Genomic DNA, 72,089 nt, shown 5'->3' on the forward strand with positions numbered 1-72,089 from the left:
ACCATTGAGCAGATCATCATGGGATGTAATTTTGAATCCTGACTTAATAATATAAATCATAGCTCTTAGATTTAATACTTTCTTTGCACAATAACACAGAACTTTCCCCAGCCACTTGACATTAAGAATGCAGTCATGCAAGAGGCCGTTCTGAATACCAGAAGAGAATGAACTGCTTTGCTTAATGCACAACCTGGAATCAGGTTATGCTCGGAGCAGGAGGCTGACTACACGAGAAGCAGACAAGGGTGCCTGTTCTCTGGATGCTCCAGGCTGCTTCAGTCTTATTTTAGAGCACGCTTCTTCCATATTGCTGGGAAACAAGCATTTATGTTTCCTGATGTCACTGTGTCGTACTGCTGTTGGGCTACTGATTTTATAACTCAAACCGGCATTTAGCGTTTATTTGGAAGAAGCAGGTTTTGAAATGTATTACAGCAGAGGCTAATATTATCCCTAATCTAGAGAATAATTATGATTTTACAGACTTTGGCTTTTTTTTTGAGTCACAGCATCCATTAGCTGAATGAATGGCTTCGCAACCTGGGTTAAAAACTGCAATTATCATAGCGGCTCTCATTTTCCAGATTTAAAATGAAAAAAGTTTGCCCAGTTTAAAAGAAATAAATTTTAAAAAAGTGATATTTTATTTAAAATATTTTCAAAGCAGTTGTGCATTTTTTTTAATAGGGGGCATAAGCATTGATAAAATCCAGAGTTGATATTTTTCTAGAAGAAAGCAATTCCTAAAACGGCATACATCTTTGAAAAAGTTGGTTGTCACAAATTTCATTTTTGGAAAAAGTAAGAGGTAGCCTGCCTACAAAAATATGGAACAAAAGAAGTAAATTATCTGTACTAACTTATCTCTGTCTACCAGCCTGGGAAATTAATCCCAGACACCCACTTCTTGTGCCCTGGAAGTATTAATCTCAGCGTAACATAGCACCAGTTGGCACTTCTGCTACAGAACAACACGCCTGACAATTAATATAGAGTTGACAGTGCCTTGAGAACATCGAGGCAGGAACAAATAATTGTTTTCCATGTTCAGAAGAAGGGGAATAGCCTCACAATTGTCATGATTTGGATGTCAAAGTGAAGAGTGACTATCTGAAAATGGAATTAATTCTGTTCACCTGTAGTAGATAAAGGCTGAGTGTAAACTAGCAGCTCACTCTGACACCAGCTGCTGTTTTTTGAAATGTGCTGGAAACCAAACTGCAGTTCACTGTTTGTTTAGATAATGAAGATAAAAAGGGATTATTAAGATCAATGGTTTCAACGCTGCACAAAACAGGTATCAAAACACACTGTGGTTCCAGCATCAGTTTGTGGTTGACCTCGCTTGCAGAAGCTCCTGATCTTAATGGGCTAATTTTGAATAACAGGGAAGCTGCATAACTTTATGGTGGCTGGAAACCAGAGCGAAGTGAAAGAAAAGTAAAGACCTGTCCCACACACATTCAAGTACTGTAGCACGTAATTTCTCAATACGGTAACAACCACGGTGGATTACAGCAATCCGCAGGAAGGACAGTGTCAGCCCTCTGGAAATCACAGTTAATACTCTGCTGGGACAGACACTCGGTCTGCGTGTTGCATTGAGTGTGATGAGCACTGACTAGATTTGGTACGAGGTCACTGTGCCCTTCTGACGGAGAATGCAAGAATATCAATAGCATTACACATGTTCACAGAATCCCAGAATCATTCAGGCTGGAGAAGACCCTTGGGATCATCGAGTCCAACCCTCAGCCCGACTCTACCCCACATCCCCCCCCAGCTCATCCCAACGGCCCTTGAACACCCCCAGGGATGGTCACTCCACCCCCTCCCTGGGCAGCCTGTTCCACTCTCGGACCACTCTTTCGGTGAAAATTTTCTCCTCCTGCCCAGTCTGACCCTCCCCTGTGGCAGTTTCCAGCCGTTCCCTCTTGTTCTGTCCCTGATCCCCTGGGAGCAGAGCCCAGCCCCAGCCTCTCTGCAATGTCCTGTCAGGGAGCTGCAGAGAGGGATGAGGGCTCCCCTCAGCCTCCTCCTTAAACTAAACAGTCCCATGTTACAGGTACATTTGTGATTGTAACCTGACCATCAGGAGTTAACTGAAGCATGATTAGTCATATAGTCTGCAAAAAGAGAGGAGGCTAAGCAGCTGAAGGAAGTTCAAATAGCCCCTTCAGAGAAGCGGGTCATGCCTGACAAATCTGCGCTTTCTTTTGACCATGTGAAGGTGGAAAGAAAAGAGCAGGGATCTGCTGTCTGGGCACACTATATCCTGAAGAGATACTTCAGCAAACTCAGGTGACCTGGGGCATGAATTCTCAATAACCAATAAATACACAATGAGAAATAAACACCAATGACAAATGAGGTGATGCATTCAGAATTAAGATAGCTATCCCAAAGTGAACGCTCTTATCTAAGTTTAAGAGGATTACCATCAGCCACAACCCTTCCCACGCTGCTCTGCCCCCTCGCAAGTAATATTTCCTTCTCCGCCACCTATGCTGCATAAACAAGTTACATGTTTATATTCTCAATCACTCAGAAATACCTTCTGCAAATAGTCCCTTGAGGTTGCTAAAATTGATTACAGAGTCAGGGTGTCAAAATGAAGTAAGAAGACAAGAATGTAAGAATATGAACTGTTTATATTAATCATAAAGACGACAGAGCTCTGGAAAGGTGCTGTTTATCATTCTGTATATAAATAAATACATCACTAAACTGGCAAAGGGAAGAAAATCTAAGCCAAAGTTTGTTTTAGCGAGGTAGTTCATGTAGTTCAGTTTCACAAACTTTTGCAAGCAACACCCCCTTTTAGACATTTGTGACACACTGCATGCTCTCAAAATAGGTGCTCTTTGCAGACCCAGTAGATGTTCAGTATGATACAACTGTGTTTTGTGGGAGGTGAGCCAATCAATAATATTAAAATGACCAACAGCAGTCTCCATGTTAGCATTCTATTCCATGGACAAATTGTTCAGGCCCTCTGCAAACTCAGGCAGCTCTCACTCTAGAAATTCTCACCAATTGTGTTTCGAAGGCTTTCTTCAAAAGCACAAAATCCAGAGACTCCCCTTAAAAAAAAAAAAAAACAAAACAGACAAAATGACCAGTGGCAGATGAGCATGGGAAGCAAACTACACTGGTTTCCCAGAGAACTCCTTTTCTCTGCCTTTGTAGGGCATTTCCCTTCACCTTGTAGCCTTGTATCAAGCCCACTAGATGATGTTGTGGGTTCTTTAAATTCCACATGGGCCTTTGCAGCTCATCATGTCAACAGAGATATTTGGGGGTTGTTGTTTGGTTGGGGTTTATTTTGAAAATATAATTTGTGTGGGTGATAGCAAAACGGAGTGGGAAGAGCCAGGCACTGGAGGACCAGTTCTGTTTGGTGCTCTGCCCAGCACACGGGAGGGGTTACTGTGTGGGCAGCACTACCCGCGAGGAAAAAGGGAGCGGAGCTCCGCTGTGCTGTGAACGCGGAGGAGGAGGAGGTGGGAGGGAGGTGGTGTGTGTGGATGCGAACAGGGGGAATGCAGAGTGTGTCCTCGGCTGTGTAGGCAGATGGCCTAGTAAGTACTGTATCCATATCCTCGAGTTAAGGGCAGTCAGGGCCTATAGGGTACTTTACTTAGCGGGGAGTCTTTGTTAGGCAAAACTGTGTGTCTCAGTAGCATTCAGGTTACAATTAGCACAGTCAGGCCAAGGCTGCATTTGACCGTGTGCTGCACAGAACCGTAATGAGAGATGTCTTGGGAGATGCAGAGTTTAGCTGCGTTGAAAAACAGACCAAGCCTGGCCATTTATATGGATGAGAACACAATCATAATGCCCGAGCTCAGCTAATGGAATTGCGCACGACATTGCTTTTGCAGGCCCCATGTGCTGCACACAGCCCTGTGCGTCCTACGTCTTCTCACCCTTTATTTCAGAAACACTTTTTGAAGGGATATTTCTCAGCCCAGCCACACGTTTTACAAAGGCTGTCCCTGGTTCTCCGTTTTTCATTCTTCCTTTAAACCATTTTCTTCCTTTCTGCTTTCGATTTCATATGACAAAGGTACTGTCAGTATGTGCTGATACCGAGCAAAATAAGATCTGGAGCTCAGGGTGGTTGATGAGAAGAGCAGGAAAGAGAGAAACTCCCTTTCTCTACTTGGTAGCTGCAATGATAATTCTGTCACTCTGTCCCTGTGACCTGTGTAGCTCTAGCCATGAAAGAACAGCGAAGGACATTGAGGAAGAGGCTATGGGCTGGTATCCCACTTTGGACACTGAGGAAAGAGGATGCTCTGTTCAGGTGGGAGCAGCAGAAGGGTCTGGGAGCATTAGCAAGCCCAGGGTCTTCCATCACATTCAAAACTCCAGCTGCCTCTAGTCCCACCGTTGTAAACGCAATCTGTTATGGCTTGTCTGTCCTGCAACTAAGACCCGCTGTGGCAGCTCCCCTCTTGCACTGGCAGCCGGTGGGCAAAGTAACTGGCAGAGGACTGGAGAGGAGAGAGAAGGCGGCGAGGGGCTGCACCCTCCGTTTATCACTGGGTGTGTGGGCTGGGGGGCACAGCAACCCGGTTCTCCCAACTCAGCAAGTTGTGCTCAAGGACATGCACATCTCCCATGCGGAAACTCCTCCAAAAGCTCCATCTGGGGCCTTTATAAAATGACAGCAAGCCATTTTTGTACAGCGCAAGAGCCGAATGAGCATATACGGCCTTGAACCAGCGGCAACGATGCTGTCGCTCCTTCTCCTCCCTCCCAGAACCAGAAACTTCGTTTCGGGAGGAATGCGGCGTTAACCCGCCGCTTTGTCCTCGCCACTGAAGACTGAGGAGCGAACACGCCTGCAGACAATGGCCTGGCGAGGAGCAGGGAGAGGAGGGCCGGCAGCAGCTGTGGAGGACGCGGTGCCAAGGCCCAGCCCCACGCAGGGACGGGGCTTTTCAATAGCCAGGCCCGGGCGCCCGCATGGCAGCCAGCTGCCGCGGGGGCCGCAGGGCCTCGCCCCCCGGCCTGGGGGGAGCCGAGGGCCCGCCTTGGCGGTCTGGCGAGGCGGGAGGCCAGTGGCCACCGGGGCGCCGATGTGGCGAGGGACACACAAACAGCCCCCCCACCCCCTTCCCCCGCCGCCATTTCCCGGGGGAGCGCGCGGCGGCGCCCGCTGAGGGGAGCGCGAGGCCGCCGCGCCAACGGCCGCCGCGAGGGGCGGGGCTACGCGGAGAGAGAGGGGCGGGGGGGGGCACGCGCGCGGGGCGGGGGAGGGATGTGACGCGCCGGGCGCGCGGGGCATTGTGGGAGTTCGCCGCCAGCCCGTCGAGCCGATCCCGTTGGCCCCGCGGGCGGAGCGGAGGCAGCGGCAGCGGGAGCGGGGCCGCCGCCGGCCGAGCGACCGGAGACATTTTGCCGCCGTAGGGCCGCGCTGTAAGTCACTGCTGAGGGGGTTCGCCGCGAGAAAGGGGCCGCCCGCCCGTGTGGGGAAAGGGTGGGGGGGGTAGCTGAGGGGCTCTGCCGCGGCGGGGGGGGGGGACGACGACGACGATACACGCCAGCCGGGCCGGGGTGCCAGCGGCCCCGAGCCAAGCGGGGTGGGCTGAGGGGGAGGTGGGGTCCTGACCGCCTTCCCCGCTCTTCCCTGAGGAAAAGCGGGGTCCGGGCCGCGCCGGGCGGTCCGTGGGTTCTGTCTCTGCCGGCTGTGCCTGGGGTGAAGGCAGGAGATCCTCCCCGCTCCCAGCGACATGGCAGCGGGGCTTCGTTTCGAGTGAGTCTGCATCTGGGCTGTGCTGTGGAGGCTGGAGGGAGTCCAGGGGCCACCCCGCCGACGCTCGCCCGGCACGGTGGTTCCAAGGCACGGCTGGGGGTGTCGAGCCGCGGTTCCTCACGTCTCTCTGCCTTTATATGCCCGCACGAACTCCTTTTTCGTCTTTCTCACCTCGGGTCATCGGGCAAAAGAAGATAATCTAGAGAGACGGCAAAAAGCGCAAGTGATAAGCAGCAGAATGTGTTTTCAGTGTGTTTCACTTTGGGATGAAGAAACGGTGGCATTAAAGTTACCTGCCACGTGTGAATGACTTAATTAAAACAAAGCCAAATGACATTTTTAAAACTGTGAGCAAAGGCTTCCAAGAGTGGTAAAAATAAATGTTCGGCTAGAAATGGGGCCTCTTATTCTTTTAGAACTGTCACTTCTCGTATCGCCTGCAATATGTCTGCCTGCAGGATTTGAGCAACCTATACGGACTGTCTCTGGGTGTGGGTGTTTCTCATAGGGGACTGCGAGTACTGCAAGACGCAGGTGAATGCAGGTTCTTCAGACGTGGCAGAAGGTATATCACAGGAGCGCCTGGATTTAGACCGATGACTGACATGTTTGTGCGTGTAGGAGACAGGGAAACAAACTGTTTTTGTAACTTACATCTTCTTGTAATCCTTTTGTTTCCTCTGTAATCTTTAAAAGTAAGTTGCAGAAGGCCCGTGAATTTGCATCTGAAGCTGGCAGTAGGAACCAGCTCGTATGCAAGTAGGGTGGTGTGAAACGGAGGTTGCTTCATTTATGTTGATGGCAGGAGACTGGTTGTTGAAATGGATTTGGATGAGGCTTGTTATTTATCTCTTGACCATACAAACAAACGACCATTTTTTCCCCAGGACTGTGTGAGGCTGTCACTTAGCAACAGGTCTGTAGGGAACTTTGCAGATCCACTGCCTCCCCCATTCCTAAGAGCAGAAGAAATAAATGAGCTAAAGAGCAAGTGAGCAATTAATAAAAACAGAACCTGGGTTCCAAGGTAGAGCCCTGAGTTAAAAGATTTAAGTGGGAACAAGATAATTACAGTACCTTTGAAAAACATATTTTAATGCAATTGAGTATGAGAGATTTTGTATCAAGTGGTCCCTAGAAAGCTATCCAATGTGTTTGGGTTTTTGTTTGGTTTTGAAGTGTTCTGGAAGACAGGAATTACATTGTTACTCACTTAGTAACGGTTGCAGGTTATTTTGCTGTGCTGTGTATCATAACCTTTCACACTGAAATCTTCTAGGCCTTCTGGGTTCCTAAAGTAACTTTGTTGTGTTGTGTGTAAGGCATTCCCTTCTGATTGCCCGTAAAGCCAAGTGTTGACAGTGTAGACTAAGCCGTAACTGATCTAAAAACTATTAGTAAGACTAGAATTTGGCCTAATGACAGTAATATAGGAAGAGTGCTTAAACACTGCTTATTTTATAGATCAGCATTAGCAAAAAGAGAAGTCCACCACTGCAAACTTAGTCTTAAAAGAAATCAGCATGTTTAAATTTGTCCTTAGGAGTTGCCTGGTTCCGCAGGTAAAATTCCAATACACAGCAAATGAGCTTTGGTGGAAGATATTCTCTTGATAGGTGATATAATCACACTCTGGAAGAATGGTCAAAATCTTGCGCTCTCAAAGAAATTTCAAAGTATTTTTGTACAGTGCTGCCAACCAGGATCAAGGCCTGTTGTCTGTTCTGCATAAAAGGTAGTCCTGCCCCAGCAAGGTTATAAAGCAGAGATAAAGGAGCAGGAATCTGGAACACATGCCACAAGAGGAAAAAAGAGCCTCCACAGAGAGCTTTGCCGGAGAGAGGGAGTATTGACCCAGTGGGCAGCGCAGTGAGCATTAGGTTTTGTCAGCTTAGTGCTTCCTAGAGGTAAAAAGAAAGAAAAGAAACATGCAGTGCTTGTGGAAAGGGTGCAGCGCTTGCTCGCCTGTTGGGGAAGGACACTATAAACACATGTAGAAGCTATAGTTCCTTACCCAGACCCTTTCCAAAGGGAGGGTGGGCAGGATTCAGCTCATGGAGTCCTTGCTCCAGAAGGACTGGTGCTAGAATCACACCACTCCTGGTCTCCTCAGCAGGTCGAGTCCTTGTACTCCCTTCCCTCAGCAGTATAGCGTCTATCTTAAATTTCATTCTACATCTGGATTTTGCCTTGGAAGTATCCACAAGAATTCTTTATTAAGTTTTTGCATTTTTCCAAAAATGTCAAAGGGCAAAGAAGTTTTAAAAATGTTCTCTAAAACGGTTTTTCTGAACATTGAATTCATAAATGGTCCAGTGATTTAAGGTCCTGTATCAAATTTTATGCTTCCTACTTAGTATACAAAAAGCTGTAATGTACGAATGGGCTTGATTTCATGCTAGTACTCCCAGCAGTGGTCAGTGAAGACAATTGTATTTACGTTTTCCTGACTATTGGTGGCAGGATGCCCAGCTAAAACTCTTGTCACACTCCCAGTACTGTTCATACTGGAGGTTTGTGCATTAAGGGGGTATTTGTTTCGGGGTTTCAGACCCATTGTGGGAGGGAGGGACTTTTGCCAGTTGAATACGATTGTGCAACAGTATTTTGTTTTGCACACAGATTTTTGCGAAAATGTTATTCCTCTTTTTCCATCCTTTACGTTATCGCTATGGTAATTTTAGTCTTGTTAATCTCCAGCAGAAAGTACACCTATTGGGCATTCCTGGATGAGGGATATTCTTTAGTTTTCCAAGTGAAAATAGATGTGTGTATGGTGCTGCCTTTTCAGATGAGAGATTAATGTAGTGGTGGAACAGCTGTCTTACAACCAGTTTCATTACTCTGTTTCAAGACCACAAAGGGTTTCTGCTTTGATAAAGCACTTAAGCTAAAATTTGAAATCCCATCAGATCAAACGATAACTGAGTGATTAGCTCTGCTTTTATTACTGTCGTACCTAGAAACCACAGTCACAGACTGAGACACTGTTGTGCTAGGCAAGCATTATTAGAGACCATTTTATACCGATTCTATAAGCAGTACATTTTATAAATATGCCAGACTAGGCTCTGATTAGCCAAGAACAGAGCAAGTTAGTTGTCAAAGCAAATTCAAATGCACCTTTTCAAAAAGAGTTCAGTGAGCGGCTATTATTATAGTACATAAATAGATTTGAGAGAGAATGGCAGCACTTACGTTGTTAATCTTTTGAAACAATGGAGCAAAAATAGCATTGCAGTTAATCTCTTCTGATACAAAAATGAACTTTCCAGCTTAGTCTTTGTACTGGGAAGAAGAGAAAAATAATTACTAAATCTTAGTATTTTTCCTATTGTAGTAATGGTCTCTGGGATTCTATTACACTTGCTAATGTGATCATGTAGATCTAAATTTAATCATCTGTTTGCTGAGTGCAGTTAATACACCAGTGTAAACCCATGATCACAACAGTCCCTGCCTGACCACAGTAGCATTCGTAGTAATTTAAGTAATTAAGAACCAGTACCTGGAAACTATTAATAGCAGGGAGTGTTTATTACTACTGTTTGATGAAAGTGTCAAATTGACTGAGCTAATGAAGTACTGGTATTTGGAAATTAGGAGTCACCTTACCAGGATGTACAGGCTGTACTTTGAGAATTATGTGATGTTAAACCTTTCAGAAAAAGAAATGCCTATGCGCATTTTAGGAAGATGGTATTTGAAAGTCTGGTTTAGTGGAGTAGCTATCTTTGCATAGACAAATATGGCCAACCAGCATTACTACAGCCAATTTCAAACTGAAAAATTTTAATTATGTTGATTTTGTTGCTACACCTTAATATTATTTTGTTTCTTAGAAGATTTATTTCTGGCCTGCAAAGATGTGACAGCAGAGGAGCCTTGTAGCTTGAATCTGTAAGCCAAATTAATATACCATAAAATTCTCATTTGTGTGAATTTTGAGATCTTAGAAAGCAGTATAAACCTTGCTACTGTTTTTCAAAAAGCTATGAATCAGGTGCTAAATTCTGCAACTAGGACAATCAGTGGCTCTGCTGTGCTTGGACACAGAAGAATATAACATTCAATCTGATTTGAAGTCAAATGTGGACTTAGATAAATTGACTTCTCGGTGATATCCCTTGGTTATCACAGTGATCATTTTGTGAACTGTCACACTGAAATGAAATTACTTTATTGTCAGATCTTTGAAGACACTGTGTATTTGGCAAAGTTGCTCAGTAATTGCATTGCAAAGGCAAGAGAGAGGAAAGAAGGGAAAGGACTGGTCCACTGGCTGTCATTGACTGTGATTTTGATTCCCCCCCCCCCCCCCCTTATTGTAAATGATCCTGCTCAAATCTTGTCTGAACTATGGCCCATGTGATAAGGTTGCCTTTGGTTGCCTCCTTCATCTGCTGGCTAGCAGTGACTCAGCAAACCGCTCTGGTTCATTAACATTGGCAGCCTTCCAGAGTTTCTGGTGTTACAAAGATAAAGCATTTGAGAACATGTAAGGCACAGAGTTTTCTTTGGTTTTTGATCTGTTGCCATGCTCTTTACATTTAACTTCAATAATTTTTTTTGTGTGTTTGTTCCAAGTGAAATCTCTCTTCCCTTTTCTTTTGCTGTGGCGAACTACAACTAGAGAAGAGACTTTGAGAGCTCCTTGGGCCATCCCTCAGCTCAAGGGCAGGACAAACAGGTTCTGCAAAGTGTAATGATCCTGAATCCATAATTATGCCCGGAAACATCTTCCATGCCAGGCGCTCTCTTTCTCCTTCCAAATTACATGATTGGCAAAATTAAAAGTGGTACTTGAAACTTAATTGGAATTTCCCTCCCTCCACACCAACATCTAAAGATACAGTGATTCATTATGTGCTGTAGGAGTGGGATCCTTGAGACAGGATGCTCTGAAAATTCTCTTTATGGTGTATCACATTTAATACTAAAAGTTCCAGAAGTTCTTGCTTTTTTTAGTGTGCAAGTCCCCCACCTTTCTGGTTCAGGCAAAGTTTTTTCCTCACAAAAAATCTTGCAGCTACAAAACTCTTTAATGTACGATATGAGAGGATCAGGTTAATGGTCAAGAGAGGTCTAGGGTTATCCTAAATATTAACAGGAGAAATGTCACCATAAGTATAAAATAAAGGGGGAAAATAACTTCTAGAGTTTGCAGAAGTGATAAAATAAGCTTATTGTGAAAGAAAAGCACACAGTTTTATATATGGGTAGGGATTAGCTGCAGATGACAGGAGGCTTGGAGGTATTAAAGAAAAAATAGTATGTTAAAGGGAAGAACATCTTCAGAACACCAGATGAAAGAGGTTGGAAACTACCAGTAAAGTGTTTTGCTCAAGGTTGATATAGGGGAGGTTGGTTTAGGGTGACAGATGACAGTTGACAGTGTGTAACAACAAACTTAGCATCACTTTGGATAGATGATATGTATCCAGAGACAGTGATAGACAGTACCTATTTGTTTCAACATCTGAAGGCACCACTTCCCTTCTCTCTGTATAGTCATTTTTTTGGAACTGAAAATGAAGAAGGCAATGCTCTTTCATCTCTTTCTGTTACCAGCTACAGCATGGCCATCCATGTGTGTCTTCTGTTTGGATTTTTAGATGAGGTGAGCTGTATTTACTCCAGCTCCTTCAAAGCCTCTTTGGCGGTAATTCTGTATTGCTACATACTTTACTCATACTTTGATCCAAATGCAGCTGATGGCTAGATGACACTCTCCCAAAGAAAAATAACCAGGATCAGGAAGTAAGGTTTTCCATGTTCTCTTCCAGCTATTCTGTCTATCTCAAACTCATAAGCCAAATGGTTAATAGAAGTTTACTGCTTAAGGCTTGCAGGTTTTCCCTAGAAAAATTGTGGTTTTCATCGTTGACCTATCAGTTACAAATGAAAGGAATTATGGGGGAAGCTAGAAGCACAGCTCTTTCTCATGCCTGCTTTCCCTGGTGTTTGATTCAATGAATTTCTTAACATTTGTGAGATTAAACATCTGTAGTATTGATGAAAACGCATTATGAACTATGAAAATAATTTCTGGCAGAAAGTCCACAGCCAACTCAAAGCCACACCCAGCCTTCTCGCGAACAAAGAGAGCTAACTAGATGAGAAAATGCAATCAAACGGAAGGTTTTTGAAATCAGTTGTAAGCTCTGGTTAGGCAGTTTCTCAAGGCAAGAAAATTGGCTTTTGTCCTCTTCCTCACAGAATAATAGTTGTTACAGAGCTGAGTTCACAGCAGAGGAAAGGAGAAGGAGCCCTTTTGATGGCTTCCCCCTTCCAAAGTTTCCTGTCTGCTTTTTTACATCAGTTTCCTGAATGTAGTGATGTAGTATAGTATCATCTGAGCTAATAAAAGGGGATTATTTCATTTACCTTTAACAAGAAGTAAACTCGTTGCATTTATTTTACTCAATGTGCTGTGTGAGTATAGACTGATGAATGGAGTGTGGAAGTGGAAAGAAAGAGAAAGGTTTGATACTTGTGTTTCTTTAGATATCCTGAATGATCTTTATTTGATAGTCACGTAGTCTGAATCTCAGTGACTCGCTGAGATTTAAAAGACTGCAGGACGTGTCAGCACAGAACAGAAGTTGCAAAACTTAAAGTGGGGTTGGTGAACCTGTTTTGCCTAATTCTGAGCTCGCTCAATCGCTGTGGATTCCGACAATACAGTTAGGTTCATAAGGACAAGGACAGAACTCAGAGTAAACGAGAGGAAGACAAAAAGACAAGCAGAGAACTGGTGCGATGGGAAGGCAGGCTTAAAGGGGTTTTATTGTGGAGTATATAAACACACCAGTGAATTTGCATTTGTATTAAGTAGGATTTGCGCAGCAAGGAGAGAACTGGGATGTACAGAGAAATGAGTATCACTGATGCATACCGCTGGTTTCCCTAGAGTTCAGACACAGGAGGGAGGGTGGGGACAGCCTCCTTTCCTCTGGGTTAAATTCAAAACCCAGTGCGTTGCCTAAACCTTCAAAGATACCCTGAGAGGCTGCAAACCCTTCACCTCTTTGGATTTGTCAGATTCTATTTACAGCCTGAGCAGAAATCAAAGAGAAAACAAGTATGTTTGACAGCTGTATCAGCAGTAGATTTCTTCACCAACATAAACCCAGATAGAGTTGTCAGATATCTTCTGGGTGTTTAGACCACTGTTAAATTAAGGAAAGGTGCCAGATTAAAGTTCATCAGATTCCCAGAGGGCACGTTGAAGCGCTGCAGTCTTCAATGTGGAGATAGCTGGTTTCTGTTAGGTTCAAATCTCAAGGGGCTCCTTTCAGATCTTTCTAAAAATAGGACATTTAGCATATGGGAGATTGTATTTTGCCATGCATAGGTCTTTGTTCTGTAAACTCACACATGCTTGAAAATCTAGTGCTTTAAGGAAGGTGAATACACTTCGTAAAACCTTTAGAGGATGCAGTTTTTCCTCGTTAGCAACAGTTAGTCGTGAGTGTAACGGTTCTACCACAGTTGTTGAAATGCACAATCGAGTTTTTCCCAGAGACCAGAGGGTTGTGTCAGTCTCCTTGCAGAAACCATCCTCTGTTTTAATGCAGAAGCTCTATTTTACATTGGGTAGTTACCACACTTTGCTCCAGTGATGGTACCAGGTTTAATCTGTTAGGAATTTCAGGAAAGTAATTTCAAAGCAGATTTAAATGAAATAATTTCTCTAGCTTATATATTTACTGTATAAAATTATGCCAAGATTGCAATGGTAAGTAATTCTGTGTAAAATTATTTTAGGTTCTTGTTGTATATGCTATAAAAAGGCGATGTGTCTGTGTGTTTTAGGCACCCTAATGCACTGTCTACATGAAAACACTGGTCTGTCTTGAAACTCAGTGTGTGATATTACAGCATCCTTACTGATAACCTTTTATTTTTATTTTTTTCTCCTTCCTAATATAGAGAGTGCTGTTCCAGACCCAATACAGACAAAATGTCCAGCAGGGGTGGAAAGAAGAAGTCAACCAAGACTTCCCGCTCCGCAAAGGCTGGGGTCATATTCCCTGTTGGAAGAATGCTACGTTACATTAAGAAAGGCCACCCGAAGTACAGAATTGGTGTTGGTGCTCCAGTGTACATGGCTGCTGTACTGGAATATCTGACTGGTAGGTTTTGCTGAACAATGGAAAATAGCAGCAGTGAAAGTAATAATATAGAGTTGCACAAATGCACAAAATGAAAAAGATCCTCTGATTTATAGATGACTAAAAAAGTTATAGCTGAAGTATGATCAGCACAGTATTTACATCTAAGCCAAAATCAAGGTACCTGCTTCAGAGCTTTGATGCCTTTTGTGCATTCCAGCACTGGATTTGCTTTGACCTGTTGTAAACACTCTTCTTCCACATAGGCAGTCAGAAGGATTCCTGCTAACATCAATGCGTATGGACTGGGCCTGCAGTGTTGCAGTCCCTCCTGCTCTGATTTTGTGCCTGATGGCTCTGTTTGGGTTATAATTGTCTGCTAAGCCTGTATGTTCCTTTTCCACAGAGAGCCTCTCAGTGTTTACACAAGGCCAGGATTGCTTACAGCATTGTTTAAACATTTTTGTTCGATTTACAGATTATTTTTGAGACTACATATGCTGTTTGCAATTTGTTTGATTGATTCTGTGTATAAATGCAGACTCTGATCTGGGGCAGATGAACAATGTAGCTTATTTGCTTTCGCTTGTGGTCCTTTCTCTGTTCCTCTCATCACATCAGAATGAGAACACCTGAAATAATTATCTCATCCTTACAGTACCTACTTGGAGGACAAAAGTATTATTTTTCCTCCATTTAGAAAGAAACTTCAAAGGAAGAAAATGCTTTGCACAAAGACATACACAACTAGACATGCAAGTAAGGGTCTTTACACTGCAGTTCTCTCAGATGAAACTTAAAACGTTGCAGATTTACCCCACAAACAACATTGCGAAAGTTGTCTTCTAACAGAAAATTAACCCCAGCTGTAAGAGCATCAACATACAGGCTTTTCGGAATATTGGTTTGTTTAAAATAAAATACATTTTTAAGAATGGATAAGAATAAACCATCAGTTCAGTCACATTCATGTGGCCAGATTGACTTACAAGCCAATACCTGTAGGCTTGGGATCTAGCAAAAAGCACAAGTGCTAGATGGATTAGTGTTTGGAGACAGATTCCATTAGTTTGACTAAGGAAAAGCTTGGATTGGATCTTATCTCTTACAGTAGTGTTTCTTTTTACAGTGCATCTCCTTATGTCAATATTCTGGTTGCAGCAGGTTCAAGCATTTTAAGGGACAGCAGTCTCTAAACTCTAATGGTGTGCTGAGCCTCTGAGGAAGAGGTACAGGTCACGGTTTCTTTCACTTAAGTACAAAGTAGCACTTTGCTGGGAGTATTTAAAACTGAGGTGACCTGACTCTTAAGACAATTTTAGATACACCTTATAATGGATATTGACACTGAAGAACAGAAATAGGCTGATTTTTTTTTTTGGTGTAGAGTTTCTTCTTTCACTAAAGATGAAGATTGGTAACGTTAGAGCATAATTAATAGAGTGCTTGTTTTCTGTAAGGTATTAATATTAAATGATTTAATTTTCTCAGCTGTCAAATATCCTTCTTTTCATTTGTTCATGTTCATCGTTTTCTTTATTTGGGCCTTTTCTTTAAATGAATGCTTTTAAACTTCATAGATGGCCTTAAAAAAATAAACATTTCCTTCAGCTAGGTTCCTGCTTACAGCAATAACAACTCAAATAAAATGCTTTTTAGCATGAAGCGTGCTTTGAATGCTGCCCTGTTAAAGAAACAGAACAATACAGGTGAGCTTAAGGCACTGCTAATGAGCAGCACATGTTATTGGTTAGCTGTTTGATTTAAAGTGTTTACTGAGGCAGGGATGGTTTAGGCAGCTAAGAATAGGCTGGGGAAATAAAGGTGTTTCTTTAACTGCTCTGCATCCTGGGAAACTGTCTGAGGAGATTAACCAAAAAAAAAAAAAAAGCCAAAAAAAAGTTGCACACATTGCTTCTTTAGGAAAAAGAAAAAAGGGAGGGGGGGGATGGAGGTCTAAGGGGAAAAGTACCTTCTTTTTTTCTCCCTTTAAATATTTTTAGGCTGGGTTTCAGGGTTTTTTTTTCTCCTCTGAAGACTAGGTAGATAGTCCTAGTATCCTGCATCTCAGGATTTTCTTTCATTCTTATACATAGATGCAGCTCAAAAGCACAGATACTCTTTCCTTACTGAGTTAGGAATGGTTTTATGTTTTATGACTGCTTCAGTCTGGTGGGTTTTTTTCCCCCTCCTCTTTCTGTAAGTTTTTCATATTCTGTATAGTGTAATTTTTCTAGCCTTTAATGCTCAGTATGTTTTCTGAACTTCAGGTCATTCATCCTTTTCAATATAGTTCAGAAACACTCCCTTGAAATGGGATGCTTGGAGATTTTTGGTTTGTGTTCTTTTTACCTCTTGGCAGTTATTACTTCACAAAATCCTGACTTTTCTCCAGGAGAGTTTTTAAAGATGCTCATGTCAGCACATGATCTGAGACAAAATCAAAGCATTTCACCCATTTAAAAATAAAAGCAGGAACGTGACCTAATAGGAAGGAGACCATGTGAAGTGGCATGCTAATAAATTGGCTTAATCAAAAAAGTAATCCTATGCATCCAGGAAAGAGAAGAGAAATGTAAAATATCAAAAGCAGTTGTAGGAAAGAACTTCAGAGAAGACTAGGAAGGGAAATGAGAGACGTGACCTAGTAGAAAGGAACCTACTAAGGTTTGAAAACTAGTTCATGTGTGTGCAGAATATGGCACTGACTTTAATCCTTTAGAAGATGAGGTGCTAAATTTTACTGGCCCTTGCTTAAGTTTAACTCTGATGTAAATCTGAAATTAGCCCGTAACGTGCTCAGATCTGGGATTTTTGGTTTGGTTCAATTTGAGATTTGAACTTCCGTAATGCTTCCAGCTGTTGAGACTTGGAATTCAGACTCTGGATCCATCTGTAGTTACGACTTTATCCACTTGGTACTTTGAAGGCACTTTACTATGTATGCACAGCTACTCATCAGAAAGTTCAAATACACATTCTATAATTTCTTGTTGTGTGGGGGCCTATTTGTCATTTAAGGCCTTCTTCAGTCTGTGCCCAACAAAGTGCTTTTTCAGACTACATTTATGTTGTTCTTGTGCATTTGTATCAGCACGTTTATGCACAGCTCTGCTAGTAGGAGCAGGCACTGGTTTAGCACACAGGAATTAGGCTGGCTGCTTCAGTTGCTGTGAACTAAAAACTCTGTGTCTTTGCTGTACTGCGTTTCAGCCTCTTGGCTTCTGACAACTTCTGCAGGTGCTGGCTGAAGTACATCCTCCCTGTGTTGTCTGGTGGAGTAAAAATAAGAATAATAAATACTACTATATTATTAGAGGTACAATTTGTCTTCTGGTCTTCAGCTGATAATGTGGTTTTCCTTACCTTACATTTCAATACGCTTGACATACAAGCAGGTTGCACACTGAGTGTTCTCTTCCTTATTCACTAAAGGTTGTTGTTACCTACAAGTAATGTTAGAAAACGATTCACTCCTCAGCACACCCAGTGTATTCAGTTTGGTTTCTTAAGCATACCACGTGCTTATTCTTTCCTGCTTTTCATCTAAGGAAAGAATGTGTAATGTCCACTGTAAATAGGATGCAAGTGTGTGTTTGTGGGTGGATGTCCAGCAAGTACCTTTGAGTTTTACCGATGCTGAAGCAAGTGGATATCCTTCCTTTCTTTACCCTGGAGAAATAGTGTGGATGCTGACGAATTATAATGCATGGTTCTTATTTCTTTTCCTTCTTTGTAGTAGCAGATCACACAAGGCTGCCTATCTTGTCGGGAGTAGTCAGAATATTTGATTAATTTCTGCTCATGCTGCAGAACTAATTTTAAGCATTATCAACTGCTTTAAGCTGGCAAGAAGTTCAGGGTTAGTAATTCCTTTTGTCTTCTTTCCTTATTGTAGCACTTGTTTTACAATCGTTCATTGCCTATTTATCTTCCCTAACATGTACTTCAGAAAACTGCAATCCACTCCTTATTTTCTCTGCAAAGTAGTGCATCAGTGTCAGTTTATGTCAAAAAAAATTACTAGGTCAGTCAAGAGGATGGCCACAGACTTAATTTGGGGCACTGCAACCACTCAGGTGAAGTTGTATGGTTTTTATTTGTCAGAACTGGTCCAGCCATACATGTAATCAGATATGGTCCTTTCAGATGTATAGCTTGCACAAGTTACAATATAGTCCAAACTTCCTTACCAACTGGAAAATATACTTCTTTGCCCTTAAAAACCAGAAATCTCTTGAGCATATTTAAAGGCAGCAAGAACCAGGCCTGCAAGTGATTTCTGCTCCCCCTTGCCCCCCCATCGTCCTCTCTACACTGTAAATAATTTTCAATTGCCAAAATGTCATAGCAAATGAGGAGAAGGAGAAGTTTATAAAACAGCAGGAGAACAGGAATACAGAAGAAATGAAACTTTGATTTATATTTGTTCTGTACATACTGAAGTAAGGTAGGAGAAAATGTTAAATGTCTGTTTTCTCCATTAGACTTTTTTCTCAACTGGCTTTTTATTGCCCATTGCATACTGTTGATCATGTATTTTGTTAAAATGTAAAATAAGCACCTTTTGAATCCCACGGTTAGAATTGTATCTGAGGCATTCTGGTGCTTACCTGAGTTTTTGTTTTCAGGCTTTCTGATGTCACCAGAATCCCTTAATGGAGGTTCATGTGCTGGAGCTCAGTTCGTTGCATTTTCATCTTGATTAATTTTCGATGTGGAAAACTTTCTTAAGCCAGCTGCTGATTGGCTGCAAAATGAAAGTCCTTCCTGAATGCAGTAAGTTTAACTGCTCGCTTCAGATGCTCACTTTCCGATGTGCAAGCTGATCAACTTGAACTGCTGTTCACCTCTTGTGTTCTACTTGCTGCTGAAAATTTTTACAGGGTCACAGAGGAATACAATGATTTGCCCTGTTTGTCAAAGCAGATGTACTGCTGAACTTCTGCTTGGAAGCAGAGGGGAGCTCAGAGGTCCACAGTAAAAAAGCATAAGGTTAAAAGCAGATTCAAGTTCCAGGTATTCTGAGGATACCATAAATAATGGTCCTTAGGGAGTAATGAAATTTAAGAAGAGAATTAATTGACAGTATCTTTTTGATACTGTTGAAACATGCCTTCACTACCAAGATACCTTTCTTCTATTTAAATAGGCAGCTTCAGAAACACTAATCCCTGTTACGCTGTTATGCCACAAACCGTGTCCCAAAAGAGGTTTAAAATTAATTAGGGGCTTGTAGGACCTGTGCCTCACTTGAGCAAGCATATAACTACCTCTTCAGATCCAGTGTGGTTTTAATATGGATTAATACTGGACCTAAAATACAGCAGGGTTGTTTATGGCAGTAGCCTCACAAGCAGAGACCTTTCGAAAATATCAGCATAGCAAAGCAGCTTTGTAACATTCCTCTTTTACATAAGGCTTGTGTCATGCTCTTAAGAGAAGTGAGTCTGTCACAATTTAAAATTGCTGTACTTGTAAGAAGTGCCTCTTTAGATATAAAACTTTGCATTGTTACCAGTTGAATGACCAACTTTCTGAACTTAGAAATGCATGAATCAGTCTGTTTCAAATGGGTATAAATGAAGAGTTTTCTGTCACTGATACGCCCTTCCTTGGCTCCAACCCCGTAAACACTTACGTATGTGGCTCTCTTATCTTGTAGCCCCATAAACTTCAGTGGATCTCGAGTTACAAAACCTAAGTCAATACAAAATTACTTACCCGATTAGGGTCCTAATGTATTCTCCAAGCTACACAGATGAGGTTTGATGAAAAACAGTAACAGTCAAAGCATTTTCTCGTAATAAAAGCCTTAACAGTGCATACTGTTGTTAATAGAGACACTTATTTCAGGTAAATATGCATCAGGATTTGCATTGTGACTTGTGTCATGTTGTGATAATGTACTAATTGTTGGACTGTTAAAATTTAGTTATATTTTAATATCCTTAGATCTAGAATGAAATACTTTTTATTCTAGTAACAGTCATTACATCTATTTATTTGACTAAGTTGCAACAAAGTAATGGCTTCTACTAGAAATTGCTGTTCAATTTAATATCAGTATCACCCTTTGTTTTGAAGTTTAAGTGGTATAAAAAAATATGGCTGACTTTTGCTACATATTCTTTGGCTACCCTTATCTTTGTCTTCATTTATATCTCTTGTTGAAGGGCAAAAGAATCTATGAAGCTTAAGTCTTCACCCTTGGGACTGACACTTGCAGCACAAATAGCTAGAAAGGAAGACAGACATCCTGACTTTCTAGAGTAGCATGCAGTATTTAGCAAGGAGTTTCTTTCCTCAGATTTTCTCAAAATTTAGAAATTCTTACATCACGTATTGTAAGCATGGGCTTTTTTTCCCCTTTTCTTTTGACAATAAGGATTATTTGAGAATGCCTGAGTTCAGATCATGCTATGCATTTGGTCTTCTAGGGGTTTTTTTCCACAGTACATTTATCCCTGAATTTCTTATAGTGATGAAACTCCATGTGGATTCTTAGATGCAGTCAGATGAAATGCTCCATCCTCAATATAAATTCATTGGGGAAAAATAAATTTAAGGGGTGTGCAGTAAAATACAATATTTTTAAAACAAACAGGAAGTACTTATCCTCCAGATTACAAAAATGTCTGTAAAGATGTAGTGAGCCTGGTTATCACAAGATGTTATGGATACCAAAAATGGGTACCAAACCATGCTGAATGTTTCAGAAATCAATCAGACACACCCACAGAAATAAAAACATTGGGGGACTGAACACAAAGATGGCATTTTGAAGTTGGGAAACCACTCAGCTGCACATGGCTAAAATCAGAGGGAATGTTCTGGAAAAATAGCGTTTTTAGTTTGCCTGTTCCTTTAATCCTCCTGAGCATCTGCTCTTGGGCGCTGGCTGGGGACAGGATGTCAGGCTAGATGTTATTTTTTGCTCAGATGAAGTTATAGCTAGTGGTTATGTTCGCCTACCACAGAACACCCGAAGTAATAGATTTGTTTTTAAGTGATTTGTTCTCAAGACTTTTTTTTTTTTAAAAAAAAAGTTTTTGAATGTGCTCATATAGTCACTTCTATACTGCATCTGTAAAGTAATGCGGAAAAATATTTGTAAACATTTTTCTAAATATTTACTAAATAATAACTGTTGTATTTTTCTACAGATACTTGTATTTATTATGGCTTCCATTGCTATCTTGATACAAAAAGACTTGATGCGGGGGAAAGACTTTGAGACAACAGCAATTTAATGAGTCATAATATTTTCAGTAATAAACATTGAATCCCACTTCCCTCACTGTCAGAGGCAGTTATCTAATAAAGCCATTATCACCATCTGCCAGATCACGTTGAAATGACTACACCACAAAATGAGAGCACAGCATATAAAGATTGCATCAGCTTTGGTCATTGTTCAGCAGAGTCTTTGACACTGACTTGCATGTCTTGCTCCTCTTTGTAGGGGCATGGGTACGCACACCCTTGATACACATAATCCATTTCCTCTTTTGAGCCTTGGGCTTGAAGTCACTTCAGTAAAATGCAGAACTACAGTATGAACTTCCCTTTTTTTCTTTTGTTAATAACATTATTAATGTTTACTGTGTTTCAGTAGATGATTGGTATCTGCCACTTGACTAATGTTTGGAAATGCATGTTCCTAACGTGTGGCTGTAAAGGTCAAAGGCTAAGCTAGGACCAAGTCTTAAGACTTGAGTAGTCTCCTGTACTCTGTAACAGCCAGGCCAAAGCGTAGATGCTGCACTTGATCAAATAACGTCTGGCAGCAGTTATATTAATCATGTTTGAGTGCATTTCTAAAACATATGTAAACTGTTAGGAGTAACAGCAAAGTGTAAACTGCTAGGTAGAGGAAGCTCCAGTGAAAAAGCAAAAAGGGTTAATTTGAGTTAGATCAGGATTCTTGAAGTCAGTGGAGAAGAAATAGGCTCTCTCTTTAAATTAGTACTCATGGGGTGACTGTTGAGATTAACTTTTGAGATTAAACTCACTTTCAGGTTTCCCTGAAAAGTGAACTCTCATACCTTTTACAGAGCAAATTAGAAGTTAAATAACATTGGATATCTTACCAAAAAATAATGGACGGTATTGAAGTGTAGAAAAGAGCTGAAAAGTGTGAGTCAGATCAGAAGGCTCTAAGTGGAAGTGGCTTTTGTGGCCTGAACTTGAGTTTTGTGTAAACAGCAGTCTGTCACCTGCCTCACAAAAATGCAAAACTTACAATAACTTGGTAAATTTAACAGTTTCTCCTTTAAGGGGCTTAGTTTTGATACAGCTCAGACACTAAAGACTGAAGGGTTTGGGTTTTTTATCGTGTCCTAAGAGAATGATTGCCCTGTTGAGAGTTGAGGTTTCATCAAGGCTTGTTCAAAGCAGTAAAATTTCTTGAATTGATTTCCACTGCATCAAATTTCCATGACTTTGAACCAAGGCTGAGAACTGTTTTATTGGAATGCATGAGAGGGAAAGTGTTGTGAGAGTGAAGGTAGAATCGTTTAAAAACTGCAGATTCCAGGGGGATTGGGTGGAATACACAGAGAGAAGAATGCAGGAAACTTTTAACAGTCTTGGTTGATTGGGGTTGATTGGGTTAAAACCTTCCAGAATCATGTAAAATGATTCTGAAGTCAGTAAAATGCTGATGGGAGGATGATTAATTTAAACTACAATAAACAGACTCTGTGTCATGTAGTTGGCTTTGTAGCAAATACATATTTTCTCAGTGGAATTGTATCAACATTCATTTTTCTTTGATTTCTGGATATTGTTCTCAATTTTCTTTTGAGGAGAGGCTTCAGAATTTTGTTAGAACCCCTGACTTGTTCCTGTTGGAACTTGCGTGTTCAGAAACTGGCCTTGTGTCAGCACATCACCTGTTAGTTGTTAGGGGTTTAATTTTCAAAGCTATGATTTCATCTCCCTGAAGAGAAGGTGGACAGAGGGATTCAATGCAACAGCGGTGTTTTAGCTTGAGATGTAAACCAAAAAAAAAAAAAAAGGAAAAACGTTTTGGGGATGAACTCAGACCAGATTGAATTGAGTATTCACATTAAGAAAGTATTACAGCCCAGAATGCATGATAAGCTAAAGACCTTGTTGTTTAGGCTTTAAAGGAGTTTTATTCAGTAATGACCAGTAATATCTTGTTTGACAATGAGGATAAATTAACTAGAGCATTCTCCAGGAGTGGGAGAAGAATGCATTTGTTTTTGTTTCCATGCAGGTCTGCGTTTGCTACTGTGCCTGCTTTGTTTAGGTCTGATAGCAATTTGTTTCATTTTAACTTCATTTAACTTGTGTGGAGGTTTGATTTGGAAAGTTGTGTTGTGAAATACCAAAGCAACGGTATTCAAGGCAGAGAGCGGTATCACTGTGAAACGGGGAAATGCAAATAATAAAATTGGGAACTTAGTAGGATGGCCAAGAGATGACCAGAGATCAGTCTCTGCAAGTAAAGGATGAGAACTCGCTCTGAAAAATTCAGGGTGAGGTTTCTGTGGAGACTTCTAAAACTTTTTGGTTGTTTGAGTAGGAAATGCCTCGAGAACAGCTTTTCCTGTGGTCTTATCTCAGGCTTAAGTACAAAGATATACAACCTGTTTTCTTTTCTCCTTTAAAAATATTTAACTGTACTTTTAAAAATCTCAGGAGGAAAAAAAAAAAAGGGTTTTGGTTCAAGAGTTGAGAACAGGCTCAGGCCAGTTTTCACTGTCCATATCCGTCTGCGTAGTTTTAAACATTGCAGAGGATTTTTTTTTTTATTTGCTATAAATGAGAGCTACATTTAGGCTAATTTTTAAAAGAAAATTTCTGAAGCTTCTCTTCCCACTTTAACCATTTAAAGATGACTGAAAAGAAAAAAAAATACATTGATCACAACTGTGTCTTTGAAATCAAACTGATGTTCGTATTATAGTCAGACTCCTAAGGCATCCATCCCCTTTTGTGCTACCTAACAGCTGTCCATACATGAATATATCGCCTGCTGACATGGCATTCCTACTTAATTTTTTCTCTCCTAATTATATACTTCTCACAGCTTTTTTCACTGTTTTATATCTGCAGTTAAAGCAATACATGCTGGTTTGCTTTCTTTGTTTGAAATTATTTAAAAGCACAGAAAAAAGCCGTTTGTGCAAATACAAAGGGTATCTCTTCATATTAACCTAAGATTTCAATGTGTGGTAATTGAAAGATTATACCTTCAGGAGTTTATGATACTGAATAAGTTGTATATTTTCCTCATTTGGAAAAAAAAACCAACAAACCCAACAGAGATTTTGGCATTCAGTACCTCTGTAAAGTGTGTCTCATAGTTGCCTTTTGCCTGAGTAGTGGTGGTGGTGTAATTATTCTCCAGGGGGGAAATGCCTTGAATAAATATATGAAAGGAATGGAATAGACATTATGCAACTTACATCCTTTCTGTGAGGCCTCATTTTTGTAAAATGTTTCTTGTTTTGGTCTTCTGTCTGGATAAATGCAAGCTGACTGAATCCTGATGTCATGGAAGCTCTTAACACTTTCTTTTGCCTCAACACTTACAACAAAGCTTTGTCTCTTGACCCCGTTTGGTTGTAGGAGTTGTTGATTTTTGAATGTCTATTTTTTTTCCTCCTGTTGGAAGATTAATGAAAGAGAACTCTTTAGTGACTCAAATCTTTGAGCCTGATAGAATGGCACTTCCAAAGATGGGTCTGACCTAAGAATTCGAATCCAATCTCAATTTTCAATACTTTTTCTCACCCACTACTCTTTCCAGCTCCACATCTAAATCCAGAGTGATAATTCTGGAAATTTGAGTCAGCTCCCTTACAGAGATCACTAGATTTTCATCTACTTCAAAATTGGTTTAAAATATGGCTGAAACACCATTTAAATCTTTAGAATTAAAGTAGCATAAAACAGATGTGAGCAGGCTGCAAGCAAAATCCAGGCAAGTAGTCCAGATCCCATCCGGGTCCAGAAAGTCTTCCTTTCTAGCATTTGTAAGTGCTCTGATCTGTTGGGTTTGGATTAGGTTTGTCTCCATCAGTGCTAAGTCAAAAAGTTGTTGCCTATATTGTCTTCAGCTTGAATACCTCCTAATTTTCTGTTTTTAAATAGGGGACAGTCCCCCTTTGACCGGACTTGTGCGCAGGGCTGTGTTTTGCTGTTCTCTGTGCTGTGGGTCTCTCTGCTTGCACTTGAGCAACACTTGATTGTTATTGAAGAGCTGAGGAGAAGGCCAGAAGAAAAAAATCCACCCTTCGTGCCCTCCTCCTCCTCTCTCCCTCTCCCCAAGCTTCTCTTTTGTGGTCCTCAACGCCAGTGCAAAGCGTTCTGTTCCTGAAAAGGAAGTGGGGTACCTCAACTTCCCTAAAGGACCATTAGAAAACTGTAATTTCAAAATGAGTTTCCTGTCCAAGGAAGAGGGCTTAGCACTTACAAGAACAGTTCTCCACTGTACAAGGCAGACATTTCAGTTTTATGAGGAACAAATAAAACATTCCTCTGTGCTTTACAGGCATAACACTTTCTTAGACTCTTTAGTTACAAAATGACCTGTCTGCATAGTTATGCTGATCAGTTGCAGAGAATAACACGGCCCAACTGGTTAGCAGTGCCTGATGCAGCGAAGAAGTGGAGGTGGGAGAAACGGAGGCAAACGAAAAAGTAGTCTGCTGTTTGTGGCAAATCCTTCCCCGCGCTTTTCAGCCGGTATTAAAGGCTGAGATACAAACCAAACAACTCCTGATCTAGGGAGGTGGAGATGCTGGCGTTATTACAGCACCACAGAATCTTACTGAGGGCAGTGGCGATGGCGTGGGGGTGTAAGCAAGAGCACAGCTTGTCCTTTGGAAGGTGATACAGGTCTCGTGTCACTACAGGCGCTATATGCAGTGCGGAATGCAAGCTAACCCTCCCCTGTCTGAGCTGCAGCTTTTGAGAAGTATGTGAAAAGGATTATGTCAGCTTAATTGAGTTCTTTGGAGGTGTGGAAAGCATAGTCAGGTTGACCTTACCCTGCTAATCCTTCTTTAAAAATAAATTAAAGCAATTGTCAGCATGAAATGCTGAGTTACTTTGGGGGGCTTAGACTTAATATTTTATCTCGCCCCATAATAAAGTTAATTGTGCACTTTGAAGAACACAAAACCAGTGAAAGCCTACCAAAATCCTCGGTGAAGTTTAACTGTAGAACATCCAGAAGCAGCTGGAAGTTTTCCAGTAGGTGTCATAACTAGTTTATTATGGGACTTACGATGAAAAATAATGGGAGAATCATGTTAAATTCAGTCTAATGAAAAGCCATAGTCTGTGCTATATAGTATTACTTAAGATTTACTATGTGTTATGGCAAAGGCATGTGGTCATGTGGGCTTTGATTTTAGTCTTTCATTTCCAGATTAATGTCTTAATTCAGTTCTATTTGCTCTAAAGCAAGCTTATGGGAGAGCTGTCGTGGTATAATCAGTTCTTAAATGGGAAATCAATCTCATGCCCTTTTCTAATGTTAAATTTTAATATATTAGTGTGTGATAGATGTAAAAAAGACGTTTTCATTTTCTTTTTTTTTTCTCTTTTTCTCCAAATGTTACCAGGTTTGCAGAGGAAATATAGCAAAAGCAACAGTGAAACACAGTCTGTGCAGAGGGAGATGAAAGGTTATGTATAATGGAGACAGCAATAGCACATAATTGCAAAGTCAGATAAACATGTTGTGTCATTTTTTTTAATTGTTCCCCAGACTTTCTTGTAATAATTGCATTCTTTGACTAAGGTTTGTTGAGTTGAAGACAGATAAGTCAGCAGGTAACACTCTAGACTTTCACTTCTTAGATCCTTGCAGGGGAGCAAGTTAATGTTTCCTAATTCCAGTACAAGCCATCATATGTGCACAGCTGTTAAACGTATTTTGTCAGGACTGGAGATTTCTTCTAAGGAGCTAATTTACTAGGAGCAAACAAAAATGATGCATCAATTACTTTTTCTGGACAGAAGCTTCTTCTCCGATAGAGGAAAAAAAATCATTAGGTCAACGTAGCAGCAGAGTTTGTATTTTTAGTGTACTAACTTGGGGGTGTGCTTGCATGCTTCCGTAATGTTAAAAATGAGAAACTAGGAATAGCATCTCTTGCAGCAATAAAAAAGTAGAGGTGATGCAAGCCAGAACTCACATTTATGACAGGTTTGAGAAAAAAGCTATAACATTTGCACATCTAGTACTCTGTCACCTGATGGGAACAGAATCATAGGAGATAAACACACAGTACTGTGGAGAAGAACACTGAAAAGTCAAGAATCTAGGGGAACTCCTTTAAAAGGATAAAAAAGTAAAAGTTGTTTAGACCACAGGACTTGAAGTATACATTTGTCTTTCGATGATTAGACATATAAAAAGAAAATTATAATTTTAGAGGTAGATGTCTATTGAGGGTTCTCTACAGCTGTTGGGAATAACATGATATAATTCAGGTATCTTTTTGATGGATGCTAAATAACATTGATTTTTCTTAATGATCACAGTGTAATTAAAAGGGGCTTACTTTTTCCCCAGCGGAAATTCTTGAATTGGCTGGAAATGCAGCAAGGGACAACAAGAAGGGTCGAGTCACTCCTAGACACATCCTGTTGGCTGTAGCAAACGACGAAGAATTAAATCAGGTAAGAAAAAACTGCGCCGTGTGAGGGCCAGGATTTCCTTTAGGGCTTTTTAAATTGTCTTTCCATATAGCTGAATTGTAACTCAAGACCTCTGCTTATTGAGTAGCCCACCAGGAAACAGCTCATTCACTCCCTAGCACACTGCCTGTGTACCTAACTACAGCACTCAGCTTAGTTATGTATTTCAGGACTATTATAATGTGTAAAAATGCAATGGAAATGAAACATGACATTTCCTCACACTATTACAACCACTTTTGTTAGAGTGGGACGTTGTCATAAACTTCATAGAGACACAGAGAAAATCTTGTAGATGCTTTTTGTTTGTTTGTTTTTGTTTTCCCTTTACATAGCTTAGGACTCAGTGGGACCTATCCTCTTCCCACTGAAGTCTGTCGTTGTGACCACGGAATTAAGAGCTCTGGAACGCTTGCAAGTCTGAGTCCTTTGTGGATTTCAAGATGCCTTTAACGTAGCCAGAAAAAAATTGGGCATGATTATTACAGTGTTGGGGTGTCAGCCAGAGGCACTGGCTAGGATTAATGTACGTTAGCATGAGGTGCTGTAAAAACACGTCTGAAAAGACACTTTTTCCAAATCTATGTATTGTCATGGGGCAGGGGAAAAAAAAAAATCCACAAACCAACCTCCCTCTGGCTTTGTCTGAAATTTGATAATACTTTCCATTCATCATCCCTTTGTGAGCTTGGAGTCTCACTGAGTTGTGGTTGGGGAGCAGTAAACACGAATCGGAAGGTGGGAATACCCGAGGGACTTTTGATGTCACTGTTTGTATTCTCCTCAATAGTGAATTAGACCCAGTTAGATGTATAAAAACTGAATTAAAGTGGTTTTAAATACAGAACGTGATATATTTCACCTCTGCTTTTAAAGGCTTGAATGAACTGCACACTTTTGAATATTGATCTGCTTTTCTTCAACTACATAAAGATTTTTTTGAAGAAAGACTTCCAGGTATAGAGATTTGTATAAACCCTCCATTTGAAGTTTCTTTTTCTAAGAAAAAAATGTTTTTAAAATGCACTTTCAAGAAAATTCATCAGTTGGGACCTATATCAGGTTCTCCACAGCATGGTACCCATTGCAGTCTGGAACTGTGGACTTTGGGGTCCCATCTTCCTCACACAGGCTGCCCTGCAGAGCCCCTGTGGCTGGGGCTGTCTGGTTTTCTAGTAGTTGGGTAACAGTCTTCATCTCATGGCCTCATAGAAACACATCTTGTGTGAGCCCGAGAGATGCTGACAGTAGCAAGCATATGTGCAAGAAGAATACATATTCCCTTTATAGTTAAAATCTAGTACATGATCAGCTTCATTTTATACATCTCACACTTCTCTTCTTCAAGGATAATGTGTTAAGAAACATGCAAGTACCAATTAAAACTCGAGGCAGTGTACGAAGTTTGCAGTAAATGCTATTTTCTATTTATTGGTGAGTAAAGGCTGGAATTTGTCATCTACAACTTTTTAAAATGTTTTTTTATTAGCTATTGAAAGGAGTCACCATAGCCAGTGGTGGAGTGTTACCCAATATTCACCCAGAGCTGTTGGCAAAGAAGCGGGGATCAAAAGGAAAACTGGAAGCCATCATCACTCCACCTCCAGCAAAGAAGGCAAAGTCTCCATCACAGAAAAAAACGGTATCAAAGAAAACAGGTGGCAAGAAAGGAGCAAGGAAATCCAAGGTAGAGTAATTATTTTAAACCCAAACAAGCTTGCTTAGTAGTAGCTGTAGGGACTTTCTGTTCCGTGTGTTGTTAGCAGCAGTGATTTCAGTGGCAGTGTAAGCAAATGCTGAAGGAGGAGTGTTGCCCTCTCCCCAGCCTGGCTGGAAGTCTGAAAAACCTCAGAAGTGGCTCAGGTGTACAGGACAGGTCAGCAAGTTGTAAATACTCTGTTCCATGTGTGAAACAGTTGTCAGGTGGGCACAGGCTGGAGGCACCAAGAGCCAGAAGAAGAGGACGTATGGGGGCTGTACTAGTGTCTTACTGGTGAGCAAACGAGACCTTACACAGCAGCTGTGGGGGCAACTTTGCTGGGACTGTGCAGGTGCCTGCGCTGGGCTGGGCAGAGTAAACTTGCTTGGACTTTGTTCGAGTATTTATATGTGTCTGCAAGAAACAGGGAATCTGGGTGGGTTGGTTTTTTTTTTCAAAAGTAAAGTCACGCTAAAGTAGCATTTTTCAATTTTAAATATTGAAGAAAAACAACAGCCCGAGTCACTTGCATTGTAATAATGTCCTCAGCCCTTAGCAGTCCTGTTTTCGAGTGTTCTGGTTTTCTGGTGTTTGTTGGGTTTTTTTAATGGGTTTTGTTTTGTCCCAGTATAGTATAAGATTCCTCTTAGTTGATTTGATGAAATCCAAGGAGTGTGAAATACTCCTCCTGAAGCAGGATGCAATTCTGGTAGATCAGGTAGCCAAGTCTTTTGAGCATCAGAGAAACTGTATTGTGGCTGCACAGAATTTCTTTGACAGAGCTAAAGACCCACAAATGTCCTCCTCTGTTGTTAGTAGTATGTTATAGATGAGATTCTTCCATGTTTAGACTTGGGGTTTTTAAATTTTTAGTAATGAAACTAATTCAAAACGAAGTATAGAGGTGAGAGGAAGAACATGAGGACCAAAATGTGATTTTTCTTATGCTAGGAAACAAATAAGATCTTTTTTCAAGCTATGGAGAACATTCCTTTTTTTTTTTTTTTTTCCAGTTTGTAGGAGTAGGGAATCTTTTTTTTTTTTTTTTTTTGCAAAACATCTATTGTCAAGTAATAGATTATGAAAGTAGGAAGAAAAGTACACAAATTTCACATGGAATGGACAGTGCCTTCCAGGTTGAACAAAGCTTCTGTATTCATCCTGTATATCTGTTATTGTTATTTGCTCACTCTTCTGATTGTTTCACCTTTTTATTTTTCAAACTGTTGAATTTAGTTTTCTCTCGCAGAACACCTAGTAGCTGACATTTCAAGTGTCGTGCTTCTAATAACCATGCACTAATAATTTCTCTAAATCTGGAATTTTTTTTCTCCTACTTGATTACAAAAGCAGGAAGTCTGTTGTGGGGTTCTGTTTTTCTTCTACACAATAAACTGTATTGTCTGCTTACTATATTGGTATTTGGCTAACAGTAAACTCCTGGGGAATTGAAATAGGACTCATGAAAATCTAATTTTCAAAACATTTGTGTAAAATAAAGCATGGTTACAGCTTCTAGAAGCACCAACATACACTTGCATCAAAGTCCTTGTGGTTGCTCAGCCACAGATTTAGTTTATATACTTTGGAAAGGAACGATAGGAGAACAGGGCTTGCTTAGTATTTCAGGTGTGCTTTTTAGCTTCAGCACAGATACTAAGTCACCAAAGGTTTATATGAAATGATAAGTAGTAGTTTTATTGAAAATATGAAATTATTTTTGGCACCAACCAAGTTTATAACCGCAGCAGTCAATTCACTATCTTCATGAAACATCCTTTTCAAAATGTTCCTAATTCTCATTTTTACGCAGTAAATCAATTCATTCGTGAAACCTATTATTTTACTTCAGTAATACAGTTGAAAAAAGGAATGGTGATTGAGGGGAACTCCTTCTCCCCTTACAGCTTTACTGGAGATAAAGGAAGGTGATGCTATTAAACAGGACAGAGAAGATTGTTCAGCCCATTTGCTACTACTAGGCAGGTAGAAAGTAGATGTATTATTCTGACACTGGCTCTAAGGATGGCCAGATTTCAAAGCAGTATTTCTAAAAATAAATTTGTGAAATCTGGGAGCACTTCCTGTCACGGAGAGAGAAACTTTGAGCTCTGACAAGTTAGTTCTTACCTTAAAATGAACATCTGCCCACGCATATAAATAGAGACATTACCTTTTCCACGCAAGCCATTAGAAAGCTGTTAAAAGTTTGGCGCTGTGTATATCTCTTCCTACAAAATTTAAGACAACTGTCATCTGAATTGTGCACTGTCGTAAGCAAGAAAAGGGTTGTGTAGATATGCAGATGTTGAGGTCGTTTTTCCTATTGATTCCTTCAGCTGTAATCAGTCACTTCAGTTAGACTAAAGGATAAAATCCAAACGCCACTGTACTAGCATTTTATTGCCTGGTAAGCATTTATGGCTTGTCGTATATCTTAGTGTTATTAAACTGTTTTTCTCTCAGCCTTGAGTTAACTAATTAACTCTATTTTCGGAAGAAGAAGCAGGGAGAAGTGAGCAAATCAGCCAGTGCTGACAGTACAACAGAGGGAACTCCTGCAGATGGTTTCACGGTCCTGTCCACCAAAAGTCTGTTTCTTGGCCAGAAGGTATGCTCCTGCATTTTTATAAATGAATACCTATTTTTTCAGTGCTGCTTAGGGAATACCCCTTCCCACCACCCCCCTTTCCCCGAAACGTCTAGGTACAATGGACATTTCCCCACTGAGCACTTGAGGAGGTGTATGGTATTAGTTTTTGAACAAAGAAATTCTCTGAAACAACTTTTAGAACATTTAAAAAAATACCTAAATGAGTCTTCATATGGCTACATAATTAAAAACGCAAATAGAAGGAAAGCCTGTGTGCTTGTAATCTGTCTCACCTTATTCATAAACAGCATAATTGTTACAGCTAAGCTTCTGCTAAAAATGAGATTATTCTAAGAATAAAATGTCTTTTTCCAATGGGCAGCCCACTTCATTGCTGATGTAAACGATTTTCAGGTTTTTATCAAAAACCTATTTTAGACATTTGTTCATAATAGTGGTTTTCTGTTTTGTTCTGCTTTGTTATTTACAAAAGTTAATGCTGTGTAATAATGAATGATGCTTTTATGAAAAGCTAGAAGTCAACAATCCTTTTTTCCTTGTGAATATGCTTTAGGACGTGGGGTGGTTTAATACAAATACATGTCTGCTTAAAGAGAGGATCCATTTAAAGAGACAATTCATTAAATTAATTTGGTCTTGAAACCTGCCTTTAGTTCGTGATACAAAATTTTGTTAAGTAAAACTGCATCTTTCTTTTATCATTCAGTAATCAGATCATTGTGTTGTAAGTCATAAAAGATGAGCCATTGTCCATTGTGGAATGTATCTCCTCTGACTCATTTTTATTTCATACTGAGGTTGTTCATTTATACTGCCACAGTTTGTTTGCCAAGTTTAACATGCATGAGAGTAATGTTATTTTTTGCAAGACTTCTGATTTTCCACATTTAATTTTACTGCTAGAGCTAGGTTGCTGCTTTGGTAGGGTTTTTTGACTACTACTAGGGGGGTGGTTTCGAACATATTTTAAAAAAACATTTTGATGACTAAATTAGAACCCAAAATTTATAAACTACACTACTGTTTCAAGAAAGCGAGTAATGTCAGGCTTCTGGACCTGATTTTAAACTCCTTTTAGTTACCGTAGGAAACCTGTAGTAAGACTTAGCATTGTGTTCCAGCAAGACTGACCCAGCAAATCAGTGGGGCTTTGCTGTTGGGCTCAGTGGAGGAGAATCAGCAACTCCAGGACCACTTTAAGCTGTGGTGAGCAAAGCCAGTGTCTGTTAGAGCTCTCCAGTGAGCACCTTGTGCTGGGAAATGGACTTTCTGGCTTCCTCATTCACTTGGAGTGCAGCCCCTTGAAAAAATTATTGGTATGGCACATCCATCCTCGTACTGGTTTGTTGTCAGTTAGCCCTATGTGTGAGAGGGGCCAGGTGTTAGCCTTTGTTTGTAACAGAGTACACATAATTAAAAGAGAAAATGAAAAGGAAAATGAAAACCCATTTGTCTCCTGTGAGGGAGCACTCCAAATGAAATGGATTATTTTCTGAGGGGTAGGGAATGCATAGGTGCTGCTGAGATGTGTCTAGCACAGATTATATTTTGCTTTTGGTTCCCTGTGAGAAACTATCTTCAGAGGCAGTAAATGGTTAGTGAAAAATCTAAGAAGAGTAGGCTATGTCTAACAAATATATAAGAATTTTCTGTATCCTATTACGTGTGAGTTAAAAATTAAATTCTCACCTTGTTTGAGCTGATAAATAATGTATTAATGTATTTGTTCTGATTTTACCCCCACAATAGAACATTTAGACCATTCTTTTAACACTGAAAATGTGGAAAACTTAAAATGCTGAAACATTTGCGCTGTAGTGATCAAAGAGATTTTATTTAGCATAAAAAAACAAACAAAAAAATTAGTGTCTTATTCCTAGAGATATTTTCAGACATTTCCCCAGAAATTATTTTTAAAACATGCATTTCAAAATTATCAAAATAATTTTGATTTTGCTTGTGATAAAAAAGGCAAAGATAAAACTTTCAATCGTGGAATAAGTGGGAGTTGAATGCATCCTCCTTCTTAAATTTGAGGTGTGTTTTGCATGGGCCAGGAGGCTCCTGGGTGTGCCAGGATGTCTGCTGCTATTTAACAGACTGCAACCTCATTGATGGCGGTGGTTGTTAATTAAGTGACACATGGAAGGCTCAAATAATTTATTTATTTTGAAAATTTACAAATTAAGTATAACAATTATTTATGAAAACTCTAGTGACTTTGAATCAGGTAAAATGCTTCTGCTTAGCCCCTTCTACATGCAATTGCTGTTTAAAAAGATAATATTTAAAATGTTTAAGTCTGATGCTTAACAGAAAAAAAAAAAATCGGTTTTGTTATAGTTGTCTTAAATTAGTGCCACCCAGTATTCGTAAACATAATGAACTACGGATTTTCTTCAGTAGCTGTTCTGGACAGTAGCGTTGCAGTTCAATTCCTTAGACTGGTGCATGTTGTTTTTTTTCCAAAGCGTGTGAGGACAGAAGGTGTTTGCCTGTGTGGGGGAGCTTTCAGCATAGCCTCACTCTCCTTAAACCGCGTTTTAAGGGAAGGAAAACTCTGGTAGTCTCTTGGCTAGGGAGGACAGCGTGTCTAGGTGTGTCAGCTGGAGGCCGGGAAACCAAGAGTCCCGGCTTCTGGTTTTGGCTGATTGAGAGATGCTGTAAATCACCTTTTCTTTCTGTTGCCTTCCCCATTAGTGAAATGGAGATACAGTTACACTCTTCACATGGATGGCAGGAAAGCTTAATATGTTAAAACCTTTTGAGCTTTTCCATTTGAAAAGCAAAAATATTTGTATTAATCACAGTTATTTGATTTTTTAAAAATTTGTACATACAGATTTTCAGTATACTTTCACATTCTGTGTGTTTTTAATAAACTACAGTGCAAACACAGAAACCTGAAACTGGAAAAAACCAAACAATCAGTGTCTTTCAAACCTCCTGTGACATCCTTGAACACATTTACAGCCTGTCTCTTTGATCTGCAGAACCACTATCTGCTAGATCAGGAAATAATTTACAAGGTGCAGAGAGGGAAGAAAATAACCCTGTTCTTCGTATCACGTCATTCATAAGTGTTTAATGGAAAAATCTTTTTCTTAGCTCCATGTTTGCAGAAGGGAAAGGGAAGGGGTTTACTTGCAAGAATGGCTCTTCATCCTTCCAGTATCTCCAGATTTAATTACTGAAAACACAAATGAGGAAGTTACAAACCTGGGTACTGTTCTGTTTTTTAAAAGTACTGTTAGTGCTTTAAATCTTCAGGTAACTGCTGACACTGAGCTAGAAATTCTTAGAGGTCAGGAAATGGCAAAGAACCCTTCAGTTATACCTGTAAAAGTGTATTAGTGCTACACTAATTAAGTATTAAAATCTAGTTAATAGGTAACCGATCGTACATCCTCCAAGTGACATCCCAATGGAAACATGGTATTCTGCACGTTAACTAGTTTGTTTTTTCTGAGACAATTACGGAGTAGAGGCAGAGTTGTAAGACCTCAAGTCTAAGCGTTAGGGTTTGGACTTTCAGAGAGACCTCAGCTTGTTGTCTGCAACAGGCATCTTCAGTTTTCTCTATGAAAATCATACCAGAAAAAGTTCCAAGACTTTAAAGGTAATTTTGTCTGAAATAAGAAATGCAAAGCTTGGCTCAGAAAGTACTCATGGATGTGCTAAGTGCCATCTGCATTTTATCTAACTAACATTTGATTTAAATGTTACCTAAAGTTATGTCCATTTATTGTTGCACATTTATATGCCAGTTGTGCCTATTTTTTTTTTTAAAAGTGGTCCTTCATGCTTCACACTATTGGGTAGTAAAATTGAGCAACTACGCATTGGAGGATTTAATTCTATGGGAAAGCATCTGATTTTTTTTAATTGCTTTTGGCAATCGGATAGCTAACAGTGCATTGAACAGTAAATGCAAAGATTAGCAAAATAATACTCAGCTGCCAACACGTGCTGTCAATGATGGGCAGCTTTTTAAGCATTTTGTTGTTGCTGTTAAATTGAAACTTTAATTACGAGCTGGTTGCTACGTAAATCCCATATATGAGTAGGCACAGAGGTAGATTAAAGGTCTGAAACCAAAATGGTCTGCGGCCAATAGATCTGGGGCAAAAGCTTGTAGAACACAGAATTAAGGATCAAAGAGACTCACCTATAAAATGAACAAAATCTGCTTAGGAACATACTAAAATCTCCACAAAACAGTCTTTTGGTGTGTGCATGTGTTTTGTTGGTTTATTTATTTTTTTTTTATTTCAAAATTCATAAAGTTTCTTTAACATTTTGGTTTGGTTTGATTTGACTTTTTTTTAAACAGCAGTTGCTTGTAGTCAAACTCAAGACTCAAACTCAAGTATGAATAAGTCACCACATGTGAAGTATTAAAGGACTCTAAGCTATTTGGAAAGCAAGCTTTCTTGGGTTTTATTACAAATTCCTGAACAGACCCATACTTAAACCAGGGCTGAATTACACTCATTTTTAGCCAAAATCACCCTCTTTTGAGGGAACGTAGTTTACTCAAGCAACATATGCAAATTACACGAAATTACAGGCTTTTAAAAAGAGAAAGAAGGTCAATTCATATAATCACATGAATGAAATGGAAATAATTTTTTCATAAAACTTAAATATATGGATGTTGGCCTCCTTAAATGACCCGTTCACTTGTATTAGTTACATGAACTGGCTCATGTTCCCTGTTCATAAACTCACATACACAAGCAGAAGATTGGAAGAGTTAAGTTTACAGAAAGTGGATTACAAATCAAGAGACAAAATTCAGTTATTGATGAGATTAATTGCCATGCCTGAATGTATATGTTATGCTTCATTGCTTGAACCCAGCAGGCTTTGTATTAGAAGGAAAGCCTGGCTTAACTGCAGCTGGCTTCAGGACTTGCATAAATGAATGAGAACTTTCTGTTTCATAGTTACTTTCCCTATTTCCTAATCAGCTACTGAAACAATCACCTTAATGCATGTTCGTAGACAGAAGCATAATTTATGATGTAGATAATATATCTCCCCATATGAAAGAGTCGGGGAAAAATTTTTGCGCTTTAGAGTGTTCTAAGTTTTGACAATAATAAACTTGGTGCACGTGAAATCAAATTTCCCAACGCTGGCTGCGAAGCAGTGTCACAGACCCCCGTCACAAAGCTTCCTCACGTACCTGTCAGCTACTGCAGTTTTCACCTTTGCCAAGTTTGGCATCGAATTGCCTCAAATTACAGAGTTGTTTCTGTGGTGTGGGGTCAGACGCTATGATGAGACCCCTGAACTGTCAGTATAAGTAAATTTTGCTCTTACTTTACACCTCTAAACACTTCCAAAGAAACATCCTCGCTGGTATGGCACGGCAGGATCAGTTTGTTACCATTGCTGGTAATGACTTCTTATTTTATACACTAGTTTGGAAGTCTTGCTCAAAATGTGTTGCTAGAAGATGAAATCTGCACTTCCTCCTGTTTCATTAATTCTTTTTATTCTTTTAAGAACACAGAGCGCGGATGCGAGGTTAATCTCTAGATATCTGTGCTGTTTCCTCACCTTACTGTAGGGCCGTAAGGAATCCTTCTGCTTTGGTAATGATTCAGACAGCAATTGAGAAGTATGCTTTAAATACAGGGCTGTTAATGAGAGGAGTTAATGGCCGTTAGTGGGTGGGGTTAAAATCTCCGTTTTCATCAACGACAAAAGGAAGTAAAGCAAATAAAATAAAAACTAGAAGCAATAAGTACATAGCAGTGCTGCTGACAGTACTTCACCAGCCATTCACAAAGGCAGCAGAACTGTGCAAATGAAAACTGAAGTGCCTGCGGTACGGAATACAGTGACCACTAGTTAGGGAAGAGAAAGAACTGTGTCCCCTTGTTAGGGTGGAGGAATTGCTGGAGACCAGTGTGTGCTTTCTCAAAGAGACGCTCGTGTTTGCTGGCTTAAAGGAAGAGGAGCAGCACCTTTTATCCAGCGTCAGTGCTGAGTGGTCATGGCACATTCCTGTAATTGATGCGTAAGAAATGATTAGGGTGTCCTTCATCTGTAATTTGAGGAGAAGCAAATAAGCAAATACCCTCTGATAATGCCAAAATAAGAATCCCAAATATTGGCCAACACAAAGCCAAACCAGAGCTTGTTAGTAGGTGCATCCACATCCTCCCAGTGTGACCAGTGTTTGAGTCTTGTGTTTGCATTTTTTTTGGATAATAACCCTCCTTTATGACCTGCCTTTTATTTTGCATATTTGTTTGCAGTGATGCTATCTCCATCTGTGTTGCAAAGCTCACTTTTCTGCAGCTTCTCTGTGATTTCCCAGCTGTCCTGTTATTTCCCACCTCATGCTTTTCTTTTCAGCTGAACCTTATTCACAGTGAAATCAGTAATTTAGCCGGCTTCGAGGTGGAGGCCATTATCAATCCTACCAATGCTGACATTGACCTTAAAGATGACCTAGGTAAATGGGGCATGGGTTGACACAACTAACGGTCACATGGAAATTATGGAACCCAGAATTTACTCTCTAGGGCTTCATGCATCTAATAAGAGCAGAAATTCAAATCTTCCAGGTTCCGTTTGGCCGAAGAACTGTATTCAAAAGACTTTTTCACCAAATCTGAATATGTTCAGCTATTGCTAGTCTTCAAGTTGATTTCAGTTAAAACAAATCATTTAAATTCTTTTCCATAATGATCATATGTGACTGTTAGCTATTTTGGGGGGTTTCTTATTTGGATACTTTGAGGACTAAAATACTTTTTTGTCAGGTTGTTTTCAAAATAAGCAGTTTCTCCATTCTAATGGCAGTCTTGGTTTTTTTTCTGATACTCAGTAGGCATACATTTTTTTTAAAGAGGAATGATTAGATAATTACCTGTCCCAAATCTTTCCTACCTTGATTTCATGTTTAATTCAGTCAAATAATTTGTTTCCATTATCCTTCAATTACTCCCTGTCACTTTCACATTCATCTGAAAACAAATACAGACATTATACCAATGCTGAACTTGTAGATACTGTCATAGTTGGTGCATTACTTTTAAAGCTTGTCTTGTTCCAGACTGGAAAAAAAAAAAAATCCCCCTTCAACAACAGTCTGTTCTTCAGCAAAAGAAAAATTAACTTTTATGCATTATGTACTGCCTTCCCTTATTTCATTACACCTGCTGCTCTGGTTTTTTAAAACTTCCTTAATGGAATACAACCCATAATTCTTGTAGTACTGCATTTCCTATGGGAATGTACACAAGTAATTTAACAAGAAAAAGATTTAAGAAGGCTAATTTTTAAATCAGCCTTTCTCAGAAATATGTATATTTTTACATGTGTCTCAGCCGTTCCAACACATAATTAGAAAATATGCCTTACCTTTAAAATACAAGATCGATCATTTATATTTTTTAAAGCAAATTCAGTACAGTGCTGTCTGCAAATACATGGTTTCCTCCAGATGAAGGAGACTGTCAGCTTTAGAAACAAAATGATGAATTGCCGTACAGATGAGGATTAGTGCCTGTCAGCTTATTGGTGCTGACAAAATGGAGAAACTAGTTATTTTGTTTGGTTTGATGATCCTGAATTTCTTTTTTTAAACAGATTCCATATTTTAGTGTCATGCTCTGTGGGGAACTGGTTGTTCTAGGTTTCTGCAAAGTGAAATGGGGTATTAGCTGATTTAAAAACTTTGGAAATGGTCTCATGTGATTGCTCTGACTTGTCATTTTAACATTTATTTGATCATGTCATACTCAATATTCCTCCTCCTGTTCCCTACACCCCTTTCTCTACACACACCTGCACACACAACTCAGCATACTCCTTTGGCGCAAGGTTTGGAGATGTAAAGGTAGGAAAATATGGACGTTGGTACATGTGTAAATGTAGAGCCTGTGCTGGGTCTCTGTCCAACGTGGTTGATATACATCTGTTTACCTGTTGTAGTTGCAAGTTGTACAGGCTGACATTGCCACGATCGACAGTGATGCTGTCGTTCACCCGACAAACTCTGACTTCTACACCGGTGGTGAAGTAGGTAATGGAAAGTTCAGTGCTGCGGAGTTTGTATGTGTGTGCATGGTCAATCAGCAGCCACAAGCTTGTTGTAGCTATGCAGATTTGCATTCATTTCTCACTTCCAGCAGTCCTGACTGATGATAAAATGAATAATTGCGAACTCAGTAGGCATTTTTGACGTTTATCTCCAAATCAGACTTTCAGAAGTTAGACTAGAACACACCGCCAAAATTTGAAGTGCAGGAACAGTACGTTCAACGCAGGCATGTGACCAAGGAAAATGAATTACTGCATTGTTGGTTTGACATGCTAAATGCCTGTCTTGAATGTGGTTTGAGGCTTGATCTTTAGATTTCTAACCAGTTCCAGTACACCTTCTCCGCCAAGTTTCAGATGTTCACATCTGACATGCTGGATCTAGCCCGTCTATATTTTCTGAACTCTTAAGATTGGTTAGGGATTTTCTTTTCATGTTTCACCTTGTGGACCGATTACCTTCCTGGCCTTGCTCAACGGTCCTTATGCCCACAAGCACACGGCTAGTGGTTCCACGGATGTTTTTCAGGCAGTCAGTCATGTAAGCTACACCGATGAGAGAAGGCATGATGGAAAACATGACAGACATCTTAATTCAGTGTCTTAAGTGTCCCCTGAGTAACTCTTAACTTAGTAATACCCCTCTCTTCGTACAGTATTTTGAAGGATTTGCTGAAAGGGTAGCAATACTTTAACTGAACTGCCTTGGTAATTTGAGAAGGCAAATCAGATTTCGGGCAGAATACAGAAGCTGCTGGTAAGGGTGATGACCCACCGTGCTTAAAAAAAAAAAGTCACCTGCTCCCAGCCTCTGTTCTATGTCTCCTCTTAACCCCATCATCGCTGTGCAGATGGTCTCCCTCCATGCCTGATGCCCCATTTTGGTGCAGGCTTGGGGGGACACACGTCCAGCTGTGGAGCTGGCGTTTCTACAACACCCGCTCTTTCTGAAGGGGCTCCTTGCTGAGTAACACACAGACAAATGTAGCTCTGCAGAGCCTGTGGGGCAGGAACAGCTGTGACTTGGCTGGCTAAACATTATGCAGAGCCGTTAAAATAAATGTGTCATAATACCCTGTATCTGAGGAATAGGCTTCTAAAGTCTGTCAGACCCATTTAGCTAATGTGCTTGTCTCCTACCCTTTGACATAGAAATGTTTTGCTACCCTACAAAGAAAATTGTGTCTCGAAGCTGTACTGCTCGTTCCTTAGTGTAGGTTCCTGTTGCCTCTGACTGCTGTAAGAAAGAATAGAAGTGCACAAATGCTTAGCTTCCAATGATTAACTTTTACCCATCTAAATTTTTTTTTTTTTTAATTTTTGTTGTTTTTTTCCCTAACAATTTAAATGTACTGGGGGCTTATTCTGAGAATTTTAGAGCCTAAATTTCTGCTAACGCTGTTTTCAACACTGATACCAATGCCTGCTTGGAAAGCATGAGATAATGATCTTATTCTCATGGGAGTGACACATATTTATGCCTGTGAGCAAATAAGCTACTAATCTTGAAGCTGTGAAGCAAGACTTCCATCAAGAAACTTGCTAATGTAGTGGAAAATGGTTAAATACAGTATGTCCTTTCCTAGATGACGCTAATTTACAACATAGTTCTGAAATACAATTTCAATATAAGCCCTCACTGTTAATCAGAAGAACATAATTGAGGAGTAAATGCAAAAAACCTTACTGATTCATACCAAATACTACTTCTGCTCTTCTTTGTACCAGATCTGCAAGGAGAGCTCAGTGAAATAAACTGACAGGGCTGTTCATTGCTTTTAATTATAAATTAATTCCCAGTAGAAGGGAAAAAGCTGATCCTTCTGGATTGAATTAAACCAAACTAGGCTAAATTCCATTAAATGTACAACAGCTTTGCAATGGCAAAGAAATGACCTACTTAATAGATCTTTTCTGTTCCTAGGTTCTGCACGAGGCTTAATTACGTTTCTCCTTGAAACAAGAGAAATTAAGGATTATGAATGTCATGGGTTTTAGGACTGATCTGAGTTCATGGACTCAAGGGGAATATAACTGGAATATATACAAATATAAATAGGACTGATATGGAAATACGTACAAGACAACTCTAACTAGAATGGAAGTCTGTTTCTCTCCCTCCCCATCCCTCCTCTGTCGGAGTTATAAGATGTTTTAAGACCCTGGTGTCAGCCACGGGTGCAGCACAGGGTGCTGGCAGCGCCTTTCCCAGCACCTCCGTTCTGGGGTGGATCTCCTTTCCTAGCACACTCTCCTAAGACACCTTGCTGCTACAAATAAAGCCATTACTGTCTTTTTCCGGGAGATTTGTAAGATGGTGCCCTCCACTCAATTGCACAGGGATAGGTAACTTTGAGTTTCTGAAAATTCTTAGTCGGGAGTTTGTCTGAATAAAGCTAGACCAAAGTATTTATCTAAAAAAACTTAAATGAGCACAAAGAGTGAATTACGCTCTGACCTACACAGTCTGACCTTGTAGCCCTGCTTTTGGCAAACACCCATTGTGAATTGGTTATGAAAAAAAAAGCAAAAGAAAAAGCATACATTTTTTTTAATTGTCCTCAGCTTTTGTACCCCAAAAGCAATAAACCGCCAACAGCATAATAGAGGCAGGGTCACAGAGTCAGTTTTTGAATGAACAAACAAATGCATTGTTTTCAACTTTTTTAATCTTCATTTTGGAAGAAATTTAACAATGGTGTCAAAAGAAAAGCATCTTGCAGTCCTCTTAGTTCTTAAGGCTATAATCCTATTTAGTAAACTGAATCTTGGAGGAGGGACTCTGCTTCCTCAAGCATATATTATGTGCACTTCCATCAGAAAATGCATTTTTTTCTTTCTTCATCAGTGAAAGTAAGGGGTTTCACCAAATAAATGTCTAGATCTTTAGAGATCATAGTTCTGAATTTTTGGAAATCAGTTTTCAAAGTAATAAATCAGAGCCTTTATGATATCACTGCTTTTTACTTATTACCTTTATAATTAATATGCACAGTGCAAAATTACGTGGGTTGCTTATGTAGTTAGGAAAATGCTTTCTTGGGCTGTTTTTTTTAAATATATTAATATTTAAAACTAGAGCTGCAAAATAAGATCTAAACCATTTAGTGATGGACTGCCTTTGTAAACAGCATACCTTTTGGTTGCCCTGAAACACTGCACAGCTCTTCTCCTCCCAGAATGACTTTGTCCAGCTCCTTAGCTGTAGTTAGAGAAGTTCATTGGAGGAATGTGTTCCTTAGAGATTCTCCTTATTTCTGAGGCTCTTCCTCTTGGTTAAAGGTGGCTCAACAAGCTGGGCAGTTACCAAGTAAAGCAGCCCGCTGCACTCACGAGACTGTTTCATTCCTGGTGCCACCTGTTGGGGTCAGGGACCAAGATCAGGTGAGTTTCAAATTCTTATTGTGGCAAATGGCTCTTTAAAACAATTTGTAACAGAGAGGGGAAATGAATCTTAGGGGAAAGAATGATGAACCTTCAACCACTCTTGAGCTAGCACATTCTTCTGGAACATTTCACACTAAGAGATGCTCATGATAAGGAAGGAGGTAGGGATGTCATGTCAGATGTTTTGACATTAAAATCAGAGTCTGAGAATGTTAGCGAGGGATACCGATGTGAGGTTTTTGGGTTGTTAGGGTTGTCTTTTTTGGTTTTTTCTTTCTGTTGTTGTTGTTGTTGTTTTTAATGACTAGCTAATTCTGAAGTCCCAAAAGGTTTAGATCTTACTTTGCAGTCCCCAAAAAAAACGTTTGGGCAGAAAACTCTAGAGTGATGTAATAAAAAATAAATGATGAGTCGCATGTCTGCTGTGGAAACCTGGGATCAGAGGAGTAAAATAACAATTCTCTGTTCAGGGAGCACTTTGGAAAAGAAAGGCGGCAAGGAGTTTGTGGAAGCTGTCATTGAGCTTCGCAAAAAGAACGGGCCGTTGGACATAGCTGGAGGTGAGGTTCTGCGCTTCGGAAACCTGCGAGCAAAGCGCGGCGGGCGCTGGCCTCGGGCTGCCCGGGGTGTCCTCAGCCAGCCAGGCTCCTTCCAGTGCCAGGCGGGGGCTCGCGCTCTCTCCAGACAACTTTTATGGGTTACGTGATACTTGTATTCTCCAGAGTTCAAGTACGCACGTTGCGTTTTAAGTAACTTTTACCAAAGCATCTGGGAAACGGTGCGGTGATGTCATGTTACGAGTAAAAGCAGGCTATTCACAGGTACACGCGTACACAACGAACCCTGATTATTAAGGGCACAGTTCGGAAAAGCAATTAATGAGATGCTTATTTTTCAGAAGAGTTGAGCCCAACTCTTTTCAACATCTGCTTTGCTGAAATGCCACTGACTCTCACTGAACTTAAGCACGTGCTTGAAGTTAAGCATCTGCTTGGGTACTTTGTTTAATCAGTGCCAAAATCATCACTGTAAAAGCTTACGACTTTTTGATGCCTAGTTATCAAAATTTATGTAATATCTGAGAAAAATCTACTATATGAGTAATAAAGTTTGGTAATGGCGATACATAATTTTACACCATCTGTGAAATTGCTGATACATGTTGTTCATATAGAAGGCTGATTCTGCCATCTGTGTTTATGCTATAAAAATAAATACAGTGTGCGCGGTTTTGTAAACGAATTCTAACTAAAGCTGAAGGGGAGATGTAAGACTTCAGCTCTGACAGGAAAAATTACAACTGTTTACTTCTAGTGCTTAATACGTTGGGGTTTTTTTTCCCCTTGCTTTTTAAAATTTTTAATAAGATTTTCTTGGAATTCTTGTTCTGCAAAAATATGAAGAATCGATTTTTTTTTTTTTTTCCCTCTTACTCTGTACAGTATTGCTTATTGGCCCAGACCAAACTGCTCACAGGTAGTTTGTGAGTTGGAGAGAAAAGATTTTTTTTTTTTTTTTAAATTTTTTTTTTTTCCTCAGCCATCAGTGCATCCCTCAGATGTGAGGGCAGCTGGGCAGTCTTACCCCGTGGGGAGCGCTGCACCACACCAGGAGAAACTGGCTGTCAGGGACTTGGTGGAGGACTCTAGAGAAGGATCAGTGTGCATCACACGGATATCCAGTGTTCAGATTTCTCAGTTATATGGGTATCCTTTTAATCTACCAATAACCAGGATCCTTACCTGGAATATAATTGTCACTAGCATAGAATGTGTCCGTGATTCTCTTTGTTTCTACAACAAAACCATAATTTATTTCCCCTTTCGGAGCATTTGCATTTGAAGTAAATTGAAGTAAATTCAAATTTGAAGGACTCTTGGTAATTAACAGTTGTCCTCAACAGAATCCTAATGAGTTAATTAATGATTACCCTAGAAAACACTCCCTGAGAAATATTAAAGTTGATGATGTGTACAATACAGTGTTTTATTCTTTCAGGATGAAGTTATTATCCACATTTCACATCTGACTAGAGATTTGTCAGCTACTTTTAATGGATTTTTCTTGGATTTATGATGTATTCTGGACCTGCCAACATTTTAGTTGCACATTATGACAAATTAACGTTGCCTAACGCTGAGGCTATTCAACACGTTGAGAATCTTCAAACCCCTAAGAACATAAATGGTTGTGCTTCCATTGTCCTTCAAAATGTACTATTCTGATTAACCTCCAGTCACAGTGCCATATGGCAAAGTCGATTTTCTCTTTCCTGCAGCAGCTACAGGATAGTATCCATATGTGACGATTGTGCTCCAAGAGTTATTTCTACTATAGTTAAATAACAAAATGCCTTATAAACATTCCAGAATGGAATAGAGGATTTCTGGCCTCTAAGCACCTGATTTTAAAAAAAAAAAACAACATTTTTTCAAATTATTGGTATTTTTATTATTGTTTTTCAAGACATAAGCTGCCATTTTATACCTACACTTTTGTGGCCATGTATGATTATATCCCAAAGTGTGCGTGTTAGGGGGCTGACTCTTTGTGAAGGTTCAGTGTATGCTCTTGTGAGGTTTCAACTAGGTGTTTTTCCTCCCTCGGGTTGTGATTAGGGTGTTTTTCTTCCTTTTTTTTTTTTTTTTTTTTTTTGTTTTTTTTAACAAATCGCAGTTACAAGTTTTTAATTGCAACCACAGAGCTGTGAGTTCAGAAATGGCAGTGATCCTCTTACCCTGTTTTCTGGCAGGCTGAGCAGAGTCTGTTGTTCTGGGATGGGAACTGGCGAACCCAGAATGTGTTCTGCTAAGACGAGGCCTCTCGTCTGGAGAAGCCCTGACTGTCAGTAGTTTGTGGGCAGGTTCTGCTGCATCCTCTTAGTCCCCACATGTCCATGGGTAGTGTTGTGGTGATAATATACAATTAGTATGGTAAAAATTCTTCTTCATTTCTTTGTACATGCAAGGCCTTGCCTGTGATACATGAATAGTGTGAATTAAACATTGTAAATCTATAAATGTATCCTCTCCAACCATCTGTCAAGAACGTGATGAAAGAGATAAAGTAAAACCAGTTTTAAGTGGTCGTGGATGACCCATACACAAAAAAGTTCTAACAAGACCAGGCCCAAACTCAAAATCGCACAAAATGTCTTCTTTACAGTTACCCAGAAACAAAGCAAAAATCTAAATTCACCTATTTTCCAGCCTTCCTGACCAGTTTGCAGAGCACTAGTAGCTCCGAACGGCTCCAGTCTGCTCTGCAGTGTGATCAGAAACCAGCTAAACAAACTGTATTTAGCAGGAGTAGCTGAAGGTCACACAGGTTATAACTCTGTGCGACTGTCCAGCATCCTGATATTTACTGTAGCTCTGCAATAAGCTGAACCAAAGCGAGGTCATCCCTTGAACGGGTTTGTGTTCTGACAGAGTACTGCCTTTTGCCTTACACATTACACAAGTTTGCACAATCCCCAATATAAATGTGTTTTCTTTGATGTCAGCCATGAATTTTTGCTCTCTCTAAAATAAGCTCGATTATAGCTATGATTTATAAATTACCATAGCAAAGTGCAGCTGGAAATGGAAAATACAAAGTCTCTGTAATCATGTTGTTATATTTTCAGGCTCTGTGATTTGTAATCTAAAACATTCACAGGGGCTAAAGGAATGTCTGTCAGTTGTTTGCTATTGTAATCACATATGTACTCTTTTAATCCTAAAGAGAAAAGAACAATTACGTTTCACTTTCGTTTCTTACTAGCTGTTGTCAGTGCTGGCCATGGATTGCCTGCGAAATTTGTGATCCACTGTAATAGCCCAGGTTGGGGCTCAGACAAATGTGAGGAGCTGCTGGAAAAGACAGTGAAGAACTGCTTGGCTCTGGCTGATGAAAAGAAGCTGAAATCAATTGCATTTCCTTCAATTGGCAGCGGCAGGTAAGGCTGTTACACAGACCTGATGCCAAACAGGTCACGTTTTCTAAAGGCTGCATTATATGTTCCAGTCCCTTCTCATGTACAGAACCCATTGCTACAGTGCTGACTTTATTCTTGTTCGTTTAGATCAGTTCCCTAAATGAAAAGTTTCTTCTAGGTCTGTTCAAGCTGTGCACGGAGCCTGCAGTATTCTGAATACTAGTTCAGCTTTGGCAGGTGTAGCTGTGATCCCTGCAGAGTCTTAAAGCATACAAATAAGTTAAAGAGCATAAAATGAACTTTTAAATAGGATATTAAAAGAGTTTTTTCAGACTATCGATTTGTTCAGATAAATTGGGGATGTGGAGGTGAACATGAAGAAACGGGGTCGATTTTACCTAATTTTAGTGCATAGATAAACTTACTGCAATCTATGTCTTAGGATGGCCAGAAGTCATAGCCTAATGTTCATTTAAGCAGCAAACCCAAAGTGCCCTGATTCCCAAGATTTGCAGAGTCACTTCAAGCCGAATTCAGTGCAGTTCACATCACGGGCCTCGCTCAGAGGCAAAAGGCCTCAGAAGACTTTGCCAAGGTCTTTGAAAGCCAAAGTCTAAAGTTAAGGTCCTCTGGCTTCGTACAGGGTGCTCAGTGCCTTCGAAGGTTGGATCACGTCCTGAAGAGTCTGAACGTGGACTACACCTTTTAATCTGAGGCTCTCGGGTTTGGGGTGGGGAGGGAGGTTTGGAACACTTTGCCCATAATGATGGCTTGGTATGAAGACCGAGGGCCAAATCTAGGCTGAATTTACAGTTCTCTGTTTAACCTGAACAACTGCCCCTTTTGAATTTGCCAGACGTTGGCTGATGTACAGCAAGAATATTCTTCCCATTGTGCCGTGTTGCAACACTAGATTAATTCCTGCCTTTTCTGTGGGTTAGGGCAGGAAGTGCTGTTTGAAAGACAATAAAGAAATAGAAGTTTCACTAAAATAATAAGTTTAAGTGACTTGCATCAGACGAAGCTCCAAATAAGGGTAGTTTGCATGGGTGTCATTTTAAGGAGGTAACATGAGCCTACTTTGTGGAATGGTAGAGAAATATAGTGGAGGGTTCATAGAGAGCTGTTGAATTAGCCGTCAGATTCACGGGCTAGTCCATACAAAGAGCGGCTCTGAACCGCTCTTTGGGAGGAACCAAATTCCTCCACGGACTGTGGAGTGACTGTAGAATTGGTTATGTAGGTGCCTAAAGCAAGACCATGTCAAGGCTCTTCCACAGAGCCCTTTCTTTTCTGGATAGCTCCCAGCAAAGAACCATTCCCAACCCTGGTTGTGAAGCAGTTGATTGGTGTTGGAAGATGATGAAACCCTTGAATAATCATGAGATTCACATCCTGTTATGAAATGTGGTTACTGACAGGCAAGGTCTGTGGCCGAGTTCTCCACTTGGCATATGCACATCGTTCTCACTCAAGCCAGTTGAAGTGGTGCTTTAAAAAGGTGGAGAGAGATCAACAGGCTTTGAGAAATATATGAGGTTGTGTATTTTCCCTTTTTTCTCTTAATTGGAGATATTCGAGCATAAATTAATTTTGGGGAGAAGAGAATACATTCTGACAATACTCTTTACTTGTTTTTATGATGTCAGAAGCGTTAAAAAAAATAAAAGTAAAGCTTTTAAAGACAGCAAATGCCAAAGACACCACATGTATGCAGCTGTTCTGGTACAGACATCTGTCAAGCAGACATCACCCAATAAACCCACATAAACAGTTTCATTCTCTTTTATAGTTGAGGAATGGGATTACATGAGGGCAGTTCAAATAAATCACGGCGGGAAATAAAATAGCACACTTGTAGATTCAGTGGGCCAGATGCTCAGCTACAGCCAACTTGTGGAAAGCACAAGTTGGGTGCTGTACAGAGGTAGCCTGGAGTTCAGTCTGGTAGGGCCAGCAGGAGAACAGGGAAAGGAGAGTTGAGGATTGAACGTAAAATCATCCTCGGAGTAGGGATTTCATCCTGAGGCTCTGACTTTGATCTGAATTGACACTAGCTTGGCTAAAGTCTCCAACTGCCTTTTCACAAGAATTTAACTCAAACTGGTAGATCAACACAAGAGGCTTCTGTTTCTTCTTGCAGCCCACACATGGCCGTTGGGTCAGCACCTTTCTGATGATTTTTCTGCTCTGTCTCTTTCCTTTCTTTTGAGACAGTGGTCCTAAACAATTTCCTTTAGTCAGCTTCCCTTTGACCAGGCTGCTCTTCTTTCCTTTGCCCCATTGCGACTGCGTTGCTGGAACACAACTAAAGTGGAAGTCGTAGGGCTTCAGAGTCGCCTGTGAGCAATTCAGAAAAGGCCTATACCCTGATTTTGATGCTGGCCTGCGTGACAATTCCTGCTGAGGAGCAAAATTCCTCAAAGATCTGCTCAATGTATGCCAGGATGCAGCATTCCTAAGTAACTAGCAAGCGATCCGATGTGGAGGCCTGCTGAGTCTGTGTCTTTTTCTCTATGTAAGCCAACAGTAGGAAGTAACTCATGTCAAAACTATGCTCTCAGTTGATTAACTTGTCACACAGCTGATTCTCCCTGACCAGCTCAGTTGGCTTTGGAAGGGTACAAGGTTTTCTCACAATGCTTTTTCCTTTTTGTCTTCTTAAGTAAAAGAAAAAAATTGGGCATTTTCAGAAAAGAAAGAAACAGCATGAGCTATTTTCATGTCGTCATTTTTGAAATATCACAAGCATTATCTTCAGGCAGCATGTATAATATCACATTACAGGCAGCACTACCACAGAATTGCTCTCGGAGTGTATTTTATGGTAAAGCAGTGTGCGGTAAGCGGGCCATGACACAGGCAGTTGCCTTTCTCATTTTGTGTCCTGCAGCATGTAACGAGAGGGAGAGTACAACAGCGTTTTATTACCAGAGTCTGGTGCTTCAGTGAGCACGTGCTAAGTGATGCTGCACCTGTTAGTGCCAGAGGTGAATTTAGCCCAGCTTCTTCGAACTGCTGAGGAAACTCCGAGAGACTCAGCCATCTGTGTAATCTGTAAATTTTTAGTAATATTAATAGTACATATCAGGGAGTTTTGACCATCGTACATCTGCAAATGCGTGTCAAGGAACAGGTGATGTTCCATGGGCTCTTTCAAATTCTGTCTGGGTTCTACTCGTAGCAGCGTGCTCAGGCTTCGGCCGGGGCGAAACCCCAGGCTGGGAGTTTTCCGTGACCTCTAAAACTCACAGTTCAGGTCACGGCTTTGTTCAGATCATTCTACTTGTGCTTGACCTGTTTTGAGATTAGATGAAACTTTCAGACAAGGGCTGCTAAATAAAAATGTGAAAAAAGCTTGTAAGAAGAGTTCCCAGATTAGGCGCTGAGCTTTGAAATTCAGTCATGCAGTTTTGTCATTTGAGAAAGCAGCAAGGGTTGTTCTGTTTGTCTTGGCTTCCCCAGAAGAAGGGGGCAGGAGCCTCATCTTTAGTCATTGCTAGAGGAGTAGAAAGGCCTCTGGTGCTCAGATCTCTCCAGCCGATACCAAGCAGATGTCTTTCAAGATACTTTCCTCAGGCCTGTGCTTACTTTGAGTGAGCTTGGAATTAAAAAGGATGGAAGGAGTGGTGGAAGTGATGCTGAGGTTGGCTTTAGAAAAACCTTCAAGTCCCTTAAGTCTGTCCTCAGCCCTGACACAGCTACCTTGGCTTCCCAAGCTCAGTAAAGTTAGTCTGAGCCCATCTGGGCAAGGCTCACTGTGCCCCAGGAGAGCAGCCTTGCTCAGTGTCCTTTTCCGATCACATTTGAAATGGCAAGGGTGTTGCCAGGGGTGGTTCTCACCACCAGACTACTACAACTTGTTCTCTCTTCAGTCTGCTGCAAGGCTGTACGAGTAATTTCTTTAATTTTGTGTTGTAGTATTAACCATTAATAGTGGTAGAACTGTTTTGTACTTTGTGTTTATTCATGCTTCATTTTCTACATCAAGTTCTCTGGTCCTTTTTATGTTTCTGGAATGGTTGGTTTGCTTTCGGGACGGGTTTGACTCTTCAGCTCTTAACGTACATGCTGCTTCCCTGAACGCTCCAGGCTGTTGGTTTACTTGTCTGTTAAATAACTGACCCATTGGGATTGTAAGGTTCAATCCATTAATGTGTGAGAGCTCTGTATTCATATTTCGGGAATGCTTTTTTTTTTTTTCCTGTCTGAACATTTTTAGTCTTGCCTAAACAAACAATTTTGTAATTCAGACTGTAAACACCAGCTTTGTAGCTTTATTTACCATGCTGCAATAGAGAAAAGACAGGGCCTTCCCTGCGAGGTTACACCATCAAAAGCTCGTTCAGCAAGTCTTTATTTTCTTTTTTTTTTTTCTGTCTCTCCTCCTAGAAACGGCTTCCCAAAGCAAACGGCTGCTCAGCTGATCCTGAAAGCCATCTCCAGCTATTTTGTGTCAACAATGTCCTCTTCAATCAAGACGGTGTACTTCGTGCTCTTCGACAGCGAGAGTATAGGGATATACGTGCAGGAAATGGCCAAACTAGATGCCAACTAAGCCTAGAAAGCAACAGTACCAGCCCCCCCTTCTACCCATCGTCCTCAACTCATTGTGAAGCAGAGCATCCCTTATTTTAAATTTTGCTCATCTAGGGGAATAAAGGTGGATTTTTTTTTGTTTTTCCTGTTGATTTTTGTTTTGTTTTGAGGTTTTTTGTTTTGTTTTTACTTTCTAAAATGTTTTATGTTGGCACTGATAGTTGGCATTACTGCTGTTAATGCACTGTATACCAGGCATCGTCTGAATTTAGTGTAATCTAGGAGATTTTATAGTTTTATTTTAATGAAGTATGGATTAAAGCAGAAAGCTGGTAGGAGTATGTAGTCTTTTACTTGTGAAAGAAACGGGCCGACCCTATTTTGTAACTGTGTTGTGGTGCTTTATCAATACATGGAGTGGCGTTCCTTTCATTTTTTAAAAGAACAGATGCTATAAACCTAATTTGTGTTTGTTTATTGTCTTAATGATAAATCTGGAAGAAAAAAAATACAGAAACCCTGTTGTCCTTAATTATATTTACAATTTTGAAATTGTGTGAATTGATTTAGTAAAATGTTTGAACTGTTGCTGTTGGTGTACTTGAATTAATCTTTCCCTTAAACCTTCATTTTCTAAATTCTGAAGAGTGAGCTACGAGAGGGATGAGAAAATACAGGATCTGAACCAGGGGCCTGGACAGGTGTGTGCCCAGCACCCCTCACAGTCAGGGAGTTTTCAGACTTTCCAATTGGTGCTTCAGCTCCTCCTGGTCAGAATCTGGCTTAGCTGGCTCTTCAGTTGGGGAGGTTGAAGCCTTTTAGATCAATAAGGACTAGGATTTTTTTGAACTAGTTCCAGTATTTAATATTGGCCTGTTTGAAGCCATTTTGTATTTTTTTCCAGAAATTTATGAGTCTGGTTTGTATGGGTTGCCATATCATTTGCAGCTGAAATCCATACCAACATAAGCCTTTATGGGTTTGTACTTTGAGGAAGAAGAGGTTACATGTTTAAAAGCTGTTGCATACAAATGCTCTCTGAAGAGAAAGCTCTTCCTTTGAAGTCTTTAGCCTACCGTCTAGAGTAGGCACACGCTTCCCATCACTGTTGAAAACTTCAGTTTCTGCTAAAACAGGGCTTTACAGCCACTCTGGATTGATCCAGAGCAACAAGGGGACCAAATCTGACTGACTTCTTGATAATATATAAATATAATATAAATATACTCAGTATATTTATTCTGAATACCAAATATTCAAAATGTGTAGCTTAAGCTCCTGCAAGAGTTTGGGTTTTTGTGTAGAATTCTAGATAGTTGGAGCTTTTGAGGGGACTGCTGTAGAGGAACAACAGCAGCAACAATAGAAGACAAAATTTAAAATAATTCTAAACACGTACCCAAAGTTAAAAAGAGTAAATTAATTTTCGTGCCTGCAACACATAACGTGTTTGACCATAGTACAGGCTCAAATTAAAATTTTTTTAAATGGCCAAAATGCATCTGGTGTCATTCTCCAGAAACAGCAGTTCAAGGGGCAATAAATGAAATAAAATGCAGTACTTCGGCATTTCGTTGTGAAATGCGTGTTTGTAAAGCAAATTGAAACTGCACTTTCCACAAGTTTCACTAGGTGTCACTAAAAGGATTGAAAAATAGGAAAAAAGCACAAATGAGCAAGTACCGGAGGAGACACTTGGTGTAAGCAGGGACTTAATTTTTTCAGCAGAGAAGGGAATTTTTAACACAGAAGGCACATGCACATCAAACTGAGTGTCCTGATTACAGCTTCCTTGGTCTGTTTGTACTGTAGAATGTACTGTAATATATAAAGTCTTGGGTTTTTATCAAAATTTTAGCAAAAAGAAAAAAATGTGTTTGTCCACAAGTATTTTCTAAGTGGATAAAAGTACAGTCTCCCATGGCAGTTAGTTAATAAATCTTTTACTCTGCTACACCGTGCTGGGAGGGTCAACTTTTGACTTCCATCTCAGAAAAATCTCAGAGCAAACCATACTGCAGTTCGAATCACACAGACTTGCTGCTTCTGGCCTCCCATCTCCCTCTTGCTTGCTTAGGCACCAGCCCTGGAAGAGCTCTGCTGATTTCCTCAGGACTGCTGGCAATGTGCCTTGTTCCAATTCAAGTCCTTTTACTAAAAAAAAAAAAAAAATAAATAAAAATTAAAATAAAAAAATAAGTGCCCTCAACGGCTCCCACCTGATGAGAGTCTCTCAGCACCATGTCCCAGTGCAACCAAAACCAGTTATCAAGGATTTTTTGCGTTGCCTTGGTCACAGAAAATGCAGGGAGGGCCCAGGAGCTTTCAGACATTCTCTTCTAATTCTAGCTCCGACCCACAGGCCGTGTGCGGTGTCGGAGCTGGTCTCACCGGGGCATCGCTGTATTCCCTTCTCTTCCGATACCAGCACATCCTCTTTTTTCTCAGAATTCATTCAACAGCCCCTAAACTCTCCGTGTGTTCCCGATTCCGTGACCCAGCGAGTGACCTCGAAGCACAGCGCCGCTCCTAGCGAGGGGGTCAGCCCGGAGGAGGAGGAGGAGGGAGCCAACCCCCGATGCCTCTCCACCAGCGTTCCCCCAGCAGGCTCTGGAAAAAAAAAAAAAAAAAAAAAAGCCAGAGATCCCAGAACAACCTTGAACTCGGCCACACGGGGCAGCCCGAGTAGATTATGGCTTATATTCAAGAACCTAAAAAGTAACATATCAAGTTACACGCATAACAAGAAAAACAGAAGAAATTCCTGTTAACATGTGCACTGCGGCCAGGCCAGCATTACTTTGGGAATCTCCCTAGCATTTTGCTTGTTAGAGCTGAACGTGCAAGCTCCATTTGCAAAAAAAACAATAAAAATAATCACGTTTTGGGAAGGCCACGCATGGAAAAATCTCAGTGAAAGCACCTCTACAGCTTGTTCTCTTATAAGCAAGTCCATTATGGGTTTTTTTTAGCTGAAAACAATGGTTAAAATAGATATTCTCTCTTTAACTGTTTCAAAGGTTAAAAGCATTTCGTGGCCAATAGCATTTTTAATTCACCATTTCAAGTCCTGCTCCCCACTACTTGCTTTGCTACTCCTAGTCGACTGACTTCTTCCACAGTAGAAAACTCATTGTAAAACTGTCCTTAGGGTGCGCCAAATTGTGTAACTTTAGAAGTTCCCTCTGATTTTACAGCCTATCATCCTCCTGAAGCTTTCCTCATTCTAAGTTGTCAGCCCGCATGATTTGTTGAGCTGGTATAATTACCCTGCCCCATTCCTGGCCAGGTTGCCAGGCTGGGTTGGAGCTGCAATTAGCTGTTGACAGGTTACTCTGCCCCAGAGAGGAAAGAAACAAAAATTAAAGTTTGGGGTCATTTTTCCCTGCTTAAAGAAGAGTTCATAACCACACTCATCTGCCTTTTTGAATCCTTGTTTCCTGAAATCCATTTTTTGAAACCCCCCCAAAAATGAGAGCAATGGATAACAACATTTGTGTAACCTTTACTTTTTGAAAACAGTTTGGGAGGGACAGATTATTTGCCAACAGTAACACGGATGCGTCTTCTGGATGGTTAATGTGCTGATGGGCAGGTTAAACTTTCAGTTTCACGTTACATTCCACTGAAGTCAGCCCTCCATGCTTCACAAATAATTTAAGATTCAGTAACAAATAAATGCTGCTGCGTTTCCTTCAGCTCCTTTCTGGATGTCAACTTCTCGGAAGTTTAGGTTTAGCGTTTTGGCAAATTCAGAGGTGCAGCCCCCTGCAGCAGCGACTGGGGCATCAGTCAAGGTAAGATGGCCAAGCAAGGACCAGCCCTGATGGGAGGTGTGGAAATTTGGGGCAGATTTCCCCCCGTTGCTATCCCAGTTCACAGCCTGGGGACCCCACTGCCCCCCGCTTTCAGCCAAGCAGGATCACGCTGCGGTCCTTGCCTTCAGCTCACATTTTAATCATCAGCATTTAGACTTCCAGATTAATTAAGAACAAATAATTGTTCTAATTGTTTAAGACTAATAAATTATGGATTTATTTTAAAATAACACCTAATTTTTAGATTAATAACTCTTAAACTGTCCAGAAACCAACCACTCACCAGCTGCCTACATACTAAATACTCTCTCCCCTTAGGGGCAGTGCTGGTTGCCGGTGAGTACCGAGTCCAACCCAGTTCTCTGACCTAAAGAGTCAAGAGCCTCGCTGGCTCCTCCACATCCCTGCCCCAAAAGTGGTTTCCACCTTCACACCTCACCGTTACAACCCAGCTCTGAAAGTCATGCCCCGGGTGAAGCAAGCCCTGCTGGTGAGGTCGCGCTGGGAGAGGTTCCCATTTTCTGGCCGTTAGGACATGCCAATATTTTAGAGCACTTCACAGAGAGGTCTGACATCTGGTGAGAGCGGTGGGTTTCCTCGTAATGCTCCATTTAGCTAGTTATTTCCACATTATGTTGGATTTCCATTTGCTACACGTACATTTTCAAAGAAATGCCTGCAGCTAGTATCTTTAAGTGCCATTATAACCTCAAACATCAGCTACAAGACACAGGATATTACTTTCCAAACCCACATTCAGTTGTTCCTGCGCTGTTTTTTCCCCAGGTATTGATCATTCTTCCCACAGACCAATTAGCACTCTGATCATCATTCAATGATTTCTCTCCTCTGCTACAAAATGAGAGGGCCCTGCATAGGCTCCCTCTTAACTGTCACATCACAGAAATACAGCGTGTGGCACGGTAATGAATGCACTGATGGGACAGCATCAGAACATCTGTTCTCCAGAGATTTGTCATGAACAAATGCTCCCATGTACAAGATTTCATCATAATTATAAAATGTCATTCAAGGGCTCATTAGGAGCAGCATCAACATAATCATAAGCGTAATAAAAAAATATAAAAAGATAGGTATTGATAGCTAGATAGGAGAGTTGGTAATCTTTCAGCCTCCAAATGTGCTAAGGAAGAGTCAGTACAATGGCTGTGGTTTTGTACAGGTGCAAGAAAGACTAGAATCAGACTCACTAGGTGTGAGCAAAGCACTTTTAGAAATGCTTTTTTCAGTAAAAAAGGGAATTAGGAACATTTCTATTTGTAAAGTCTCCAAAAAATCAGAGTACATACATCCAATAACCCGAGAGATTAACAATTCAGAGAAAGTACCCCTAAAGGGAAAATAACACACAGACAAAACGCAGGTACCGTATGCAGGCTGAAACAGCAATAGCCAAAGAGGCAAAAGTTTGAGCAAAAGAGGCAAAAGAAAAATAAGGCTCTGGTTTTCCAGCTTTCATTAACACCAAGTTTTTGTGAGCTCCCTTCCCCTTGATCCTAGCTAAAATTGGGGTTTCTAACCTGAAAAATAGCACTGACAGGAGCTGCAGGTGCCTGGGTACTTGAAGATCAGGTCTGTAGCCTGTGGCAACTAGTCACATACTCTGCTCTACGATGGTTTTACAGAGGACAGTAATGCCTAAAGTTGTAACAGCAACTCGGAGGGAGCAGAATAATTGATAGGCCTGAAGAGTGCAGGTAAGTAGAAGGATTGTATTTATATCCCTGGCGTGAAACCCAATGGGAACCAGGCTATTGCACTCTGGCTAAAGTGCTTGAAAATTGCCACCGATTCCTTTTTGTGTCGAGTTCTTCAGAGATTTAGTTCATTCCTCCATAGAATCCTACTTAATGCCTCCACAACTCATGTTTAACCATTATCACTAGCAACCCGCTCGTAAATGCTTCTTCCTTGTCAGATTCCACGAGCAGGAATCAAGGGGAGATGATACTGCTGTTTCCTAATACAAAGGAAGGAGCGACAACGTTTCACAGCACAGCCTACGAAATCCCAACTCTTCCACACTTTTTCACCAGCCTGGTTAACGGAAGAAATTTGATATTTTTGTACCTTGAAATGACTAGCCTTCTTAGGCTTAGGAGAATAAATTAAAGTTGAACCAAAGTATGCCTCAGCTGCAGCGATGGGCAGATTGATTTGCTTTCCATCTGGGAGATTAAATTCCACTGCCAAAAAAATGGCACCAGCATAATTAGCTGTCAGTCAAGTTGCAAAGAGACAGACTATATGGGATAATTGAAAGCCCTGCAGCTTCTCATTACATACTACAGTAGCCCTATTTGCAAATTTCCACCTTGAGGAGGTTCTCCGAACATGGTCAGGATTGTGTGTATTCCTCCTGGCACATTCTTCTGTAGCGGGAGTATTGTGCAGGGGTGGATTAATTTTAAGTAAGTTTCGCTTAACCTAAGTTGGTTATAATATATTTGTCAACAGCCCCTGACAGCTCCACTAGGCTTTAATTGCAAGCAAATCCAAACAGCTAGAAGGAAATGGTAGGTCTTCAACTCCAGTTATGCCCAGGAGACACCTTTATAGGCATAAAAATCACCTCCCTCCTTTTTGCTTTCTCTTCTCTCCATGCACCAGCCCTCCCTCGTGAATTCTCTTATTCAGCAAACTGTAATTCATAATGAACCCATCAGTATGCGAGATTGGCCAAACCACAACAATTACAAACACGTATGTTTTATAAAACAATCAGCTCTTTCTTTCCTCCCCCATTTCATGAGGCCCGAGCATGCTTCAGCTGAGCGTACAGGAACGTTTGGGAGAAACAAGTAGCTCTGATGATGGGCTCAAGCCTTGCTGGAGGCTGTGGGGATGTCCTGGCAATGGGGTAAGAGGCAAAAAGGCCCCTAAGAGTAAAATACATCACAGCTTTCATCCTAACACCATAGGGAATATTTAAAACAGATTTTTCTTCTGAGTATAATGTGAGCCAGCACCAACTGCACTCTTCTTTGAGGACAAGATGCACCTTTCAGCCACTCTTCCTCAGTATCTTCCTTACCGACAAAACAGAGAATTAGGTCCATCGCACTCACCAATTCCCCGTTTTTTAACAAGAAACAATTACTGCCAGCTCTGGCTGAACGCCTCGGCCATCCTTCACTGCCCAGGGGAGGAGGCAACTGTGCCACTTGCCTTACAGCTGGGCGTTAGCTGATCCCATCGGCACTAATTGGGCCTTTCTGTATCCGGGGTGGGAGGGGATGGGGGAGATTTTGTGGACTTCGCCTGCTTTCGACCGCTTCAAAGTTCTCCAAACCAGAAAAGTTACTGCTTCCCACAGAAGAGGGAGCCAGTGTCACACCTCCCACATGGCTCCGAAACCTCTGAGCTAATAAAGCTCAGCCTAATACACTAATAACTCTTCTTAAACCAGAGCTTTCGTTATAAAGTGTAATTTATGTTCACCTTTAAGAGCACCACAAACCTGAGCCCTCTTACAGGCACAGATTTGCCTCTTGCCTCCCTGCAGCACTTCCTCGAAGCTGGGAGTGTTTCCAGACCTGACAGGACTCACTGGTGCGAACTGGGAGCCAAACTGGGAACAGAACAGGTGGTTCATAAAATGACTAAAGCTGAAGTAACTAGCTTGCTGTTGTGATGTGGTAGAAGACCGGCTTGGCGCAAAAAAAGCAAGAGAGAAACTGTAGAAAATGGTGTGAAACGATTTCTGATTATTCAGGCTCCATCAGAAATATAAACATGCCAATCTACTCCTATGTCTAGAGGGAGCAAGTCAGGATTTAGTACACAGCCAGGTCTCACGCTGGCTTATCCTCACGTATGTTAGGAAAGGGAAAATTGCCCCTCTTGTCTGTGCACAATGCCCCTTTATGATTTATTAGACAGTCCTCCTTTTTTGCCTCAATTACTCACTTCAAAAAGGGGTGGAAATGGGACATTCCTAGCCCTAATACTAAATGCATGTAGTCAATAAAAAAGAAAAAACGCTGAAAAAATGTTTAAAGGGAGGGTGCTTAAGTTATTGCAGCCCTTGGGAGCATTAATGTATGTGCCAACAAGTTACTGTATGTGGCTTTAACATGCTTATTTATTCTGCTGCGCAATAAAACTCTGTCTTAAATAGTGCCAAAACCTGTTTGCCATGGCAACCCCTCATCACACATGTGTTCCAGTAGTACTTACAAGCACCTTCTTAAAGAGAAATACACAGCAGGATGAATGGCTTGTGACCTTCAGGGCATTTTACAAAGTTTTAAGCACCCAAGTAAATATTACTTTGGACTGAAATATTTCTTCCAGGTATTTTTTTTTTTTTTTTCCCCTTTTTGAGTAACTCTTTAAGCAGTGAAGCAAAGCTTGCTCCTTGCTCACTTCTTTCCAAGTGGGGCTCTAATGACTTGGACAAAGCACAGAGTTTTTACCTGGCAGGTCTCAGGTGTTGCCAGTTGGCTGGGGAAGCATGGCAGGAATCAGCTGGGCTTCTATAGTTTCAAGTGCACTGCAGCTGTTCCTGGTGTAATTAGTCATCCTTTGTACTGGCACAAGAAAATAGATGTTTTCCCTCCTCCCATCTGCACTAAATGTTTGCTCAGTCTAGCCACTGGCCTTTAAATCCAAGTGTGCACGTGTCCACAATAAAGCCACATAATGCTAATGTTACACTTTGGAGTTCTGCAAGCACCCAGCCCAGGAAAGGGTTTGATGCTGGGTTCTTTTTCCACTCCCTAATTTACTGCTGTGCCTTAATGAAGCTAAAGAGACAAGCTCATTTCCCACAGCATGGGGAGATGCATTCCTGGATCCAAACAGCAAATTGCACTAAGTGGAGTAGGTACAGGGTCACCTGCTAAACTATCCTCCAGCTACAGGACTCGGCAGTGTGGGATCCCTGTAGGACCCCAGGTTCCTCGACTGCTCCCCTCTCAGTTGTCTGACCATGATATCCCCGCCAGACACAGCACTAAACGGAGAACCAGTTCCACCACCTTTCCAGATACAAATTCCCAGTGGCTCAACGAGCCAAGCCTGATCCGTACTGGCCACCTTTTATCATCATTAGCTGTTTGTTCTGCCAATGCATCTGTTGTAGACAAGCAGCAGCAGTGGAAGGAGCAGGCAGGCAGGTTCTGCCCAAGGAGCAGCGGGAAGATTTTGGAATAATTGGATCCTCAGTGGGGTTGCCTCAGGAAGGCTTTAATTGCCAGGAGTTACCCCATCTGCCCTTCCCTCCTGCCTTCCTTCTCACCCACTTCCTCATGTGGGGTTCACACTACTTCCCTTCCCCTCCCAAAGCGTTACATCCTATTTCCCAAACTCTTCGCAGGTCTGTGCACCTTTACTGCCTGGGTTTGGGGAGGGCAGGGCTGGGTCTGCAGCCCAGCGCTCCACAAGCTCAGGTGGCCAAGGCCATCAGATGTTGCTGGAGAAGCCTCTTCAAGCAGCTGCTCGCCATCAGCTGCAAAGACCCCACACATCAGCACAGCCTGAAAAGCCCCCTCCTCCCCTGGGGAGGATTCCCAGGACATCCCCACCATGGCTGGAGGCACTGCCTAGGTGTGAGCCCACACAGGGACACCCCTGAGGACATGCCCATCTCACTGGACTCTACTAATAAGACTGCTGGGGGGAAACGAGAGGTATTTTAGTCCTCTGACATCATGTCACAGATTTATGCCCAGCAAAGTTCAGTTTAATCTTTACAAAAAGAAATCTCTGGACGTTATCAGCCTCTCCTGGGCCATGTACTTTCCCTAGAGCTGATCAACTCCCCTCACTCCATCACCCACCTAAATCCCCGTCCCAGGCCCTGCTGCAGCCTGCGGTGGGAGGGCGAGGGCTGGTCCCAGCAAGGCACAGGGAACATTACCAGAAATGGTTGTAGAGACATCCCTTCTTATAGGGAAAAAGATCTCTCCAGCAGCCGGGAGAGAAATCCTAGAAAGCACCAACACACAGTTGTTTTAAAAATAAATAGATGTATATAAAGCAAGAAAAGAAAACAGTGTATTCTTAATGCTCCATTATTAACGGTGCTCAGTAAGGGATTTTCTGCTTTGCTGGAGCATGTAACAGGCTTAAATAAGAATCCCTATCAGACTATAACTTTGTAATTATGCAGATAACTTTTTGTTCTTGTAATGACAACATAAATGCTCACAAACTGCATCAGTTACACATTTCTATAAATAACAGAGATGTCTCTCAGCTCGCACTTCAATAAAGACCACAAGCGTGTCACCTTGACAAACTACCAACCATTTAAGACTCCAGGCATTTAATAGTGTCGTCCTGTTGTTTTAGTGAGGCTTGCAGCTACTGATTCCTGGCACCATTCCTGAAGCAGTTGTGCCAGGGATGGATTCTGATCTCCTAGCCCTGTGCTATTCGTTAACCCCTTCCAGCCTGCAGCCTTCACAAATATCAGCACTCGCTCAGGTGCATCCTTCTACAGTGAAGCCTGTAGGGCACAAGCTATCCTAAGGGCTCTTTTCAGACACTTCAGTTTTGCTCTTTTATCTCCCAAAAAAATACCACTGCTAGAAGAATACACAGATAAAATATCCTGCTTTTTTTTTTTTTCTTCTTTTTCTCAGTGACTAATCATGTTTGAGATCTCAGTGACCAACATGGAATATAAACACAGCACTTGCATGCCTGCAATTGTAAGTGACAGGACATAACTCGAAATTTCCATAAATTTTCCAAAAATAAAATGCAACAGCTTTATACAGTAAATTATTCCTTCTGGTAAACTGTGACCGGCTTCTGTGCTATTGCAGCAAATGTGTGTTTTACTACTCTGGCAGTGGGATCGATCCCTTCCACAGTAAGTGTTGTAAACAGATATATTCCTTGCTGGAGAGCTGATTTTTGGATCAACTCCGTGCAAGTTGAAATTTGTGCTGAAATGTCCTATTATGAACACTGTCTATTCATGTCTTACAGCTTCCAAAATCCCAACTGGAAAACATTTTGATATTATACTGGTGTCATCAGTTTAGAAGAACGTATAAAGTTAAGTTTATTGAGCTGCAATTTTGCAGCACATTTGAAGAATTCAGAAAATATGTTAATGTGTTTTTTCTCTAACACAAGCAGGCACTGAAAACACACACTGATCTACTTGTGCATGTGTTTACAATTATTTCTGTACATTACTGTGTCCAAATAGCTGCTAGAAAAATTTCCAAGCTAGTGTGTATATGTTTAGTTTTACTGAAATTCCCATAAATGCATAAGAAAACTCTGCTGCCTAGAGACTTTTGAAAACGTAGTTTTAACTGGAATCAAGTATCATGAGTGATACCTATTACTGCATCTTACTCACCCATTCCATTATAACTTGGAGGCATCGCAATATTTTGTGTCATTACATAGTGCTGGAGGCATGAAAACTCTCCAGGCTGATTAGCATCTTAAAATTTCTCACACTAAAGCACCTAATCCATCGGAAAGGACTGTTAGGTCTCGGCTGATCATTCATTTGTCTCATTGAAACCCTATGACTCCATTTTAAGAGCTTTTTTATAGACTCGTATAAAGGAGAAAGTGAACTTTTTAACATGTTTGCACTCCACTAAGTCAATACACATAAAAAGAAGTACAACTGGGGTTCCTACATGGATATATGGCCCAGAAGTGCTAAGCTGGTTAAAGAGATACAGCTACTAGTTAGGCAAGAGATTAACTTTTTATTTCCTTTTCTTCACTCTAACTTCTTCCAAGAGGCAAGGGACATCCAGGAATGTGATAGTAGGATGAGCCAGATCCCAGATTCTCCAGACAGATGTTTTACCCACTAAATTAATACGTGCATATTTTTCCCTAAATTATTCTCTTGGAATAATCCATCTCACTCTAGTTACTGTTTTGCTGTTGCTTATCTGTCCAAATCCAACAGCATTTAGCAGGATTCCCACAGCACTGTCATTACTGTCTCTGTGGGACTTTATTGTTCAAGGAAATATGCAACTTAAAAATACCAAGGCACATCTGTCCCAGCAAGTTTATACTGGAGTACTTTGCCCAGTTACCTGGCAGGCTGGTCACCGAGCAGGGGTGAGGATGATGGGTATATTTCTCCTCCGTGAAGGCCTGGTGCACTTGGCCATCCTGCCACCTACATATCTAATGATAGTTTGTAAAGCACGGTGGAGCATGTGGCCATCCCATCCACCGTGTGCATTAGAGAGCATCCTCTTCTCCCCAGCATCTCTGGTACTGGTTCAGATCCTTCCCACAGCAATACAAAGAGCTGAGTCATGCGACAGAATAAAATCAAGTTCTCTCCATTGGTGGTGTTGAAGGCACTTGGCCCCCCTCTCTGATGCATGAGATGGTAAGAGAAACCTAGAGGAAGCAGGACAATCTCAGCAGCTGCATGACGCAGCAAACAAAAGGAACATGTTTTTAAATAGAAACCATCAGTAAAAATACAGCTGTCAACTGCATTTTGCCCAAAAAGTGAACTTTTATTAAGCTCTGTAAAAGCTTCTAAATCCGAAACTTTAAAAGCATTTTTCTGTTTAAAATGAAAGTTTAAGATGGCAGAGCTTTATTGAAAACTAATGTTAAAGCAACAGTTTTGCCAAGAGAATCACTGAGATGAATACTGTTATTAATTATCATTTAAATGTCTACATCTTCAACAGTCATTCAGAAACTGTCTGAAGTAGTACAATCAGGATCTCCCAGCCAGATGGTTGATGAAACAGCATCAGCCAGCCTTTCCCACAGACAATTACCTCCTTCATAGTTTGTAACTTCCAAAACGTCCACATCACTGACAAAGTTTAAGGGGAAAAAAAAAAAAAAAAAGGTTTAATCTGAAGTTAATGACATTGGTATAGTACCAGTGATTGCTCAGCTTGCAGGAACCTGAGTGGCATTTGGAAAGTAATGAAAGAAATATGGAAAAGCTCAGAGGACAGCCTGAGGTCGTTATCTCAGGCCACATAAATCGATGCAGTTCTTCACTGTCTTTGTGTCTGAAGAACATTTTACTTCCTAAAAATCCAGAGCTGATCTATGCAGCCAGGAAGTGGGAACTGAGGGGAGGTGACAGCGCAGTCAAGTGATGGATTTGTCAAGAAGAGTAATTTGGGCAGAAAAGGCAAAGAGGAAATCTCAGGACTTTAGCCATCCTTCACAACAGTTAATCCCACATTGCTACAAGTAGTTCCTGGTGGCTCTTGTCATCCACCAAAACCACAAGACCAGGTTTTGTGGGGTGTCCAGAAGGCAGGAGAGAAAGGAACACGGAGGATCTGGCACAAGGAAGAAGGCTCCTCCGTTTCCAGCTTCCTCAGCAGAACAGTGACATCATCCACAAGCCAGTAGGAATCAGCCAAAAACCTTCAGATACTCCTTGGTAAGAACCTCTCTGGTACTGCCCAGTCACTTCCCCACCCCAGCTATGTTTTAAGAAAATTCAAATAATAAAATCCAGGCCTTGAGCTGGTACATCCGACAAGTTCAAAGCATACAGACACTCTTGTTCTGTTTCTAGAAGATTTGAGACTTCATGCTTTTCTACACGGTTTCTTCCAGCTCCTACTCACACATCATCCTCCCTTGGTTGTTGATAGCCCTGTGGAAGTGACCCTGAACTAAAGCAGGGGTCCTGGGACTTTCCATGGCACACTTTGCCAAGTTTTCCTGTCACTTTCTCTTCTCCAGCCTTTCTATAATGTCATTCCTTTTAATCTAGGCACATTTGGGATGAGATGTGATCCCAACATTAGATCAAGAACTGACTTTTGCCAGGACTGGTTGGAACAGTTCAAGACAAGGTAATTTTGAAGTGCAGAACTGGGAAGAGAAATGAAAAAAAAAAAAAAAAAAGTGGGAAGAACACACAGATAAATGGGAGAATGAATGAGCAGCAAGGAAGACAACAATAAAGTGAAGTATGAAAAAATAAATGATCTAGTGGGAGGTGTACAGAGATTCAGAAAATTGTTATATTCAGAAAAAAAAAAAAAAAAAAGATAAACCTTCACATCAGCTAGCACAGTCAAAGGAAAAGTTGTCAGTTTTCTTGGATGGCATTTCAGCCAAAACCTTCAAGTTGTTCTTTCTGTTTGTTTGTTTGTTTTCTTGAAAAGTATACACATTAGTCCAAGCCGTCTGAAGGGTGGTGAAAGCCACAGAATCCCCAGTCGCCACAAAGCATCATCTTTTCCTAAAAATACTGTTTTAGGCTGTTATTTATTTGACCAAAAAGTTCAGAACATTTAAACCCGAGGGAACCACAGGCTAGAGAAAATGCTTATTAAAACCAGCCTCAAATTATATGTACAGTTTGATACTATGTTTTTAAAGCTATATAACAATAATTCAACTCCTCCAATAGAGTCAGGTTATGCTGCCTGGCAAAACATCCTGGACAAAGGCAATGAATGTTTCCATAGCGGAGATTTTCTGATCTTGTTCTTCTTGGACTCTAACAACATACCACATGCTTTCTTTGGATCACCCTACACCTTCCTTACACCAGAAGACAGCAAGAATTGCCACATCCCATCCACACACCTGTGAAAAAATAAGAAAACTTATTCCAAGGAGGGATAGGGTTTAGTCTCCAAGCAATAGTTTCTGCGTACCCATTGACTGCTTGAAGAGGGCTATCCCTACGGTCTTAGTTGAAAGGCTTTGCTTTCAAAATAAGGGTGCAAAACACACCAGCCATGATGATCTTCCTGGAAATGAGGGCAGAAATTTATGCTGTCCTCTGCTTTCTGACACTGCAGTGAGAAATACCCTAGAAACTCCTGTTTTATTACCATGAAATGAGAGTTCAAGGGGGGAGGTGTATCAAGGCAGGCACACCTGCAGCTGCCGGATCAAGATAAACATGTACACAGCAAGAGAAAAAATGTTCATTGGTAAGCCTAAAGGTTGAGGGAACCCAACTCCATTCTCTGCTCCACAGGTTTTATGAAAGTAATTTATTATCATAACTGCTGATTAAATTAGCCCAGATAATTAGGCACTTACATAGTTTGATACACTTGGACCATGATGGCAACATTTCAGTTTTGTAAAATATAGATATAAACACAACTCTTGCCTCACAGAACAAAAACCAAACCAACCGCATTACTTATTCCCCTCTGCCTGAAGGGAGACCTGGGAGCCACCAAACCTCCTGCTGAGCTGTGCCAACCAACAGACACGATTTCCAGTCATGGGCAAATTTGCTGTGGAAGATTGGAGGAGTCTTAGAAACTGAACAACAGACACTGAGAGCAACAGTAACACCGACACCCAGTGCCTACTATGTCATGTTCGAACATACTGAAAATCAGCCGTCAGATATAAAAGGGGGTTGAGAGCATTGGCATGCAGAGCATGTTCTCCAACTCTATACCAAGATGAAGCTTTGCAGGAAAAACTTGATTTATGTATCTATATAGTGCTGAATTGGCCTTATCACCCAGGGATTAAGGGAATCTTGAAATAATTGAAAGCTTCTTATATAACTGGGGATTATTATGTTTTTAATTTCCCTCTACCCCCTTCCTCCCCACAAAAAAAAAAAAAAAAAGTTTTGGAAGCTTCTGTTTCCACTGATCTGCAGACCCTTCCCAACAACAGGCTAATTAGCTTTTGATTCCCAAAGATGTCAAGAATAAAAGGATATCAGGGTCTTTAGGTGAATGAACACAGGGTGGCACGCCATATGTAAGCACAGTGTTTAAGTGTTCCTACTGTTATGTGCTTTGGAAGACCAGGTGAAGCTTCAGTTATGATGGGAAATTTGACAACAATCTGAAATATGCCATATCCAAAATAAAATCTGTGACAATGAACAGTCTAGGCAGCAAATACAATGTTTGCCCACGTGTTATGAGTTCGAACATGTGGAGTAGCATAAAATGAGAATTTCAAATGCTTTAGAGTTTAACTTTATTACCTCATTCAGTGCCTTGTTAACCAGGCCTAATTTTAATCAGCCAACTGTCCTAATTTAGCAGAATTATCTTCTAGGGGATGGTGGGAACTACATGTCACTGCCACATTACATTTATTCAAGGAGCAGCATTCCTGGAGTGCTTGTCATTCTAAATGGCTTTGTTTCAGAAACAACAGGGTAGTGTAATTTTATCCAGCCCTGATGAGAGTCTCGAGATCCACCTCACCATATTTCTCACAACGACAGGATTCTGAGATCCAATTATAAGCTGTTCATTTCAGCAAGATCACCATGACGCTGCTTCCATCTTGCAGAAGGGTCAAGAGAAAACCATCCTGAAGGCAGTTCTTGGGCCAAAATACTTGGACCTTTCCATGCATCAAAAGATCTCTAACTCCCCTTAACTCTAAATGGCAAAGTTTCCAAGCAGCTCTTTTCCCCCCTTTATTAAGGCAACCTGTTTCTTTTTAATTAAGAAAGCCAGTGCCCCCCTGAGAGATAAACAAAAGGGAGGGGGAACCACAACCAAGTGAACAGGATCCACTCTGATATGCAGTTTGTGCATGGTTAATGGATGTTGGGCATTAATATTTCTTACCCTTTTGTCTGTGTTCACTGTAATAGAAACCCCTGTCTAGACTGAGTGGCTACTACAAGTAATCCCAGTAATATCCAGTAAAATCACTCTGAAATGCGATAGCTATAGTTATCAAGGAGCACCAGGATTAACTTGATTGATTGAACAATGGACTTCTGGTTTTTAACATGATCTATATGTGTCCCAAAAAAATCAAAAAAATATACATATGGTTGTAAACCCTTCAATGCAAGGCAACTTATCATAGTCTGCAAATGTACTGACACACCCTAAAAGGAGAGAGAGATTAGTGCTGCTCCAAAACGAAAGGATAAATGGCAATGGCCATAAAGAAATACTTTCACTTAGCCAGCTTCTGCAAGGACAGGACACATCAACCTCTCCACTGGCAGCCAGAGAACAAACAATACATACTTGGGACAATCTTTCCTTAAAAATCCTCTCCCAAAAATACATCACAAATGAAGATTTTTGCAGTAAATCCAACCAGAAGAGCCATCTTTTCTTCCTAGAGTGGCCTCTGCAGGATCTCAGTACATAACTGTTTCACTGAACAATGAGAGCAAGGTTCTACCAAGAAATATGAGATTACGTTGAATGCATTTGCTGAATTTAAATGAGTAGAAAGACTTCTCAGCCCAGGTGTAGAGCATCACCCCCTTCTGTTATGAGCACATGCTGGCTTTCTTGATGACCTAGGTTTGCAAGTATGCATCTGATACCTTGGCTTTGAGCTGAGATTATTGGTGGCATGTATAGCTGATCTTTCTGAAGACTGAATCACATCAGTGAATAATTAATTAGTCAAAGGTATAAGACCCAGAACTCCTGTATTCTTTTCCAGCTCTGCTTACAGTCCTCTTTATGAACTTGGTCAAACCTTTGAGTTCTTTGTATGGGCTGGCATGAGTTTGGAAATAAGAAAAATGCTTCTATCTGGCACAAAAGAGTTAACATTCAATAACAACATGCATAGTTAGGTAGAAGATGAACTGCTTCTCAAACTAAGAAAGTATCAAGTTTTAGAAAAGTTACAGGATATCTCAGTTTCATCTAAGGAACCACCACCTAAAGAGCTGAATTTTATCTTTAGAGCTCATAATTCATTCCCACTAAACTGAAAAGGAACTATCTTGACCCTGCAGCATCACTCAGCTATGAGAAATGTGAGGAAGAAGTAAGCAGTCGGTTGCCAAGAGTTGTAGTACAGTAACATTCTCTTTAGGAATGGTTTTTGGAAGGACCTGGTAGGAAGGTGGGTTTTTTTATCATCGATTATGTATTAGTAGATAGCATGATTACAAAGGAATGAAAAACTACTGACCTTAGCAAATTCTTCACATGTTTAGGTTAGTTCTGCCCCAATTGTGCAACGACACAAAATAATCAGTCACTGAATTTGCACACTCCATCTCACGCTGTAGTAAAGAGGCAAGTTTCCTTCTCCAACATCTCTGCCTTCCCTTTTATAATACACCTGTGAATCACAGTTCCTTTGGCTCCTACATTAAAATGGCAGAACAGGTGGTTCAAGTTTGTTTGAAAAAACAATTAAAAGAGCTCTCACTATATTGCTAATTGTTAAGTAGCTCACAATTACTCACCTGGGACTAGTCTACTGCAGCAAGGCTGCTGATTCCCTTTGTTTCTGTAAGTAATCCAATTTGAGCTGGAAAGAAAGCTCTACAGAAAGTTCCTTTTTTTTTTTTTTTTTTTTTTCCTGGTGGATATATATTTTTATTTCTGGAAGCTAGGGCTGTACCCACTGCCCAGCTTTCCTCAAATGCTGACCAAATCCAACATTTAAAATGAGCAAGAGGTGAATGGTTTAAATCACTTCCACTCCACCAGCTGCTATGGAGCTGTGACAATTTCTTAGGTAAAGACATGGTCCATGTCGAGCAAAATGTGGTTAAAGAGCTTGCTGTGCTGACCTGACACTGAACCTTTCACTGAGCCATTCTCAGTGCAGGAAAATATTTATTTTATTACAGCCCTGCAGAACTCATCCCAGTCCAGGCACTCAGATTAAGACCAAATGTGTTGAGCTTGCATTAGGTGAAGTTATGAGAGATCTGTATTTTGGGGTTTTATCTGCTCTTTTGTAGATGCTAGAGATGCTGAAATGGCACAAAATAAAAGACTCGCAATAATAATAATGCTCATGGCATCTTGCAGGTTCTGTTGGGGACTTCGTAAAGCGGATAGCCCTATCCTGTATCAAATATTGTTTTCAAAGGATTATGTAACACAAGTCTCCCTGAATCCTAAGAAATTCCTTTTACAAGGAAATTCATGAGGCTCTTCTGGCTGGCTGATCAATGTCGAGCCTTCAAGTCTTGGCTTACGTCAGTTCCACGCGCATCACGGGGCCTGCGGACGTCTCTAGGCCTTGCTCAGTAACGGCCCCAACCATGCAACAGCAAGAGGTGGAGGAGGGAACCTCTCCCCAGCCCAGACTGGAAAGATGTCAAGCTGTGGAGAGTTCGTAGTGGGTGCGTGTCTCTAGGCATAACCCAGGTCTGATCTTGGGAATCCTGAAATATGATAGAAGGGACCATGTGACCTGTACTGAGATCTAAGTCTGAGATGTACAGTAAGACACCAGTGAAACACACTCATACGTTTCTGATTTTCACTGCATTAATAGCTATTTCAATAGCAGTGAAGGAGCTGAAATCTCCTGGGGTTAGACATTGATGAAACCATTAAACAGTTTTCTCACCAAAATTTCTAAGTAATCCGTGTTCTCATGGTAACAGCAAAATCCCTGTTAAAATATAGTTGCAAATATCCTGTTTCTTTTTATTGCTGAGCTGATATATCAGACCTGGGATATGAGATATATGATATTTCCATTACAACCATAATGTCTCCTTGGGACCTATATGGTGTCACTGTGTATTACCAGACTTCAAGAGTGATCCTGAATACAAGGATTTTATTTACTAAAATATCACGTATACCAGTTCCTGACCCATCTATTGTAATACAAGGAAAATGAAAACTAATGAAAAGTAAAAGTTAATTCCAATATTTTAAAGCCCAAATGTAAATTTCAAGCTTAGAAAGTGTGGTAGGGAAAAACAGAGGAAAAAAGTGTGAAATTAAAAGTTCTTTTATCTGAACATGATCATGAGAGAAACACCAAATAAATAGCGTGAGGTTTTGTTAGTGTCTCTGGGCTTGTTTCTGCAACTGTGTGAAAGAAACCTTTATAAAGGAGGCATTATTTGAAGACACCCCCCAGTTCTCAGACAATTTTCTGAAAGCGTAACGATATATCGCTAATACAGAAACTGAGATCTGCCACAGTATTATCTATCTGATCTATTTGGAAGTAGCTTGAGACTCAAGGAAGGGTGGTGAGATGCAGATGTTATCAATTAGCCAAAGAAGTTAACAAAACAACTTCAAACCACAACAGTTGTTCCAGCTGAGAAGTCTGAAGTTTGAAGTGGTATTTAGCTGTTGCTCTGTGCTCCCTTCTTTTGTATGTGCTGATAGGAAGCCAGTCAGACCACAGCTGTGAAATCCCAGCTTTGGGAACCAGATCCTCCCCATCAAATCCAAGGGGCAGGAGGCAAGACTTGCATTGCAAGGGGTGCCCAGTCCCGAGGCATAAACCACAACTAAAATGCAACAGGTCTTGTAAAACAGTTATTGATAAACAAAGTGAGTGATAAAGAAAAGCAAACCCGCTTCTGTCAGTGGCAAAACCAGCAGTGATACAAAGGGTATGTGAACTGCTGTTAAAAAGAATGCCTGCAAATTATTAAAAACGAGGTAGATGTGTGGGAAAGGATGATCAAGTCTAGAAATAGAGAGGAAATTTGCTTGTTCTATGCCCTGAAATGCCACCACCTGAGCGAGGTGCAGTTGCACAAGAGCACGTGGACTTTTGCAAACCCTGCCTCATCTTTAAACTACACTGAATCCTTGT

General features: G+C 40.8%; 1 protein-coding gene across 4 annotated transcripts; it reads left to right on the forward strand.

The window, feature by feature from the left end:
- Window positions 1-5,306: 5,306 nt before the first annotated feature.
- On the forward strand, window positions 5,307-52,383 carry MACROH2A1 (macroH2A.1 histone). Of its 4 annotated transcripts, none has more exons than XM_074916589.1 (9): window positions 5,307-5,430; window positions 13,703-13,905; window positions 27,449-27,555; window positions 29,063-29,260; window positions 31,773-31,883; window positions 38,259-38,358; window positions 43,808-43,897; window positions 47,103-47,277; window positions 51,649-52,383. In XM_074916589.1, the coding sequence occupies exons 2-9, from the start codon at window positions 13,734-13,736 to the stop codon at window positions 51,812-51,814; spliced, it is 1,119 nt and encodes a 372-aa protein (XP_074772690.1). In that variant the 5' UTR covers window positions 5,307-5,430; window positions 13,703-13,733; the 3' UTR covers window positions 51,815-52,383. The 4 variants fall into 4 exon arrangements, with proteins under 4 accessions (XP_074772690.1, XP_074772692.1, XP_074772691.1 ...); XM_074916591.1 differs by lacking the exon at window positions 38,259-38,358 and adding an exon at window positions 39,843-39,933; XM_074916590.1 differs by having other exon boundaries at window positions 31,776-31,883.
- The last annotated feature ends 19,706 nt before the right edge of the window (window positions 52,384-72,089 follow it).

Source organism: Athene noctua, chromosome 12 (genome assembly GCF_965140245.1).
Source record: "Athene noctua chromosome 12, bAthNoc1.hap1.1, whole genome shotgun sequence".
NCBI lineage: Eukaryota > Metazoa > Chordata > Aves > Strigiformes > Strigidae > Athene > Athene noctua.

Excerpts from the sequence above, each read along its gene's own strand:
- MACROH2A1 (XM_074916589.1), top strand. The coding sequence starts at position 13,734 with ATGTCCAGCAGGGGTGGAAAGAAGAAGTCAACCAAGACTTCCCGCTCC. Across the intron at positions 29,261-31,772 it reads AAGGAGCAAGGAAATCCAAG|AAGAAGCAGGGAGAAGTGAG; the intron begins GTAGAGTAATTA and ends TATTTTCGGAAG. Across the intron at positions 38,359-43,807 it reads TGACCTTAAAGATGACCTAG|GGAGCACTTTGGAAAAGAAA; the intron begins GTAAATGGGGCA and ends TTCTCTGTTCAG.